This window comes from Cyclopterus lumpus, chromosome 11, assembly GCF_009769545.1.
Source record: "Cyclopterus lumpus isolate fCycLum1 chromosome 11, fCycLum1.pri, whole genome shotgun sequence".
In the NCBI taxonomy this organism is placed as follows: domain Eukaryota; kingdom Metazoa; phylum Chordata; class Actinopteri; order Perciformes; family Cyclopteridae; genus Cyclopterus; species Cyclopterus lumpus.
Genome location: NC_046976.1, coordinates 5953582 through 6024928, shown reverse-complemented (window position 1 = coordinate 6024928; position 71347 = coordinate 5953582). Strand labels below are relative to the sequence as shown.

Here is a 71347-nt window from a genome sequence, read left to right as displayed (position 1 = left end):
CGAAGAATACCTGCATAACCGATAACAGACCCTATAAATTAAACCAATTAGTTTGCACGGTGGGAAAGTCGGTTTATAGTCAGGTTTGTTGACCGAAGTCTCCTTACAGATAAAAGGGTCTAGAAAGGTGGTCATACATTGTTGTCAGCTCGGGATTTTCCAATCCAGGGTTTACCAAATGCACGGCAATCAATGTGGATGAATTCAGCACGGAGGGAAATAAAATGCAATTTTAAAAAAAACATACAATTAAAAAAAAAAAGGCCAAACATTGATACACAACCACAGCTTAAAAAAGGATTTTACTCCGAATGATCAGTTGACTTTGAAGGGGGAGTTTCCAGAGCCAGTGAAAACACTTTTATAACAACGTCCATGGCTCTGGAGAAGCTTTGCTAATTTTCTCTCAAATAAAGAGACGCCATTAAGTTGAATGTTGTGGGAAATGCAGAATCCAGAAGTATGAGAACATTGGCCTCAAGACAGCGACAGCTGAAAGTGTATCCAATTACATTAGAAAAACCTAATATGAACTTGTAAACTGTATTAGTCGTCGTAACTCTGATGAAGTAATACAGGTTTTGGACAACAAGCCCTCCATTATAATAAGTGTATTGAACATAGTTCTAGACACGCTCCAAACCAAAATACTACAATTCAGCCACATTTTCTTTCATTTTACAGACGTTCATGCTACTCATTTAGAAAAAGAAAACTAAAAGGATAATTGGAAGTGGTGATCTGTACATAAACACTTTTAAAGTTGTATTTTATAGATTGAAGACAACCAACTCAATGTTGGTATGCCAACACACCAAGCCTAAAAGACAAGCAGCCATTGTGAAACTGACTCATTACTGGGAGGGGAGATACTCAATTATAATAAAAGGTAGTTAGAAACCCGTCACTCCAGTTCCACATTGGCTCTGCATGACTGCATTCTTTGTGAAAAGTACACACCGAATTCATTATACAAAATAGTAGTGTCTGGAGAGTTCTTTTTTAAAAATTTAGTTTAGTTAGTTGAATTTCATAAAGCCCCTCTGGCGCTCACACACACAGAATAACTGTAAGCATATGACTAAAGTATTTTTTTTTTTAAAGGTTGCTGAGGGAAGAGAATAACTATTTGTTTTACTTTTCTGATGTTTTTATTGTGAAACACTGTATAGGATAAGTCTGGTTCCTAAACTGGGACGGGTTCCTGATCATAAAAGGAAATTCAAGGGGACATGAGAGGATTCCCTTGGTAGAAAATAAAAATAAAAAGTGAATTCAGATATTAAATGGAGCGTTGCAATAGTACACAACTAAACTGTCAGTTTATGACCGGTCATATCAGACCAACTAAGGTTGTAGCTTTGAAATCTGAGTGTAATGAATTTAGCAATATCAAATTAGATTGCTTATGAATTTAACTTTTTTTGTACGAAGAACAAAGAATTGTTTTTCAAAAAGGGTCATAGCCTCAATTCAAAGTAATGCCCCTGAAATGGTTATGTTCATTTTGCACTCTGTACCTTTCATCTGTGAAGTATCCAATTCACACAGGAACATATAAAAGCTGGAAGCAGTAGATGTTGAACGCGACTCAATCATTAATGAATTAAACAATTTATCATTTGAACTTTAATGATCATTATGTATTGGCTCACTGGAATGTGTTGACTGCTGTATGATTGATGTTTGCCAAGCCGACACTTCCCAATATGTCACTCAAGAAAACAAAATCACCTGCGCCGATATCTTTGGTTCTGCTTTATTTATTTTCCAGCGTGAACATAATAAAATGTTAGAGAAACGACCACAACTCATTTAAACGGGAGGGTTATGAACTAAGAAATGTTTTAGACAAACAAAATGTGTCAGAGGTGCATTAAAACTTGATCCTGTGGTTCAGGCTGATTTCCATGACGCTCTGTGGGAGATAATCCCAGTCCTGTTAAGAAAAACAAACACGGCCACTCCTTTATACACGAACAGCTCCACACCTTGTCACCTCGGTTTCGGTTACACCCAAATTAAAGTAGGGCTGAAAATCCACCTTCAATAACCCTCATTACACATCTACTCTTATTGCTCCTACTCTATTCTCACACATACAAGTAAAATATATATTATGTTTATGATAAACTGATTTCTTGTCTAAGATTTTTTTTTTAAACAATTCTTATGGTAAATCCCATAAAAAGTAAATGGTATGTGACAATGGTGTTGCCACAACACTCAACACTTCAGCACTCTGCAATGCAGACTGGCCGGACTGAGCCGTCACCACCAGAGTCTGGGGCTGTGGTGAAGTCACAAGGGAACAGTCAACTTTAAAGATGTTCAAATACAGCACAGTGTTTGTTCACTGAAGCGTCTCAAAGTGTGGTTGCATCTTCACCCCCTTGTGATTGCAACAGATAGTTGACAGCGTCTTTCCTAAAAGAGCAGGCTCTGGGTAAAAGAGCTTGTGAAATGGTCTTTGTATGCCATACATAAAGAAGAAGGGTGCAGTCAATCATGTTTGACAACTCGACGGAGGAGGAGATTTGACACGGTGCAGACAGCTTATTGTCCTTCCTGCCAGAGTTTAAGCACATTTACGTCATTTCCCTCACAATCATCGAAGACCTCGATATAGGTGCACAAGTGAATGCACACCTGAGCTAGAAGCATTCACAACCTTTGAACTGGGAATCCTAAACCAGCAGTCACAGTAACCTGCAGGGATGGGCGAAGTACTCGGGGCCTTTCAATTTAGTCAAATACTGTTGTTACAGGGAGGCGCCTGCTTTTAACATTGTATTTAAGTAAAGAAGCACTAACAGCAACAACAAAAAAGACAGAACATTATTATACAGAACTAGATCTAAAGATTGTCAAAATGGGTTCCTATACCAATTTGTTTAATACGGTTCTACAGACTGACATATTTAGCATTTGTAAACAAGAAATTTAAAATTAAATTTTAATTAATGACTAGTAGTTAAGTTACAAGAGCACAGTGTTCACTGAAGTGACTCTTGATGATAATAATAATTCTGTATTGGTGAGTTATTCTGCCTAAAAGTGAGCACGTCACTGCCTTCCCGTTTGGTAACTAGCAGCTCTGGGGTGTGGCACATGACTTATCCCCGTCAATACGCAGGGACAGCCTTACACTGCCCTCTACTGCTCAGTCACTAGAACTACAGATTAACCCTTCAGGTTCCACAACATGTTGAGGAACCCAAAACACAGGCTGGAGAGTAAAGTAACAAAGACACCAACAGTGGCAGAGTTTAAAAGACTAAACTGAAATAAAATACTAAACAAGAAAATAATAGACGTGATTGCAGAGTAATAACCACTCTGATGTGGCATCAGTGCCTTGGGAGGAGTCAGGAGAGCATTTTGTTCCACCCGAGGGCACCAGTGTTGCAAAATATCTTAAAATAATTAGTTATAGGTATTACAAGTATTTATTATAGCATCAGCATTTGGTCATTAAGTCAAGTGTTCTACACGTGTGACTAACACATAAAACAATAAAATCTCTGTTGAATGAAAAAAGCGCTGTACACTAGGGCACCCGCCCTAGTGTATTTGCCTTTTTTATCTTCTGTAGGTGTAAGGATGATTATCTGTATGCTTCAAAGGCGGACTTTACATATTTACATTTCATTACTTTTCATGAACTTGTTTGCCTATTCAACTCAAGAGATGCCGACTCATTGTAGCTTTCCGTGCACAGCGGGCTTGGTGTTATGACATGACTCTCATGGAGTTTGTGCCAAAAACTTCAGCAGTGTTGAGTAATATAACCTTCTTAATGCCGGCCTCATTGAAGGAAGGGATTAGGCTGATGGGAGGAGTATTCGGATTTTTGTGGCAGGAAGATATTTTTCAAACCCTTTTGAATTAATTTGTACAGATTAAGAAATGTTTCACGCTGTTCAATAAAGCAACAACAATTACAATTAGCATTTCTTCAAATTGCAAAAATAAAAAGCAGAAATAAAAAAGGGATACAGTCTCGAGACGACTCCTCCCATGCTGACAAATTTAGGCTACCGACATCCATCCATCCATTTTCAATACCGCTTATCCTCATTAGGGTCGCGGGGGCGCTGGAGCCTATCCCAGCTGACATAGGGCGAAGGCAGGGGACACCCTGGACAGGCCGCCAGTCCATCGAGGAGGCTACCGACATCTGGATTCAAAAGGTGGCAAAGGGTTTTTGTCTATTTTTTTTTCTGCCAGCTGGGGGCTTGGAGAAACCTCCCAGTAGCTTGTAACGGCAACCAGACTGCCATCCGATATCTCCTACTTCTCCCCAGGGTGCAGACACCCATACGCACACATGTTTATCCCTCCTACAGAAAGATGATAAAACTTCACTATGTAATTATCTGCATTTGTGAATCATTCTTCTGTCACAAACAACTATTAGAGGAGGGTTTGAAGGCTAAAAAGAATAAATGGTTTAAATGATTGCCTTAAGAGTTTAGTTTTTAGGTTTAAATGCAGCCTGAATGGAACTATAGATCCCTCTAGAAAAGGTGTGGTTTGAAACGGGAGACCAAAACAAAAGAGTTTACGGGATCCAGGACAGAAATGGACTACAATAGAGTCCAAACACAATGGTACAAGAACAAATGGCAGTGAGTGCACCCAGTCCGTAGAACTTCCATAGAGGTGGAATTTGAGACTTGGCAAGGTGATGAATTTATCATGCAATGGTGGACAAGCCGGGACATGATTCAATCTTTTAAAATCTTCTGGAGGTAAAAAAAAAGAAAACTAAATCCTTGTATCACAAACAGGTTGCCTCACCCCAACCTGTAATAACCACATTAGCGTGAAGCTTGGCATGTGCAGAGAGGGTAAAGAGAGGAAATCTCTGCAGCTACTTTGTCTCATTTGTGGGAATCTTTAGTCCTAAAAACAGGACAACATTTGATTTTACGTAACAACTTCTTCTAAAGAAATGTCAGACACTAGTAATCCACTTCCATTATAAATTACCGGGGACCAAGACGGTGTCCTCAAATTTCTTGTTTAAACTAACCAAGTATTCAGTTTAAAATCCACATTCAATAAGGGGAAATCGAAGCCTGTTTGACATTCTTGCTTGAAAAGTTACCAACATGATGAGCCTCAATGTTCAAAGCAGTTAATCGTATGTCACACGACCAATCATTTCAGCTCTGATGAATTCAACATGATTAACAGTCATTTTTAGCCAACCTTTTCGGTTAATCCGAGCTGGCCATTTCAACAACATACACTTTTAGCGCACCATTTGTTTATTCACTAGGATATACCTCAAGCTCACCATTTGTTTATTCACTAGGATATACCTCAAGCTCACTATTTGTTTATTCACTAGGATATACCTCAAGTGATATCATTATGTAAAAATAACTCAAAACACATGGGTGGCCATCTGTCTCAAAAAGGTGCCCACGTCTCGTTTAGCTCCCCCTGCCCCTGGAAGAAATTAGATTTCACGAGGGTTCGTTTTAAAAGTGACACGCAGTGAGATGAACAACAACGCACGTGTGTGTTAATTAACAAGTCATCATTTTTGGGGGGGTATTTTACTCACCGGTTGCAAAGCAGAATCCGGCTGCGAACAGCTGGAGAATAATTATGTTCATCTTGGGAAAAGGAGCGGAACGAGGCTACAAACTCGACTTTCAGGAGAGACTGCCTACCTGTGAGGACTCAAACCGTTATAATGTTTGATCACCAACACTTTGTTTACGCCATTTATGATCTTCCACCTCCCATCCAAACGTCCCCGTTATCCAATCAGAGGAGGTCCTCTGGGACGTCCACCCAGTTCCTTTTCCTCGAGCTCTCCCACCTGTGTGAATCACTGGGAGGGGGGAGGGGGGGTATTACTTTCCAGCAGGAAGTGTGGGAAAGCTGGGAAAACATTGTATGGCACATTGTTGTATTTAATATTTGATTTATAGTGTTTTGATGGTGCAAGAAAGTGACTTAAATGTTATTTCATGACATTTTAAGCCACTAAGTACATTTATTCAAGCTCTGTACTTTACACGTCTGCTTCATTTCAGAGGAAAATATTGCACTTTTCATCCACTTAGTTTAGATTACGATTTGACCTACAAAATGTATGATATGCTTAATAAATACATCAAATTGTTACAGACTAAACCAGTGATTCCCAACCTTTTTGAATTGTGACCCCTTGATCGGTAGTTTCTCACCGGTCCACACCTTTTGTTCAACAGATCCTACTGCATCGCGGCCGTTAAAATTATAATTCCCATTGATTCTAAGATCATTTTTCTGGTCTCCAGACAATTCAAACTAAATAAATAAATAAAAAAGATGACGAAACCAAAAAAGTACCAAAACAAAAGAAAATCTAAAGACAATAAAAGGAAATTACAGCAACAGCTACATGTCTTGGTGGAACTTCCCAGTGCACACATCAGCTAAAGCCACAACATCATCCCAAAGTTTAACCACTACAAAACTCAATGTTCATAGTAATATTGTTCTCAACCTGACGAACAAGTATGTGCTAGTGGCTTCGTGTCAGATGAAATGATTTCATTAAAATCATCTGGAGGTTTATCCTTGAGGCATTTAACAAAGTGTGAAGACCGGTTCCTGCAACTGAAGCCACAGCACACTTATATAACTAATAATGCAGTATTATATTGTAAATCTAATAATGCTGCATTTTTGTGAAGATTGTAACAAGTTATTTCAAATTGAGAAAATAACGTTGAGTAATAATGTCAAAGCCTGCAGTTGTGCCGTTTTACATACAGCGTTCTCTCCGAAATGTAAGGCTGTCCGGTTCATGTGACAGTTAAGTTGCATACAAATGTTTATGTATGATTTTTTGTTCTGTTTTCAGCTGCAAAAGAGGCGCCACATGTGTATCCCTATAACTGTAATTATTTCCATATCAAAAGTAAAATGTGGTTTTGGCTCTAACAAGTTATACAACGTTTTCAATGTACATAGCCTGTAGAAATTAAACGTATTTGCTCACTAATGACTCTGGATAATATGTGTTTAATTGGCTTGGCGTGTAAAAGAAACGTGTTACTGTTTGTTCCCAAAAGAGTCAACTATCCAAGTTGAAGCGGGCTTGAATCAGGACTGAACTAAAGGAAGAGCGGTCTCTGCAGACTCTTCCTCCCATTGTGAGCTCGGTAAATGAGACGCAGCGGCCTCACTTTATCCCGTTTCAAGCAGAGACTTTGGGTGAGGTGAATTATTCACATGAGCAAGTCTTTTCTTGCCCAGAGTTTGTTCCCGGGGCCCTTTAGTCTGTCTCTGTTTGTCCTCGAGTGTTTGCAAACATCCCCGGAGGAGGACAACAAAAGTGTTTAGGGAATGAATGCCGAGAGGTGAAGCCACAGTTTGTTTGTCCAAGTCAGTCACAAAAAGGCCGACGTTTGTTAGGTGGTGGGCTTGTATGTTGTAGTTTAATGATTATCTCAGCATGTGGCTTTAAAAGGGGGGCTTCTTTAAGTTTCCTGCTGGAGGAGGAGGAGGGGGGGGGGGGGGGATAGTTATGAAATGAGATCTTCAGAGTCATGGTTTGGAAATATTTGCTGAGAGGGAGGTTGTTTGGGCTCGGTAAAATGCCTCCATTGTTTTGCCCACAGATCCTCTGAGTTTTCTCAACTCTTGTCGCTTGGAAAGAAGGCGTGTGGGAGAAGCCAGCCAAACCATACATACTGATTCAAAGCAAGGACGGATACAGTCAATATTAAAATCCAAAACTAAGGGGAAAGAGACGAGGAGGAACAAAAGCAGGGACGTTTAAGCATATAAAAAGAAAGAAATGTACACTTTTTATTTAAACCCCCGTGGGGAAATTCTTGTCTGCCTTATAACCCATCCTTAGTTATTAAGCATCAGTGAAGCGCCTGGGGAGCAACTGGGGGTTGTAAGCGTGGTTCAAAATTGGAAGAATTCAGCCAACAACTTCTCTCGTTCTGGTAGATATATTCTCTGATCACAAGCAATGTACAAGTCCTGAGATTGCAATGCCAGGGGAGTCACAACAACTCTCTCTTAGAACCGGAAGTTCGGCCCTTACATACACAGATTTCGTCACAGGTTCGTATGCATCATCCTAACCTCTGATTGGCGCTGAACTATTAGGGAGGCAGATATTTCCATCTCCTCCTCTCTTCTAATCCTCTAAGCACATAGTATGGCACAATCAAAGACAGTATACAATCACCCTATCACAAAAGTCTCACGCCTTCTACGTGTGTGTGTATATATGGGATATGGTCAAACATTAGCGAGTTATGTGTACAGAAATGAGGTGTCTAACTCGGTCTCTTCTTCGGATCCAGTGATGTTGAATCTTACCATACCATCCTCGCCATCCTCCTCCAACAACTGTACCTCCTCTGCTAACAGAGACATTTGATCTGACGGGGGCAATTTGGAGTCCACTGCTGTGGTGATACACTTCAGGCATAACTGTCTAATACAGGGGATGCAGCAACATCCACATAAGGCCATCACTACTATCGCTATAATTATGGAAAGGAACACAGATATGATTATGCCTTTCCACTTTCCGAACATATTGTTTAGCCAATTGTTCAGGGGGGTGTCTCTACCTGAGTGTTTTGCCAATTCATGGGACATTGCTCTAAGACCGTGTAAGGCCTTAGTGAAAGATCCATCTGGGGCTGTGTTATTTGGAATAAAGGTCATTAAATGATAAGTCATTAGAGAGGTGGCAGACAACTGTCCATGCACTCCATCTAAGGCGTCTCGGGTAGTCAGACACTGGATGTTGAGATTGGAGAGCCAGCTTTTAGGTCAAAACTCCTTTTCTTTCTATCCTTTCATCAGTGATGTTAATCTGTTTTTTGTCTCACCCTCATTCTTCTTTTCTTTTTCCCTTCTTTCTACTGCTTTGTCTTCCTCTTTCTGAACCAAACACATTGTTAATTACTCCAATCCCCCTTTTGAAATAGGACGTAATTCATAAATCCGTCCTATTTCAAGCGTGTTGTGAGGACCAGGGCCCTATTTCTCGTACCTGGCTAACGTGATTAGCGGGATAATTTTCCGGATGAGATTACACAAATCAGGGTTTTCAGTTCCTCGAACCAAGTTTGGCAAAATCACCATAGCAACACATCCAAAAATTTGAACCTGCTCCAGCGCAGGCTCATTCAGCTGGATAATCTGACCACTCCCACGGAAGAAAATGGCCGCTCCCTTCCTCATTGATGAAGGAGCGATATTAGTTAGATTAATGTTTTATAGGGAGAGAGTTCTCCAAGATCCGTTATCACGTGATGATGACTTCCTATACGAGCGCTATCCATTCTGCCCAAAAGGAATCATTTATTACAGACCTTCTCGAGCCTACATTGAACACGAAACGCCGCAGCATTGACTGTCTCACAGACTGTTTGCAGAGCCTTGTGGTACATTGTTGTACAGTGTTGTACATTGCAGTACTTTGTTGTACAGTGTGGTACATTGTTCTACAGTGTTGGCGATGCAGAACATCGGGAAAGCCGCTGTGTGCCGTGGTTTTGGTGGAACTCATGGATGTGTTCATTACGTTCGCTGGCCATGTCCGTGTAAATGCAATAAAAGTTCTATATGGTCATCTCCACATACATTAATATACACTTATATATTATCTACTAGTTGAGATAGTTATTTTAGATCTCATTGGATGATGCATGCCATTACGCCCACTGCCAGCAGGCACATTTAAAGAATGAGGCACTTAAAATTAGCCGATACATTTTCCCAACACTTATGCTGCGTTGCGAGTAGATTTCATGATTTCAATGCATAGACGAATGGATGCGAATAAAGAGGATTTTCATTCATTTATCTAGACATAGGGTGATGTTATGTATAAATATATATATACATATGATATTAATGGTATGAACCCAAACACAAGGGCATTAGATGTTCCGACATGTGTGGGATGTCCACAACAAGTATAAAGCAGAAATAGTGGTTATTTCTTCCATTGTGGATGTCAGAAGTTATAAATGTTTCAATGGAGGTAAGCCACGCCCCCTCTCCAGAGCGAGTGAAGTGAATTAATTGATTTTGCCATGATTATGGTCTGGAATTCCTCATATACTTCATGATCATCTCCTGCTCCTCAGCAGAGAAAAGGAGTCTCTTCCTTTGAGTTTATTTTCCTTTGTGCTGTTAGTAAATCATGGTTTCTGTGATCGATGCTTCCCCCTTTTGAAGTCGGACGGGCACGCGCAACTATCCTGAGTACTGACGTCTGGATCGAATTAACGAGATGGTTTGAGCGCATATCAGCCTTTGAGAAACCGAGATAGCCTGATGTCAATCATCGTGTTAATTTTAGCTGGCTAATAGGACATTTGATCGACTTAGTTGAGCCACGTACGAGAACTAGGGCCCAGATATCAGCCCCGAATCGAGAGCTTGTAGCTGGGTTAGTTTCTCAAGGACGAATGCTGGTAAAGAGCTGCAGCATCCAGATGTGTCGAGCTGACTCAGACCTACCCGCAGACTCGAGGCTGTGACTGCTGCCAGAGCCACGCCCCCTGAATTCCGACCTGAAGGTGGTGAACACTTACACAATGTCATTTTTACATTTCTCATTTTTGTTTGGTTCACTTTGTGTCGCGCTTTTCACTTTTGACATAACATGTTCTTTCCCACATGGTCATTTGAGCTGATAGCATTTTGCCAAATGTTATAAGAACACAAACATGAAAACTTCCAAGAGGGACTATTTTCTCTAGGCGCTGTGTGGAGGCAAAGCTACCATACTGGCTGCTAGCCGTCACTTTAACGTGTCGTGTCAAGTTTGAGCCTTCATGAATCTCCACCTGAATGTAACATAGTTGTTGCAACATTCAACAGACTGGCGCGTCACATGTGGAGTGCTGTGGTTTGAGGTTATCCTGAGTCATGGAGGAACCTCCTCCTCTTCTACCTCCGGAAAAACTGACAGGGCACGGCCACGTGAAGACAAGTCCAGGAGGAGCCATTTGTAAATAGCAGCGTGTTTCTATGGCTTAAACTGGATATAGAGGCACCATGTTTCACATTATATTATGCATTTTGCAATCTCCAGGACAACTTTTATTTATACAGCAAAAGCTTATTTAAAAAAAGAAACGTCAAAAGCCCTTATTGGGATATGATCTTCTCAATGCAGTTAGATGACGTTTGTTTGTTTTTGTGCGCATGTTTTCCTAAGTCAGTCATGTGAAATGTCACTGCAACCACACCCAGAATCCAGACCATCATTCCGTCGCCACAGCAACTCATCTACAAGCTCAAAAACACACAACCAATGGGAATGCAGGTACAGCTGTTTCACGCTCCCCGTGTTACATTATCTTTTTATAATTAAGATTTCAATCCAACGGTCACTAGTAGCGCCTCAGAAATATGTAAAAGTAGAAAAATATAGCTCATGACAAGTGCTAAGCTCTCTACTGACACCATGCGGCAGGAGGCCAGAACTGCAGCATGAAAGAAAATTAAGTACGAAAAGAGTATGAAAAGAAAATAGAAGTTTATTGAGAAGTCTGAATCCTGCTCACCCTTCCACAGTAGCAGAAAGACAACACAAACAAACATTAGTTAAAATCTGGACACATAAATACCTTTTCTCTTGTATCATGAAATCCAAAACAATCTATTCCAGTCACACAAACAAAGAGGGGAGGGCGTGAGGAAAGGACAGCTGAGTATCTGTCCCACTGCTTCAGAAACAAAACAAAAAGTAAGCGGCTGGTGGTCGGTCTGTCTCTAAACCTGAACATAAATAATGAGACTGTGCTGTAGAGAGACACCAGTGGGATCAGTGCAGTGGTGGAGTGAGCTGAAGGATTCAGATTGTCTAAATTCCTTTCACCAGGTTACCTCCTCCATTTTTTTTTTTTTTTTTTTACAGGGATTGTTGAACATTTCGGGTCATATTCACTTTTGGAGACTGATGAAAAGACAGACATGCTCGTATCTGTACGCTAACCATAAAGCTACGACGAGCAGCAGGCCAGCTTAACTTGGAAACGAGGACGCAGCTACCCTGGCTCAGCCCAACGCTAGTAAACTCTGCCTACCAACACCTCTGAAGCTCAACAATGAAGTCCTTGCTAGTTTAATGCATAAATATGGTTTTAAAACAATTCCAGGCAGGGACCAGTAACTTTCTGGAGTCACACTGGCTGTGCGATCCAATCCCACTATATTGTCTAGTATGCCAGAAAAAACAGATTGTGTGGCAAAAAAATACCATGATGCACCTGGTTGCATTTTGCAGTATGAAAGCCAGCAATCCTCTGCGAAGTGAACATATACGCAAGAGGGTTGAAGTTTCACGGTGCAATGTTATGACAAAGCAGTTTGCCATAATGAATGCATTATGCAGATTACCTAACAGGATCTAACCTTTTCAATTAGTGAGCTTTAAATGTGCTGGTAGGAGGATGTATTTATCGCTGGCCAGGCTAACCATTTCCCCCTTACTGATTAAGCGAAGCTAACCGGCCGTTAGCGGGATCATTCACATTATTGTAGAGTGGTATCTTCTCTCCACCAGAAAGCATATACGTGTATTTCCCAAAATGTCCAACTATTTATTTTAGGAGGATGAAGCTAGGGGGGTTGGGGGTTGACAATACAAATGCAGCTAAGCCTGCTGCTGCAGGAGGGGACACGTCTCAGAAAAATGTAGCACAGGTTATATTTTCACTTCGGTACCAATACAGACAGTTGTTTGACACACGCACAGACAGCTGGAGAAATGATGCAGGCTGATTACAATTGTCTGAACGACTCGAAAAAAATTGTTAGTTTAAGCTATTTCTACCTTACCGCTTCTAACAGGAAAAAGGAGAACAAAAGTAACTACCGTTGCATGTGCCTTCTTAAAATACAAAAAACAATCTGGGTGCGTTTTCTGAAATCTTAAGGCAAATTTAATCAAATGCTTTGTGCAACAACACCACAAAACATTGGACGAACCGGCAACCAAATTCTTTCAAACGAGTGATGCAGAAAAACTCCCTCGGTCCAAACTGTCTTTGCGAGTGCCAGCCTGAGCATACATGCATTTAGGGGGAGGGGGGGCTAATGGGGATGGGAGGCTTCAAATGATGGGGGGGTTTACCACCACCCTTTACCAAACTGTGCCAAAGACAGAACAAACTAAATGCTTGACGTCAAACAGCCCTGAACATAAAATCTTCTCTACGGGGAAAAGTTCCCTGTAGCGTCACCCACCGATTATGACAGCAGAGTGAACAGCAGCAGTAGCATGAAGCCCCTGTATTGTTCAGCTTCCTCTTACCTCACCCTCCTGTTTTTGGCACTGATGAGTTTGGTAAGGTACGTGCATGGAATCCCACGTGTGTGGATGCATCTATGTGTTTCCTGTATGAGCGCATGTGTTTGTGTGTGTGTTTACTTGTGATTTAGATCATGGCTGTGCGTTTTCCCCTCGCTCACACTCAAATCTTGACTCTTTTTCATTTGCCCTCGTCTAAACCAAAATAATACAGTGTTCGGGGTGGGGAGGGGGCACCTGAAAAGCTGTGTAAAATGCAGGTGACCCCCTCCCCATCTGATGATAATTCTCTCCTGTCTTCACTCTCTTTCTCTACTAATCTTTCTCCGCCTCCTCCTCTGCCCAGAATGCTCTAGCGGATGGCCTTGACAGGGCTCTTGAAGCTGGAGGCGGCTTGCAGCTGCAGCTGGTAGGCCATGGGGTGGATCTTGAACCCATACAGCCTAGAGACGGAACACAGTAACAAACCAGTGAGCATTTCGTCTGGAAACATTTAAAGTTGGTTCACAAACAGGGGTTTAGAAAGTCACGAGCGGCGCAAAAGCGACAAATATTTAAAACAAACATGCACACTGAAATGTACGAGGTGGTGTAGATCTTAAACGGTGATGCATTTGCTTTTAGGTTGAGGGCAGTAATGTGTGATGTTAAGCTCGGATTGTTTTCCATCACTCCACCCAGTCCCTCATGTGCCGTTTTCTGTCAACATACGTCGCAACTGAATGGAATATGATGCAAGAAAAGCATGTGAGGAAATAGACTTGGGTGTACACTTTAAACAAGTGATCAGAAATTATATAATTGTTACTTGCAACTGTAACAACTCTGACACTAATCAGTCATCAACACATGTTCAGTGTTAGAATTACAATTCATTTTTAAACATGATCATAATAAATGAGAGCCTTACTTATTTCATCAAAAGATAATACTATAATTTAAATGGACAATATTTTTTTAATGGTGGGAGCGATTACACTTGGCGTGCTCCAAAACATAAACACATTGGTCAGAGTGCAGATAAATGACAGCAGCAGCGCAGCTTCAAGTTCGACCTGCTGGACTAACCTCGGGACAAACTGATTGGCGGGCCTCTTGGGCCTGTACTCAGGGTGAACCATGAAGAGCATGTGGGGGAAGCCAGTGCCAAAGTAGGCTCCATCTGTGTGGTGGTGCCTGGAGGACTTGGGCGTGTAGACGTCCATACATTTAGGACAGTACAGCTTCACCATGGCCTCTCCTGGGATGTCTGACAGACCTGTAGAGGGGCAGGGGGAGGAAGACACTGGTTGAGAGGAGAGTAAAACTGCTACATCTAAGAGAGAGACTGCAGTAGAACGCTGCAAGTACAGTACAAATACTTCCTAGTTCCTTGTCACAGACAGCCAGGATTGGTGGCTCTATAATATCTCCAAACCCAAAACCCACTTTTCCATTAATACACTGAGAAAAAATATAACAATGTTAAATTATCATCATCGGCCCCAAATCTCTCACCAAAACCAGTCACAACTTCTGCCTCACCATCGATAACTCCACTCTGTCTCCCTCCCCTCACATCCGTAACCTCGGAGTCATGTATGACCGCAACCTCTCATTTGAACATCACATCAAACAAATCACCAGAACCTCCTTCTTCCACCTAAAAAGCAGTGCCCGTGTGCGCCCATCACTTTCCTCATCTGCTGCTGAAACGTTAATCCACGCTTTATCACCTCCAGAATTGACTATTGCAATAGTATTCTTTATGGCACATCTTCCAAAATCCTAAACAAACTCCAATACATCCAGAACTCTGCTGCTCGCCCACTCCCGTTCCCGTGATCACATCACCCCTGTTCTCCAGAGCCTTCACTGGCTCCCCGTCCCACAACGGATCCAATACAAAATCCTTCTCCTCACTCACAAAGCCCTCCATAATCAGGCCCCCTCCTACCTCACCGACCTGCTCCACCACCACACTCCATCCCAGCGACTCCGCTCCTCTGATGATCTCCTGTCCATCCCACATAGGACCAAGCACCGGACGTGGGGTGACAGAGCCTTCTCTATATCTGCCCCCTCCCTCTGGAACTCTCTCCCCAAACTCATCCGAGACTGCACTGATCTTTCCATATTCAAATCGCAAATCAAAACCCACCTGTTCAGAACTGCTTTTAATGTGTGACTGTTTGTTTTCTTCTCAGGGTCCGAGCGACTCAGAAAATCCCTATTTGTTTTACCTGTATTTTAGCTATTCTTATTTATTTATTTTTAGCTTTTAGGATGTTATAATTATGTGAAGTGTCTTTGAGTATCACGAAAAGCACTATATAAATTAAATGCATTATTATTATTAAATTGACACACAAAAATTATTACGGCCCATGTTTAAACAGGGCATCATGAATAAATTGCAAAGAAAAGGCCCACACATTGTGAGTTAAAGGAGATTCTAAGTCATTCCAAAACAAATAGTTTAAAAGCAGGTAACAATTGCAGAGCTATGCAGCTATGTTTTTCAAATGCAAAGCTATGAAGAGACTTTGGCTACATTCCTGCATACTGTAACACTATTTGATCCTTTGTGAGACAAACTTTATATTTTCATAATTACCAGCCATCGTGTGCTACTATACCATATCTTGAAAAACATGGATGTTTGTGTTTAAGTATTAATTGGTTTACTTACCGATAGGAAGCATAGGCTGATTCTCACAATAGACTCGGGGGCAATAGCCAAAATCTCCCTGTTGATATTTCTCCAACTGCAAATTATAAAACAGCATATTAATATACATTACCAATATTTGTTGTTCTTTTACAAGCATATTTAGTTATTACCGTAAAGATCACAATATGTATATACAATATTAGAAACAAATGTCCTCCAACTACAGCAGTTGTCAGGCTCGCTTCTTATCTTATTAATCACCATTCATATCTTTACAGCTAATGTGTTTATGATTCAATTGTTTACTAGAGCACAGTGGTGGGGGAAGAAGTACAGAGTCAGATTTTTTACTTAAGTGAAAGCGACACCACATTGTACAAACACTCCGTCACAAGTAAAAGTCCTGCATCCATCTAGTGTTTTGATGACGCTATCGGGGTGAAATCTGACACAACTATAAATCCAAACCGACAGAGTAGATCTCTATGGCAGGACTGTTGTGAATCCCCTGCATCAATTATAAAACCAGTTTAAGAAACCATGACATGACAGTATACAAAATTACTGTATTTAAGTCCAACCCAGGTATATTCCTTTTTTTATGCATCCCACAAAAACACCCCTTTAACTGATAATGCAAGTCATCAAGAGTGTTTAAACTGACAACTTTAATGTCACGGAAAAACAGCTTTCGAAATGCAGAGACGGGGCAGCATATTTAGCTGTTGCAGCTGGCGCCTACCATCTGTGCGATGCCTCGATTAGTGAGGATGTAACGTGCGTGGATGAGGCCGTACAGCATCTCTGCTGCCTGCTCGATCAGGTCACTCTGGTTGGGATTATCCTCCAGCTCCTCATCTGATGACACAAGGCAACATTGTTGGTGTCCACATTTCTTTTGACATTGTTACAGAGATGCAAAACTGTGATGAAAAACCTGTAAAAAAAGGACAGGGAATACCCCCCAAAAAATGTGTTACGGATGTGTATTCAGGAGAGAAGCAGCTGGTGAAGCAGCTCAACAGGATAAACAGCCTGAAAACAAAAGACTGCTGAGATCAAATGTTCCTTCTCCTTTTATTTGATAGATGACATGTGCAACAGTGGTCAACATGACGGATTAAAAGAGCAGTTAGACTCAGAATCACTAATGAAAAGAAACACCTCTTGATCACTGTTCCCTTTGGTGTCAGCATTCAGTTTTTAAAGCTGTTAAAGAGTATTCTGCTGTTGTTTGGGATGATACTGTCTAGACAATTATCCACCGTTTCAAACAACGCAATGGATGGTAACCAATGCTCAACTTAAGTTAAGAACGTGGAGCCATAAACATAAGAGACGTACCTGGTTCGAGGTCCAGGATCATGTCAAGGGCCTGGCGGTAGTGGGGAACCTGCTCATTGAGCCCTGTCAGATTAAACTTGTCCTGGATGTAGTCTTCATCCACCTTTAATTTAGGAAATCAGATGAGAAAACTGATTAATCTGAAAATATTTAGCATGTCATTTAACAGGATATGTTCATGTTTTATAAAACCAATGACAAAAAAGGTAAATTGAAGGCGTAATTAGTTGATAACAAACCCTAACGCCAAGTAGTTACATTGATTAGAGCAACCAATACCTCTTACTTGTAGGTATGGGAGTATTGTTTTAAGATAATCTCAAAAAACGGTTAACCTATTTGAATACGGAACAATGGCACTGATCCAGGACAACGTTGCTGAAAGTGTGAACATTCAAACTCACTGAATGGGTAAGAAATGTGCCCAACAACTCAAACGCTAGGAAGTAGTATGTCAAGGAAGTCACACACACCGTAGGATTTATTCAGAAAACAGAAAGGTTCAATAGTCAATACGGAGCATGTAAACTCTAGGTTGCACAACTCACTTCACAGAAAAACTCATTCCCCCTCAGTCCACAGAACCAGGAGATCCATGACACTTCTTCTGAACTGCTCATCTCTGAAGACCTATAACAAAAAGGTGAAAATAGTCACGATGGATATGATCCACAAATAAAACTAGACATCAACTCTGCACTCCCACTGTCTGTAAAAAGGACGACATTGCTTATAACATCATTCAGCGTCCCACTGGCCAGACTCTCTCGATATGTTCACAGTTGTATTATCCCAAATTATGTCTCGTGACAAGAGTAACTTAACATTAGCTGGCTGAAGCAACTGAAGCAATAGCTGCTAGCCAAAACTGATGACGGCTAGGCTAACTACCTAGCTGGTATTATTTTATCAACTGTTAAATGTATAACGTAGTCGTTGCAGCGTGTTTTTTGCCTCGTTATTAAATATGCATGTTGATAAAGATACATCTTATCTTGAATGTAGCGTTGTGGTGTGGTCGCACGCGACGACAGCGGGTTAATTTGACCACCGTTAGCTCGCTAAGCTAATTCCCGCTAGCGGCTAGAACCCGAACTGAGATCCAATATGGCGCATCGCTAAAACACAGGCCCCACGACAAAAAACATGCTCTTTTTGGAGCTCGCTCTGCTTCTTCGTTAGCACGTCTCGTTGCGGTTACGTGAGGGATTACGCAAACCTACCCGGCTTTCAACTTTTATAGTCCTTCAAAAATCCAACAGATCTAAAAATTTAGCAATCACACCGGTGTAAATAAGATGGAGACCACCTCCCGGTTCACCCTCTCTAGGTTACGTTCTTCCTCTTCCTCCTGAGAAGCGGAGGCAGCGTTAGGCGTCGACGATGCGCTGCTGCCGCCCACTGCTTACTTTGAGTATTACACAAGCTGCGCCCACATGTCTCTCAAATGGCTAGCACTTGTACATCCATCCTTTACCCCCTCACAAGAGACTGCATCAAGTTTGGAGTTATTTCTATAAAAGAAAAATAGCCCAAAAACCTGTACACTCTTATTGTTATAGGGCCTCTAATAATATAACTTTTTAAGTAATTGATATTCTACTTTATCTATTGTCTTACTGTGCTCCCACATTATTATATAGATATATTTTTACTATTGACTGACAAAAAGACAAATGTTTGTTTGGTAAATGTTTGCTGTGATTTGGTTGGTGGGAGACAACTTTTTCTTATTCAATGTACTGCCAACCATTTTACCAGTGAAAAGTGTTGTCAAATGTTGTCATTGCTGCATGGTAATTTAGTAGGAAAAGTACAGCTTTTAAAGTTATGTTTGTTCAAGTGCCTGTAGGAATATTAAACATCAGGGAAGTAAGAGTCAGTTTTCAAAAGGGGAACATAAGCTCCTAAATTCACATAATAATAACAACGTCCAGATTTGCTTATTGGTTGTCTGAAAGGTCAGAGTTTCTGTCAACATATTGGTGGTTGAGCAAGATAGATTGAATAAACAGAGGGGTCGACGTTAGTGAGAACAAAGCTATGAACCAGAAGAATCAAAGGTTATTGTCTGATTGTTGAACTGCAGTTGCATTCTAAAGCACAAAAACACATCCACACTTCCTTACAAACGTGCGGGAAGGTGCTGGATTTGGAATGAACGCAGCCCACTATGAAAATGAATCCCATAAAAAAATTTTATTGACCCCACTGGCTCCCTAGAAAATATTTACCAGTTCACAGATGTATTCTACACTCTGGAAAAGTTGCTGACAGTAAAAAACAAAAATAGAATTATGCCTCCGCCAACCAGTCATGTTACAGTTGTCTTCATGCCTGTCCAAGGTGTCCGCACTTCATTATCATTTTATCCTTTCAGAACTTAGTGTGAAACTTTCATGATTATCACACAAGTTATCGAGTTATGGACACAAATGTGTTGCTTGGGGTCGCAGTGACCTTTGACCATCAAACACATTTTTGTAAAATCTGAATAAATTCCCTCCAGGCTTTCCTGAGATATCATGTTCACAAGAATGGCCACCGTTGTTGCTGTGGCGGAGGCATGATAAGCGAACAGAAAAATGGCAGCAGGGTCCACCAAGTCCCATTTTGACGAGATTAACCATTGATTTGATTACATGATGGCATTTGAATTGTCGTTGTTAAATTGCAAACCACATTGCCTCCTTTGTTTCTCTTATACAATTCAAGCACTTCATAAAGAAGATACCACGGTACTAAAATGGTGACACGCCTATAAGGGATTATATTTGTTGCCACATACACACATTATGCCACTTCTTCTCAAACGGCAAGCTAGAAGATTGCAACATATTCTTGCTTTTTACAAAATAGGTTATATTTCTGATTTGCTTTGTGGTAACTTTACAAAATGTCTACCGAATTGTATTTACTCAAACAAACAAAACAGTCAGTTATATAGACTACTAGAATCCATTCATGGAAAACATTTTGTGAAAACAGATTAAACTCTTGACATTCATTACTATTAATATCTCCGACCAGGAGGATCATGCTGTCGCTCTTGCATCCGGTAGTGAGCGTGCACCTTTGTGTCTGTCCACATTCTGCTGCAGCAAACTGTATAATATGTGGCCAATTATGGCTGCATGGTCAGTGACTCACTCTTTCCAGCAACACCTTTTACAGGCTGTTTCATACTTGCCGGCTGACTCCTCACTACTCTTAAGGGGGTAAGTGATAACAGAGGTTATTCTGAGTTTTTTTTGTATTAAAAGGCAACGTTGAGCTGATTGCTTGCCTACATTGGAGCTTGTTTTGAGTTTGAATAAAGTGAGTTGTTAGTCCCTTCAACATCACCGGTCTGGTTGGACAACTTGTATTGTTTTGTAGTGCTTGTTGTTTAACCGCTAACAGCTGCATTCCTATGACACTGGCTCAGTTCACTGACACACCTAGCATTATTAGTTACACCTATTTTTCTGCAATGACATGCCAAAACATGTGCAGTAAAAAAGGTATTTCATCTTGCTCAAGTTCCACCCCACAACATTACAAGAATGAGACATGCCATTACATTTTCCATTAAATCAAAAGTAGTTTATTTAACTTTGCCTTCTCTGTATAACTTTATTATAATAAGACACTTCTCTGCTTGTACATTGCTCCCTTGAACTAAAAATGGCAACATTTGTTTGTGGGAATGTAAGTTGGGGTAGACAAAACTTAGATACATACCAATATACATACATGTGTGTATATTACGGTTCCATTAATAAAACCATAAATGGTACAAAAAAACAAAAAAATGTTTGAATCACTCCAGGTACCTCGGTAATGCTGAAAACACAGTACAATCTTTGAGTATTTTTCTCTCTCCTGGAATTCACTACTTTTGCGTTTCTTTTAACATGGGTACATAAAATAATGCGCACATCAACATTAAGCGTTAAGGAGGGATGAAGGACTCTTTGAGCCAGTGTTAAGTGTTCTGTTATCAATGTATAAACCAGTAACAGGCATGGCAAGCTGCACCCATGGGTGTGTGTTCATGCTTAGAAGTGAGAAAAATAAAAATATGTCCAACTTCACTTGCCTGCAGAAGAATGTATGATTAAATTACACACAAAGGAAAAAAAACTGAAGAGGTTGTCCACTGAGAGTAATTCATTTGTATGATGAACATATACACACAGCTGAATGTATGAATGTAGATGTATTTAGGAAACAGTAGAATTGTCTTAATGATATCGGTTAAAGTGTGGGCAAGAAAGGCAGAAAGTGCTCGCCATTCATGTTAACCCCTCTGGTCCCCCACCCCCTTTCCCGAGTTATTCACAAACACCAGAAAACACACACATCGCACGCACACACACACACACATACAAATCAAATGCCCTACTCACAACATCCCAGAGACGATCTTCAAACTGTATTCAGTATACAAACACAAACCCCAACTTACAGCAGTGAAAGAATTGATGCAGGTGTATAAATCACTTTTTAGTTCACCGTGGGTGTCTCCGTGTGCCATTTTATCTCTTTTATGTATGATACAAACTATGTAAGTGTAATCCTAACCTCAATTCGATATTTTCTCAACACTCCAGGTCGGCATTATTTGTTGCAAGTAAAATCTTGGAAACCATGTCAACTGCAAGGAGACTCGCTGGACACCATGTCAGCATTGTCCTGAATTAAATTAGTTTGGGCTTCGGGTTGCCACCATGGACTGAAACCGCCAATCCGAGAAGACGCTTTTTTATATAAAATACTGCCTCAGACAAGGAGCTCTTGGTAGTAGTTCTTTCTTGGAGGGAGGAGTCTCCACAAGAGCACAGCGGGGTGGGGTATAATAGTACAATACTCGGGCTGGCTCTGTACTCTGGGCCCAGACAGAGTACCTGTCCTGTTGCATTACATGTAACTTGCACAACAAAAAAAATATATATAACCAAAAAGGAAGAAAGAAACAGCAAACGTGGGTTTTTGTTATACTACAAGGAGTGCTTATTAGAACATATTGAAATACCTATTGAAGCATAAACAATTTTTATGAAAGTCAAACTTTTCTTTATTCTATCATGACCTACATGTTCATTTAACATTTTTTCCCCTTCTTACAAGATTGATAGGTATTTCATCCACTGAGAGAAAAAAAAAGAAAACAAGTGTTCCCATTAAAATGGGAGTCACTGAGGAAATAATGGATGTTAAAATAAAGCCATTAAGCTAGCAATTACAGTCTTCATAGGGTAAACAAAGCTCACGAATGACAGAATAAAACTTGGGGACACTGAGTTATGCAGAACTCCTGCAGGGTAAGGACGATGCTACAATGAGGCAGAAAAAGCCTTTATTTTCTAAAAAGGACCAACCAATAGTTAATGAAATGTCAGAGCAGGTCAACAATGTGGAGCACTGAGCAGTAGTACTTCAATTGGTCCTATCACTCACAGAAATCAGAGAAATAGTTTGTAGGAGACCAAAAAGTCAGTAAAAGGAGGAATTGGGGAATTTAGATTTTAAAAAAAAGAAAAAAAAAGGTATTTGAATGACCTGCTTTTTAGAAGAAAAAAACCCACGCACCCCTAACATTTCATAGAGGCTGAAACTCAACTTGACACAAGGCCAAAAAAGAAAAAAAAAAAAGACACAAAAGAGAAAACAAAACATGTTATGGTACATTGTTCTTGTTAAAAGATGGCGCTGCACTCTTTCCCTTTGTGAGGGAAGTAATGCAGAACTGCACTACCTAATACCACCCAAGGCCAAAGTGTGGTAGAAATATACAGAGGTACATAAATATAAAAATTTGCCCAATCCAAACATTTTGCCAATTTAAATGTTTTCATTTTGCACCCACATGTCTGCATGTGTTTCGTCATATTTGTGCTTGTGTGTGTATGTATGTATGTATATATATATATATATATATATATATATATATATATATATATATATATGTGTGTGTGTGTGTGTGTGTGTGTGTGTGTGTGTGTGTGTAGCTTTGTGTGAATGTCTTCTGACAAAACAACGTGCACCTCTCATTTACAGAACCACATGCTTGTCAAATCCAACTGGGGGGAGATTATTGAAAGCGGGAGGAAGGGAGTGAGGGGCACAATTGAATGGAGAGCAAGATGGAACAAACGGAAAAATGTACAATAACGGATAGATAGTAAATTGATGCAAAGGGAAAGACATGGCCGGGGTGGGGGGGTGGGCTAAAGTGAATTTGAATACCATCTCCATATACTGTACAATGCACTAATATGCATAGGGATGCCAACAGATAAGCCATGAAGTAATTATCAAAAAGGGATTGGATGTAAGAGGGTGATTTTAATGTGGGTGGGGTTCATCTGAAATGTTTTGACATTTTTCATCACTTCCTATTTTTCGGGGAGGGCCAGTTGCCACGCCGATCCCCGCGGTTGCCACCTCCATTACCAGGCCCGCCAGAGCCACCACCAGGCGGCCCTCGTGGGCCTCTTCCTCCCCCTCCCCCTCCAGGGTTGACCCTCCGGTTCTGTCGTTCCATGCCAGGACGCTGGCTTGAGAAGCTTCTTTTATTAGCCGAGGGCTCCTTTCCTGTCATGTCACGGTCGACCACACCGCCACCACCACCTCCACCACCTCCTCCTCCTCCTCCTCCTCCTCCTACCCCGCCTCCTCCTCCTCCCCCACCACCCCTTCCCAAGTGGTGGGGATGGTGAGAAGAATAGGACTTTCCTCCCCCCCCATCCCTGTCTCTGAACTCTGTGAAGTCGCTGCTCTCGGAGGCGGTCTCCCACTCCTCGTTGGCCTGGTCAGAGTTCTGGTTGTTGAAGTCAGGGGACTTTGCTCCATGGCTGTGGTGGTGCTGGGTGTGGGTCTGCCCAGCATTTCCCTGGTTGTAGTGGTGATGGTGGTGACTATTTGCATTGTTAAGATGCCCACCCCCACTGTTATTGTTGGCTGGTGTGGTGTTGAGGTTTTGGGCGTTGCCCGTCACAGGAGCAGAGATTGGGGCTCCGTTACTTTCCTGAACCGAATTCAGGGCTGGAGAGGAGGGCCTTCCTCCCCCGATGACCCCAACTCCTCCGTTAATTCGTGCGGCATTCTCTTGCTCCTTCAGTTTTCGGAAGCGGGGGGGCTTATCCTGCTGATGCTGGGATCGCCCGTGACGGCGACGTCTAGGTCGCTCAAACCCACTGGGAGGGAACCCACGGTTAGTGGGAATAGGGAGTGCATTTGGCCCTCCAGAGTTTGGCGTTGGGTTGGTTGAAGCTTGTTGGGTCACAACTCCTCCATTTTCAGTGGAAGATAAAGAGACAGGAGCTGCAGCGGGCAAAGATGGCTGAGGGGGATTGGAGCCCTGACTTTGAGTTTGACTTGCATCAGCTATCTTGTCCTTCTTCTCTCCTCCATTTCCTCCCCTGCCAAAGTCTTTGGGCCCAGAGGTTTGTGGCGGGCCTTGTTGCTTTCGAGCTGAGGCTGATGACTTGGAGTTGCCACCGTGAGATGCTGAGCTGGGTCCAACCCGGTGTCCCCCGGGTTGTCCTCCAACATTGCCACCACTTCTGTAGACATTTCCTCCTCCATTACCTCCACCCCTGCCCCTTCTAGAGGGTACACCCCTGGGAGTGAAGACACGGCCCTGGGAACCACGAGAAGGTGCAGCTGACATGTTGCTGCTGCCAGTGGCATTGGCATTATCAGAGCCATTCTTGGTGTTGGGTTTCTGGTGGTCTTCCTTGTCTGAGTGACCAATGTCACTTGCACCACTCTCACTGCCAGTCTCTGAACCCCTCTCCCTCCTTCTCTTAGGAATTTCCTCATACTCTGAACCCTCACTGCGGGTTTCACTACGGTTCCTTGCCCTGGCTGGGTTATGCTGGGACCGATCCTGACCATGTCTGCCACTACCCCCCTCGGCCTTGGACTCATGTTGGTGTCCACCGCCAACAGATGGGCGGTAGTCTCTGCCGCTCCTGCCACCCATTCTGCCCCGACTGCCACCAGTGGGGCCAGCAGCAGCCGTGTAGGTACCGCGATAACCACGCCCACGCCCATAGAACTCTCCCCCTCGTCCACGACTGGCTCTGCTGCCTTTGACAGGGACTCCATGGTGGTGGGAGGGCCCCCCTCCTCTCTCAAAGGAGCGGTCCCGGTCCCGGTCCCTTCTGGAGGAGGACCCTGAAAATCCTGAAGTAGTGTCTACATCTTTGGGACCTCTCCCGCCACCTCCTGTGGATCGTTCTTTTCCAGCATTCCTGGGTTTGGCTGACTGGGCTGGTTCATCTTTAGATGGAGCTGATGTGTTCTGGGAGGTGGAGGAGTTTTCCTGCTTCATAGAGATGGATTGGCCCCCATCTTTCTCTTTCCCAAAGCTTGTTTTTTCTCCTCCATCAGCTTCCCCTCCATCTCTCTTAATTTCCTTAAGCACTGGTTTCTTAATTGGGCCAGCCCTCCTGTTGGCATTGCTGCCTCCCGTCTGGTGGGAGGGTTTGTGGTCCGATGGAGTGTTTGAGGAGTCCTCCCCTCCACGAGAGTTGTTCCCACCTCCTGCATTGGCCCTCCTACCATGAGAGGGCCCCCCACCTGTATTGCTGCTGCTAGGCCGTGGGCCCCACTGGGTCTCGGTCTTGTGCTCCCGCCCCCCTCTTTGGTTTGATTTAGGATGAGGATGAGGATGAGGGTGGTGGTGCTGCTGCTGCTGCTGCTGCTGCTGCTGCTGCTGAGGCTGACTGCCATGTTGAGAGGGAGGTGGGCTAGAGGTGGAATGGGGAGCATATGTCGGCCCAGTTTTCTCCTGTTTTGCATGGCTGCTACTGCTAGCACTGCCACCTCTTTCACCATGACTGTGCCCGACACCAGCTTCACTCTCTCTTTGGGATGGGTGATGATGCAGGGCAACTTTGACATTGCCATCTTCCCTGGCAGAAGAGGAGGAGGAGGAAGAGCAGGAGGATGAGAGTGAAGGTTGGTGAATCGGGGGAGAAGAGTCTGTCTTCTTAGCAGGGGCCTCAACAACTCTGTCTCGGCTGTTCTCTTGCTTGTGGGGGTGGAGAGAAAAGTGAGGCTGCTGAGGGTGGTGGCCGTGATGGTGGTGGAGATGAGAGTTGCTCTCAACCGGCGGGTGTTCGCCACGACCATTGCGATCGTAGTGAGGGTGTGGGGTTGCCCATATTTGTCCCTGCTGAGACCCTCGTGAAGGCCCTTCTTCCTGGTGAGTGTAGCCATGCGGCTGATTTCCCCTCTCCCCCCTCTGCTGCTGCTGCTGCTGCTGCTGCTGGTGGTGGGGATGCATCCTTGCACCCTGGTCAGGGAAGTTGCTGAAGTTGCCACGTCCACTCATGTAGTGATGAGGGTGGCCGCCTCCCTGGGCCCCAACTTGAGTTCCAACTGGAGGTGGTGTCTGATTGGATGTCCCAGAGGTGGAGGTGGGCTGCTGGATGGGTCCCAATCCACCCTCCCGCATGCGGTGTGGAGGAGTGTCACTCCTAGGATACAGAACATATAAAGAATACTGAATTAATCTGTCAAACTAAAGGGTCAGTTCACATATATTACTAAATAACCTATTTTCCCTGATAATTTGAGTATTTGGAGCATATGCAGTATGTAGAGGTTGGACACAGTATTATTTACACCTGTACAATCTAAAGCAATCCATTAATCAGCCCTGAAATTAAATTTTTAAAAATGTGTTGTTCCAGTACATATTGTGTTAAACTTAAATCTCCTTGTATATCCTTACCTGGGCCCTTTGGCCACATCATCATCCTCCAAAGCCTGTTTCTGCCTGAGGGGTGATGTTAGCCCACGGCCTTCCCCTCCGCCAGGGAATACCTCCTGCCCCCAGCCCAGCTTAGGATCCATAGGGGGGGTCCCACGGTGAGGGTGCCCTGGGTGCTGTTGCTGTCTGTCAAAGGGGTCTGAACCAGATCCTCCCGAATCAGACCGCTCACGCCCAATAAGCCCTGTAGTAGTAAATAAATACTTAGAGAAAATATCTACATAGATACCGACAACAAAACAAGACATTTTGTTGACTTAATAGGTCAGTGGTTCTCAAACTGTGGGGTGTGCCCCTCTAATGGGGCGCAGGAGGAAATGCAGGATAGGATCAAGACCTTTGAGAATTTCATAAGTCATTATTAAATACATGGCGAAATGACTGTACCTTCGGGTACATGTTTACGTTACGCCGTTAACAGGTTACGCGACGGCCAAGAGTATTGGCAACTCACTGATGCTTGGCGCTTTGCCAAACGCCAATCTCATTGAGATCGGCTTTTCTGCTGTTGCCCTTCAAAACAAAAGCTCAACATTGAGCATGAATTGAGATTGGCTGCATCAAGCCTGCAACCCTGTTTAAAAAAAGATTTGTAGTGGAGAGCAGGCTCATTGCCACTAATACTAATAAAACTTTACACGCATATCTGCACCAATTTTGTTTTTCACAGGTTGCATGTTATTGTTTGGAAAATGTATGCAGTGTACAAATATTTTAACTTGTTTTGTTTAGTTTTTCACAGGTTGCACTTATTATTATCTTGAAAAGCTATTTATTTGCCAGTGTACTTTATTTGCATTATTCTAACAAAGTGATTTCACATTTGGTTTACTTGAAGCAAGTTTCTTTATTCTATTATATGAAAAAGCACAGATGGTCACAAAAAGTTATTTCAATAAAAAGTCAGCATATACCATTTTGTTGTGGCATGAACATTTTTCTTCCTCCAAAGTGGGGCGTGACAGAAAAAGTTTGAGAACCACTGGTTTAAGTCAACTGTGTAATCAGTAATCACTTCAGCCTGCATGGTACTGCACTAACGCCTGAACTATGTTCTGTAGTATGGCAGTATTACATAATCACATTATTTGAACAGTGAAGTTTTGATTGATTGCAATATCTTCAAAGCATTTCATTAGATCAAAGAGATAATGTCACATCCACTCACCTGATGGGTGCATGCCTGCTGAATAGTAGTCCATAGGTGGAGGACGGCCCTGCATCATGCGGGGGTCCATATAGGGCATCATCATCCAGCGAGGGTCGAAATTCATTGGCAGTGGTGGGGGTCGGACCATATTGCTGGGTTGATACATGGGTCCACCCTGCTTTGGTCCAGGCCCCGGCTGGGGTGTTGAACCTGGTGAAGGACCCTGTGGAGGCTGGGGGGACAGCTGGCTTTGTGAAGCCTGGCTGTGCTGCTGCTGCTGTTGTTGTTGTTGTTGTTGTTGTTGCTGCTGCTGCTGCTGTTGTTGTTGTTGTTGTTGCTGTTGCTGCTGTTGTTGCTGCTGCTGCTGCTGCCACTGCTGCTGCTGCTTCAGGAGCTGCTCCTGAAGAGAAATAAAAAGGTGAAACAGAAAACATAGCACCCAGGATGTTTAAGAACAGAAATATCAGACATATTTATAAAGGCATGCCAGCATTGGTAGCAAAAGCTGTAGTGGTTAATTTTTTATACAAAAACGAGAGGTTCATCGATACTTTTCAAACTCATCTAGAATGCAAATAACATTCAAGCAATACTTGTACAAACAAGTACAGATCCTAACCTGTTGCTGCCTCTGAAATCGAGGTGGAAGAGACTTCTGGTACTTTGAGTAACCCTGGCCAGGAGGACCACTGGCTTGACGTCCTGCTCCCCCTCCAATGTTGTCAATCTTCACTGAGTCGACTCCTCTTTCACTTCCACTTCCTGCACGAATGTGCGGAGTGCCCATCGACTCCTCCTTATTTTCTCCTGGTAAAGGTATGTCCACCGTAGGCTGCTGTGGCTGTGACACAGTCGGCTGGGGACACTGTTGGGCTTCTGAACCAAGACAAGGTTGTAGGGGTTGAATCAAAGCTCTTTATCAAGACATGGACGCTTCATTTGAAATGCCATATTTAAAACACATCAGGTGTCAAGAAAGCCAAATAACATGTTAGTGATCCAAGCAATTTGCACCTGATAGACTCACCTGCACTGGAGTCATAACTATTGTTGCTGCTGGCTCGCTGTGGGTCACCGACTCCAGGACTGGACCCCGGCTGGACAACCAGCACTGGAGACTCTTCAGGGTCCACAGAGGGAGATGGAGGCTGGCTGATGTTGGGGGAGGAGGCAGAGGCTGAAATAGATGGACTAGGGCTGCCTGCTGGGGCAGCTGTAGAGTTTCCATCCAGGCTGGGGCTTTTACAGCTGCTTCCACCACCTCCTATGTTGCTGCCCTGCTGCTGCTTCTCATCCAGCCTCTTTAGTTTCTCTGCGCAGGCTGCGCGCCTCTCATCCTCCATCCTGCGTTCTTCCTCATCACGGCGGCGACGAGCTCGCTCCACAGCAGCAGAAATCTCAGTCGAGGACTGCTTCCTGCGCTGACGCCAAGTCTCATCCTCATCATTCTCCTGGGGCCCAGGGACCAGCAGGCCCGATTGTGCAGGAGGAGAAGGGCCTCCTGGTGCTGGCTGAAGCTGGCTGGGGATAAGTTTTGCCGGGCCTTGAGAGGCACTCTGATTTTGGGGCCGGTCCTGAACAGTTAGAAAATATGATTGCTTCATCATGCGGCTTTCAACTCTCTAGATGACATCACTGCAATCTTCATGAGAAAAATGTTCAACGAATGATTACATCAACTGAAAACAAAACTCAAGGAGGTAAAAAGCGAACTTAAAACTAAAGATGACTTATTCATAAGACCTGGGGCGGTGGATGAGATAATGATAGAAATGATTTGTCTATGGAGGCGCTATCCAGATGGCTACCTGTCGGTAAAAGGAGTAAGGCCCTTGTCCAAGGAGCGGCCCTGGTGGGGGGGAGGACTGCTCCCGGGGACCACCCAATCCAGGCCTGCGCCCCTGTATACAGGCAGACAGTTAGCCATGCGCCACCATAGTAATCTACACTGACAAAAACACACGCATGCACATACACTAACACATCTCTGCCTACAAGTAAGTCTTTGCTCAACAGAGCGTCCAAATAGTTTTTAGATATTACATCTTTTCACAGCTTGAGCATGGCTTGTCTTAGGCAACACCCTGTTGCTACTGGTTAGCACACTACCTGGTAGTTGGTTGGCGCTCCCTGGCCCCCCCAGCCGCTGCCTCCCTCCTCGGCCCGTCCTGGCTTGCTGGATGGTTGAGGGCCATTGTCAGCATTAGAGGGAGGAGTGCGGCGGCTGTCTCCGCTGCTGTCCGAGGCTCGAGAGCGAGAGGTTGCATCCTGGGACCTCTGCGGCTCACTGAGGACAAGAACAACTTTTGTCAAACTAATTATAGCAGCGTGTATAATATAATCACATTGATGCAAAAAACAACAACTGTATTGTCATAATCTGAAGTGATAGAATGCTGAATGTACTTTGTCACATACCGCAAGTCATTCTTGCTCTCGGTTCTCTCCTCTTCTCCCTCTTCATCTCCTTCATCATCACTGAACTTCAACTTGGCGGAGTAATCAATCTCCTCATGAGCCCCTGTTAAGCAAGACAAATCCCATCAGAACCATGTTTATACCAAACATCCATTCAGCACATTATTCATCATCCTTCACTTTGATAGACCCGATCCTCCAACCTCTCCTCCTCCTTAGTCGATCGTAGTGACTGAGTCGGCTTGAATTAGCAGGAAATATGATATGCAGAATCATCTGCAATGTTAGAAAGCATTAACCTGACTCGCTACCACTATGCCATCACCTATAAAATTCAGCTGAAAATGCTCCACTCATAAATAAAAAGTGTTCTGTCTTCCATCTGATAAATAAACAAAAAAATGTTGAGCTAAGATTTAAATGATAATTTTTCTTAACATTTGATGTTGTGTAAATGCGTTAGTTGCTTAACGGTGAACCAGCTTTTTGATTTACCTGCCCAGCCCTCATCGTTATCATGGTCCAGCTCGTCCAACTCCTTCAGGTCATCCTGCTTTAGGATAGGTGGTCGCTTCACTACCTCTCCCCCTATATCACGAGGGCCTCCCTGAGCCCTGCTGTCATGACCACCCTGCCCACGTGAGAACCTGAAAGAGGGGAGGAGGTGAGAGATATATTGAAGGTACGAAAGCAATGTCCGCCAAATGACAGGAAAAAAAAAAATCACCTGGTGAATAAACTGAAATAAATTTCCTAAAATAAAGTAGCACAACATAAGCCGTACAATTAGTATTGGCAAGGAACATACCTTGGAGGAGGCCCTTCCCCGGGTGCTGGGTACCTGAAGGGCCCCTGAGGGCCATAGGGGGCCGGGAAGGGCAGGTAGGGAGGATACATCTATAAATTAAAATGGATACAATTATCTATTCATATAATACGGAGAGCTATTTTAAAGACAGCGCTTCTTCTTTCTTTTCAATGCTTACATCTGTCATGTTTGTTTTACTTTTGTTCATTACAGTGGATATCGAATTAGCAACTCAGTTTAACTTGGTTGACTGCTTCATTAGTTACTGCAGTAGTCTATTGCCTTTGACGTATGCAGGAATCATATTAAAATAACAAATGTCATAAAAAGAAGGTGCAGCCCGAGCCAATTCGGAACACCACCTGCAGACAAAAGTCAAATATATATGAGCCCTGCAAATACACTGCAGAAAAACAACATACAGTATGTTAAATTTAAAAGAAATACTCGAACATTGCCTGAAACCAAAACTTACGAAGGGAGGTATGATCCCTCGGTATTGGGGAAACCCAGGCCCAGGGGGCTGGGGCAGGGGCAAGGCGGGGCTGCCTGCGGGAGGGTTCCTAGGTGGCCCATGGGACTGAGAATTTGGAGTGGGGACCCCAGCTGCCCCATCCATCACCAGAGCCCCAGCAGTACCACCCTCGACTGCCCCCTCCCCAGACAGGGTGGGCGCCAGGGCGCGGCTCCCACCATCCCGCCAATTTGTAACGTCTGAGGACAGTGAACACAGGAGAGGGAAGAGCGGTCAGTATGCTTTAAAGCAGGGGTATTCAACTCAAATTCAACGAGGTCCAGTTAGAGAGAATGTCCTCATGCAAAAGGTATGGAACATCACAATAATTTAAAATTTGCGCTTTATGATTTTGTGCCATATGTATTGAAGTAGCCAACAGTTGTATTAACGTCTGTATATCGTCAACAACTGACTGTCAAATTAAAAGAAAGTTCAATCGAATAACATCTAAACAATATTTATCATTACAGATTTCCAATTTAACTGGAATTAATTATAAACAATACATAGTCTAATAATGAATACATTATCTTCTTTTATTTAAAGTAAAATAAAAGGCTGGAACTAAAACAGAAAACTTTTGAAAAATGTGACTTAAAATAAAAAGTCTTTAATTTTAGAAAAATGGATTTAACTGAATTGTCCTGGAGCTTTAAATTCAGTTTATTAATCAAAAAAGAGCCAAGATATTACATTCATGTCATCTAAAAAGAGAAATGTGTGTGCAGGGACTTTATCTGTGGCTATTAAACCACGTTCAGCTAATTTCCCCTCTGTTAACATCATTGATGGGCAGTTAATTCATGTGTCAGGATTCTGATCATATTGGGCTCTTCGGTTTATTTTTCTGTGCCTTCATTTCAGATGCGAGTAGGTACATTTGCTCAAAAGATCTGTGCTTCGTCTCGTAGTGGCGGGCGCTTCACATTGCTGCTTTTAATATCGCTGAACGTGAGATGTACTGCTTTGGAACTGGTTGTGGGAATAATAAACATATACGAGTCTGTACATTCTTGGTTAAAGGCTCTGGTTAAGCTGTCCACATTTCTCTTTTTGGAGCGCCAAGTGAAATAACTTCTCTGACTCATGTACTTTTTCCATCTATCGGGTCTCTCCCGTGTGTGAATATGGCATTCGAGTCTAGGGCGGCACCTAACGGAATACACATATGTGATTGGCCGAGTAGGATCAGGTGAGAGGATTTTCAACGCGTGTAATTGGCCGGTGTATTTCCTGGCCCGCTGAACGAGAGCCGCAAAGGCTAGAAAAGCGGCGCCGGTGAAATAGAAGCGATCCATGAAAAGTAAATAATTCTCAATTATCTAGCGGTTTTCAGTCAAGGGTCCAGAGAAAACGGCATCTGGGGCCGGACTGCGGTCCGCCTGTTAGTGACCCTCTTTAAAGGCTTTGTTTCAAATGGAATATGGTCAGATATGCAAAACCATTACTTTAGAAAGACAACACATCCATTCAAATAAGCTGCCATATCTAGAGTACTAAAAAATAGGAATGGATTTAAGTTTTACATTATTTTCAGTTAATTCATTGTTTATTTTTAAGTGCATACCAACCACAGCATAACAAATACATAAATATTTATACACTTGTGTTGTGCATTTGCAACAATACAAGACAAATTAATAATAGGCACTCACTCTGGGGGCGGAGGTTTGGTCCGGGCCCATACCACTGATCTGCAGTGCCCTGTTCTCTGCCAGCTTTGTCCTGGTCGCCAGCCGCCTGCAGAGTGGGAAATTCCTCGCGAGAGAATGGCGACGGTAGGTTTAATGCCTTTCCACCTGTAGAAGACATTGTGGGTTTTTTTTTTTTTAAAAGAGAAGGCCATGTGTAAGGAAAACCTTATTCCAGTGTACTTATTATGAGACATATACAAAAATTAGGACTCACCATCCCCTTGTGTTCCATGTGTAACACTGGCCTGTGCCCAGGACCTTGCCCCTACGGCCTGGGTTGAAGCTGCGGCCAGAACCTAACCGGGTGGGGGGGACACACACACACACACACACACGGACACACACGGACACACACGGACACACACGGACACACACACTAAATTATCTCCATTATCAATTGTCACAGGTGTGATTTTGCATTTATTTCACCGGGATGGTCTGTACCTCGGAAGCTGGTGGGGTTCTCGGGCGGGTCGGTGCAGGTGTCGGTGAAGCCACAGGCTGCTGCAATTCCGGCTGCGGTGCTGACAATGCATCGGTACTTAGAGAAGAAAAGTCACAAACAGGAGGGATTAAACAAACAAAACGTTAAAGGGGATTTTCCCCTCTACCAATCGTATTAACTTTAACAAGTAATAGTTGAAGATTTGTGCAATTGCTTTGATGCTAATGGGGGGTTATTTACCTCTTTGGGTCTGCTTGTTCCTGTTTGCTTGCCCATCCTGTGCCGTCTTTGGGAACGAGCGAGACGCTAGGATCGTTGCCTTTGTTCTCTGCCTTCAGACTGGGCAGGTTGGCAGGGGGTGGCATACGCCGTGCGGAGGCAACTTTACCAAGAGACTGCAGGCCATGGCGGGGGGGAACTTATATGGGGATGAGAGAGGAGGTCATTAGCACAGATGGACTACTGAAACCTGAGACCAATTAAATCTTCTGGGTGTAAGGAAATTGCTGATGACAGGGATGGCGCTTGCTCGGTACACAATTAGGATGCTGAACAACCAACAAGGCTAGGGGCTTGATAGTTAGTCTGGCGAGTCTGATGAATATGGATTATAAAAATCCTCTAGATGTTATTAAAAACCTTCAGCAAACCCACTTCAATTAGAGTTTATGGAGAAGTATGAGGAAATTGATGCTCACGGAAGCATGGAAAAGCCTTCAGATTGAGAATGGTGAAGCTGTACTGAATATCAATCCCTCATTTGTTTCATTGAGGCTCTGAAAAACCACAGCAGTGCATGGCTTGACTATGTAGGAGGAGGAAGTCTATGGTTTGGAAACGGGGACAGCTGCTTAGATCAAGTGGGGAGCTTCTGAATAAAACATTGACTAGAGACTCAGCAAAGAAGTCAAACAGTGTCCACAAGTAAGCCTCTGTCTCAGGTCAGACTCAGTGGCTCAGAGGTTCTACTGACACTGACCTTCTAGACCATGCATAAATACTTTGTATATGTCTACAGATGATAAACATTCCAATAGTGAGTGTTATTTGTTTCTCTCAGAAAGACAGGTGTAAAGGCTACAACTAAAAGGTAATACATATCCGTGATCCTTGAATAATATTAACAGCATCAGCAAAACCAGGTTGGCAGGCAGTTGAGAGATGCAGCACATCATCCATTTCCTGTATTGGAAATCAGCGCTACAGCTGTTAGAGACCGCGGGCTAATGCATCAAAGTTGCGGTACTTGGTGTCAGGAGACAACACAGCACAGCCAGGCACTTTAATCAAACAGCCTATGGGTAAATACAACTGTGCGTAGCAGATCTGTTTCTTCAGCCCTGATCTGATAAATTACATAACAGATCGAACTTATAGTGACAAAACAAAAGTGGCAGATTACAGCCTGAGTGGCAAGAGATATTGAAAACTAATACCACGGGTAGAAAGACAAAAAGGCCAATCCAGTACAGTGGATTTATGGTGTATGACAATGACAGCTTGGACAAGAGAGAACCAAGATACTCACCAACAGGCTTTTGTGTTTCAAGGCTCTTTCCTTTGTATGTATCAAACAGGTTGAGAGACGCATACTTGGTTTTGCCTTCCTTCCCCTTTGCAGTTTGCCCAGAGCGCTCTGACATTGCGCTGTCCGCTCATTGAGTATGGTGAGCCCTGAGACTGAGGACGGGAGAGAGGGAGGCAAAGACAGAGCGAGAGATTTGACACCAGCTAAACACAGAAAGTGAGAGTAAAAGTTCTGATTGTACAGGCAGGCATTCAAAACAACGAGCAAAACAGAGACTATTTTACAAATCAACATATCCTGAACAAATGTAATTTGACCCTTCAGATTCAAATACGAGATTGGACAGATGGATTTGTGTGGTACAAGTCATATGATTACTTACAGTAGAACTGACAAAATGACATTTTAGTCCTCACAGAAGAGATATTCCTCCATTTCAACAAATTAGCAATTCATAAATCAGATACGTGACTTTACACATGTATATTGCACGGAGGCCTTTTCTCTATAAAACTACACACATGTTCTGTTGATCATTGTGCAAAAACAATTATGTAAATGTACACGTTAAATAGAGAAAACAATAATAGAGAAAACACCTCTTAATGTGTCCATACTTCCCAGTCAAAGATTACATAAAAAGGCAATTTTCGTATTTGGCTGTTAAACAATTAGCACCATTTACTTTGCTCCATCCATGCTACTTGCACAGCCTGATTCTTACTGATACACTATGAAAAGTGTGTTTGGTTATTGTGGCAGTTGACATTTGTGCAGGAAGAATTCCACAACGAGCGGACCAATAAACGGCTCTATTGAAAGTCGTTATGCTTATGTGACACATCCAGCAGAAACAATGAAACATCAGCATTCATCATGAGTCATATTTATGTCACATTTAGGTCAGATCCTCTCTATCTTCTTTCTATTTTGTTTGTTTGTTTTTATTCCTCCAACTCTATTAACTGCTTGAAATTTGACTTTCTTCAAAACCAATGCGAACAGACCTAGTGCAGTGCATGACTACACACCTCATCACAGGAAAACTGTACCAAAAAAAGAAGAAAAACTGATCCATGGTCTCTATGGCAACACATGATAAATTATATTCTTCTATGCGTTTCCCTGGCTCCATGGCAACTACCAGGCCTAACTTGAACTAATTGTACTGCACATCAATAAAACAGAGATGACATCTGTCCAATTCAGAGGGATTTGGCTGTATCCAGCGGGTTAAACAGCTGCCCCCACACCAGCAACTTCCATTAGGAACAATTACTGAGAACAGATGATTCTCCTCAGAATAATATGCAACAAATAACATTAGTAATTACATCCACTTTCTTTGAATGATGTGGTGAAAGGATGCAAGCCAATCCATATGGTGCATGACCATATTTTAGAGCTGAATAACAAGTCAAATTTAATAGATAGATTTAGCAAGGCTCATATCAGCAATGTGATGAGCAGTGGTGGGACTATGTTTAGCCAAAACAGCAGACTTCAAGCATCCCGATGTTAATGAACACTAAACGACTCGAATTTAGTAAAGTCAACTGCATTTCACTGCGCACCAATACTCCTGATATTGACACACCGCAAGATGTCTGCAATACGCATGTCATAAGTGTATGTACAACTCAGTAGCAGCACTGCATTGTGCCTTAATAGCCAGATGAGATTAGAAAAAGTATGTCGTGGGATGGCTGGTCAACTACATGTTGTATGGGGATTAACGGGGGCCAGCAGCTACACTACCAAGCAACAACTGCAGCAACAAAAGCTAAAACCAACGATAAACACGAGCCTATTATTTGGGGGGAAACAGCTGGTAGCTTCGACAGTAGCAATTACAATGACCATACATATGTATAAACATAAACGCCCGAAGCTACAGACGTACAAAGATATCCGTTTTCCAGTGCTAACGTCGGACGCTAATACAAGGCCCCAGTGTTCACATTGGGAGGGGGACTGCGTTGATGTTTCATAATGCATTCTCGAGACCTTGCGGTACCAGTAGCTTCTTGCTCTTCAACTCTGTGCAGGTACTACGTTTTGAATCACACCTACATCAAGACTGAACGCGTGTGTGGCTGTTGCTACGTTGTTGCTACTCAGTGGTTCGTAGGAGACACAGGGCAACGCAGAAAAAATGGTTTTATTGGGAGAACAAAACAAAATGGCGGCGGTGACAGGCCCGGTGCATTTTTACGTTAATATAACCGGTTGTGAAGCACAACTAAGCTCAAACTACGTCTACGTGAAATAATAAAACTAATGTTACAATACACTGACAGTGTGGGCAAATACAGGCTTATTGTTCTGAAAAACATCTTGAAACAGACACCAGTTAACTACCGTCAGTGTTAATTGACAGTGTGAGCTCGAGCTACACCAGCTCGGTGTCTTCAAGGCTAACGCGTTTATCCGCTAACATTAGCGTTACACCGTTCAGTGGGTCGCTGTGGCAGATAAACGATATTATGTAGCTACCGTTACTTCATCAACGAGCTGACCGAGTGGCTCGAACATTAAAACCCGTCCGGTTATTCACACACTATATTACACTCGCTCATTTGATATAATAAACGCGGTAGCTCACCACTCAGCTCGGCTAACGGTCTCGACACATTAGCAACAACACCCGAGGCACTTTCCACAAAGATAAGACCGTCCTTCCACAAAACACCCTTTCGGGTAACGTCAAACTATCTCAGTGTCAAAGGGCACTGGTAATTTATGCTCCAGTACAATGTTACTACTCGGTGTTTGCGTGAACCATGCTACATTTCCCGGCCACTGACCTGGTCTTGTCCCGACTTGTCTCGAGGTTGTATCGCAGAATGAGGTTAGCTAAGCTATCGCGTAGCTTTCAAGCAAGTGACCCAGCTAGCTAAGCGCCGTGATCCTCCTGCATCGTCAAACACACACACACACACGTACACACGCACAAGGTGCGCGCACACACACACACACACACGCACACGCGCACACACACACACACACACACACACACACACACACACACACACAAGGTCTTTGCAGCAGATCGCGCCTAATAATTACGAGCAGCACTATATAGATAAATAGAGAATGGGATCGGCTTACTTGTACTACTTTTCTTTTTTCCCCAAAAAAATAAATGAAATGGGAGAAAGTGTATTAGTGGAATCGATCCGTCATCTAAAGAGCCGTCAACGGCTGCTGGGTAACGTCGTGAGATGGAAGCCGTTTGGGACCTCGAGAATGAGCGTTAATTATGTGACTTGGTTTAAAAAGCGCGTTGAAATAAACGTAAATGGGAGAATTGTCATATCCTCGAGGCTTGAGTTTGGGATTTATGAGAGGGGAGGGGTGGCACTCAAAATGTTAATTTATCCACTATCTTTCGACTGTCATAATAAACTGTGAGGAATTCAGATGGAAGATGCTTCGCGAACATCAACTTTATATTTTGTCAAGCAAAGAAAAACGTACTCAAAGGCTGCAGGGAAATGTATACAACCGAGAGGGAGAGAGCATTGTTGTCAAAACAAAGAGGGTATCTCAGGTCACACATACTTGTACAATGTCTGGAAGTGATGATTTTCTTTTCTCAGTATCTTAAACCCACTGTTGAAAACAAGGAAGTTAATGTCACAATCTTCAATCGATAATCCAATATTTACTTTAATGAATATAAATATATCCAAATAAGTTTTGGAATAATCAGCACTCATTTTAATTATTTATTTTGAAAAGTACTTTCAATAAAAGTCAGAAAGACATACAGGGAAAAGGCACTGGTAAAGTGAAATGAGTATCATGTCAGTGCAGACTTGTCAACTGCAAATTTCAGATTTTCTTTTCTTTCTTCTACACCGGTTAAAAGCAGTTTCCCCTATAAAACCCATTTCTTTTGCTCAGTTCTAATTACTTTTTTAAAATGTCTTTAAGAAAAGAAGTGGGAATGTGAGTAGTTTTTGCCATTGCTAAATTATGAATGACTGCATATCAGCTTGGCTGTGCCCAAAACATGCTAAGAGTTCATTTAATCATTCTACAGATAGTACAATGTAGTGTACCCCAAGTACTATGCTGGTATTACATGGTGCTTCTGGAATCAAATGGGCCATCCCAATCTGATGAGCGTGGAGTTCAAACACAATGTTAGAATACATTCTGCACAAGTGCAAGTGAGGATACTTTGGCTCCATTATGTACTTACCTCTTCATTCTCACTTTCAATCACACACATCTAACTCGTCATTTTACTCAAACCACACTATTTTTACACAATTTCTGGTTCTAAAAAGGCAGAACCGATTTTGGTCATCATTAATTCATGGAACACTCCCTGCATAATAAAAGCAATACTTTACAAGCACAGACCCATGGAACATTTGAACGTACGCTACGTGACTCAGTTTTTGAGGTGAATTAGAGATAGTTGCTAGATGTGCTTGAATCTATATTGCATTCAAACTACTGCATGTAATTATTACTCTTCGTCGTGAAAGACTATAATTTGTTACTCTAGTGAGGTATTATCGTATGGTATGATGTGTTGACGTCCCCTGCTTGCTCATATCGTCTCACACATCTGGTAACATATCCAAAAACAGGAACATGGACATGTGGCTTGGTGCCTTCATCAAGTGTGGTAATTGAGGCAAAAAGAAAAAGGGGGAGAAAATAGTATTTTGAGACACAGCCCCAACACAACTGTTCATTCGTTGTTCTGAGCATCCAATTTTCCACTCTCAATATCACAAAGTGAGTTTAAAATGTCTTTTTTGTTCTTCTTCCTGAGAAATTAAACGACAGCTTCCGGCTTTTCCCTTTCGCTCCAACATATCTGGAATCTGGGAGACAAAAACAAGGTAAAACAATTAAAACAGTAAACAACAGTATACAAATGAGTTGCCCTGCATCGTACCTGTTGATGTGAACAAACTGATGCTCATCTGCTTACCTTCCTCCCACATGCTCTACTGGCCACCAAACAGGTGGATCTTGGCGAACGAGATGGTCTCATCATAGTTCGTGTGGCCCTTCTCGTAGATGACAAAGATGTACTTCTCGTCGTCCGTAGAGCCGCTGTCCAGTGATGTGATGCAGGAGTAGCCGCTGGGACCCGCCCAGATCTGCATAGCTTTTTCCCCCCAGGAGTTACCATCAGTCAGCGACCAGCGTAAAGTCAGGTTTACTCCTGAAGGGCACGAGGCGAGACGTTAGCGTGATGTATCAATGATACAGAGGTAAACTGATTGTTTTGGCGTGCAGGAAAGTAACTTAGAACATTTACTCAAGTACGGTACTTCAGGTTAAGTATTCCCATTCTAAGCTACTCTGTACTTCCACTCCATCATAAAAACAACCTGATTAAGTGACAATATATCATGTATTGTTATATATTACAGAACCAAACGGCATATAACAACTAGAATGAGTGCTTTAGGATTGAATGCCTCTGCCAACATTTCAAGTTGCAGTTTACATCCATGTCTGTCATCACCTCATCATTTTATCCGATAAGACACTGGGTGTGAAATTTTCATAATTACTATATGAATTATTGGGTTATGGCCCAAAACGTCTTTTATGAGGTCATAGTGACTTTTGACCACCAAAGTCAAGTCAAATTTGATGAAATTCCAGAGATATTGTGTTCGTGAGAATGGTACAGGCGGCGGGACGGACAACCCGAAAACATAATACCTCCAGCCATTTCTATACAGTCGTCTGTAACAGAGCATTTTAACAGAATGGCATCACTACTTTGACTTTTCCCACTGACCCCCAGTGACACAGGCTAGGTAGGAAGAAGAAGAGAGTATGGCTCTTACTGTGCTGCTCATTGGAGGGGTTGGTGAAGTAGAGCACGTTGTCCTTCAGCAGAGCTCCGGCTGCTACTGCAGGATCCACAAGCTCGTAGTCAAAGTACAGACTGTCTATGGGCAGGGTCAACCCACCGTCATAGCTGCGGACCACCATGCGACACCGACAGTGGAAGCTGTTCTGGTTCCGCACGTTGATGACGATGCTGCCGTCCGTCAGCTCCAGCGGCTGCAGGGCAGCAGAGAGGGTTAGGCTTGACGGTGATGAAATGCTCAGTTATTTAAACATTTATTGACTGGTATTTGATTCATTATGACAGCTGTGTATCACTGCAGTGAAGACATCACACTATGGTTAAGATAACGGCCAGGTGTTTTTAAAACATGCATTTTCACGGCTGTGTTTCTTTTGGCCACTAGAGGGCGGAAGAATTCCACAACGAGCGGACTGATAAACGGCTCTATTGAAAGTCGTTATGGCTTACGTGACACATCCAGCAGAAACAATGCAACATCACTATTCATCATGAGTCATATTTATGTCACATTTAGGTCAGATCCTCTCTATCTTCTTTCTATTTTGTTTGTTTGTTTTTATTCCTCCAACTCCTCTTTTAACTGCTTGAAATTTGACTTTCTTCAAAACCAAATGCTAAAATTGTCTGCTGTTTGGTGCTGGAAAGGCAGCGTTCAGTCGGTTAATCATATGATTCTATAATTGTTTTTTTTAAACTGCTGGAAACTGGGTTGATAAAAGTGTATTTGCATGGCATAAAAGCAAAACAAAGAACCAAAAGGGGCTAAAAAGGTTGGCAGAGCTGCAAAGTTGGTTGATAATTTTCCGGGGGGGGGGGGGGGGGGGGGGGGGGGGGTGTTCATATTACACAAATACATTTGACCCATTGTTAATACAAAAACATATATATGGCTGGAGCTTTTATGAAATAGCATTTCTAGAGCAGATTATGACGTATTTACAGTTACAGTGTAGATCTCAAAGGGGAGGTCGTTCACAAATGCCACGGGCTATTGGGGCAGCAGCAAGGGACCGACAGTTACTTCTGTTTGACACTCACTGGGATATTTTTGAAGGCTGCTGCTGATGAGCATGTGACTGGATGGCTGAGACTCTCAGTGTGGAGACCTTGCTAATTCTAAGATATTTGGATGCTTTGTTTCTGTTGTAGGAAGTAGAATAGAATAACGTTTCAACCTCATGAAGGAGATTTCCTAGAGGATAACTTTAAGTGTCCCCTTCAGCAAACCTCTCGGTTCCTACAGTGAGCTGTCAAAGTAGACCCGCATGGCGCGATGTGCAGGCAGCAGTAAACGTACCTGGCACTCGTCGGGGCTGAAGTCCTGTGCCTTCTTATTCTGGTTGTAAGGGATGCTTTTCAGCGCGCCGCCGTTGTACCAGTGTTGTCCGTGGTCATCACTCAGGATGCAGAAAACTCCGTTTGCCTTCAATGTCCCATGACCACACACCACCAACCTCCCCTTAGCCGGGTTGTAGCGCTTCTGTATAGTGCAAAGACACAAATAAATTTGGACTTGCAAATAATTTAAAAAAACTACATCTGAAAATGATTTAAGATAACTCTCAGAGGGGAAATTCAGGGAAAGTACAAGGTAAGAGTCAGCTAGAACAATACACAACATGATTAAATAATCCATCCATCCATCCATTATCACCCGCTTATCCGGGGTCGGGTCGCGGTGGCAGCAGGTTCAGCAGGCCGACCCAGGCCTCCCTCTCACCCGCAACACTTTCCAGCTCATTCTGGGGGATCCCGAGGCGTTCCAAGGCCAGCCGGGAGATATAATCCCTCCAGCGTGTCCTCGGTCTTCCCTGGGGCCTCCTACCAGTTGGACGTGCCCGGAAAACCTCTAATGGGAGGCGTCCAGGAGGCATCCTGACTAGATGCCCGAACCACCTCAGCTGACTCCTTTCGACACGAAGGAGCAGCGACTCGACTCCAAGCCCCCCCCTGATGTCCGAGCTCCTTACCCTATCTCTAAGGCTGAGCCCGGCCACCCTACGGAGGAAGCTCATTTCGGCCGCTTGTATCCGAGATCTCGTTCTTTCGGTCACGACCTAGAGTTCGTGACCATAGGTGAGGGTTGGAACGTAGACCGACCAGTAAATGGAGAGCTTTGCCTTCCGGCTCAGCTCCCTCTTCACCAAGACGGACCGGTACAGCGCCTGTTTTACTGCTGCAGCCGCACCGATCCGCCTATCGATCTCCCGCTCCACCTTACCCTCACTCGTGAACAAGACCCCGAGATACTTGAACTCCTTCGCTTGGGGTAGGCAGTTTGCCCCCACCTGGAGGGAGCAATCCGCCGGTTTCCGGCAGAGCACCATGGCCTCAGATTTGGAGGTGTTAACTCTCATCCCTGCCGCTTCGCACTCGGCTTTAAAACGCCCCAGTGAATGCTGGAGGTCACGGTCCGAGGAGGCAAATAGGACCACATCATCTGCGAACAGCAGAGAGGCGATCCCGAGACTCCCGAACCGGATCCTCTCCGCCCCCTGGCTGCGCCTAGATATCCTGTCCATGAAGGTCACGAACAGGACCGGTGATAAAGGGCAGCCCTGGCGGAGGCCAACACCCACCGGGAACGTGTCTGATTTACTACCGAGGAGACGAACACAGCTCCTACTGCAGGCGTACAGAGACCGGATGGCCCGTGCCAACGGGTCCGGCACCCCATACTCCCGCAGCACCCCCCACAAAAACCCCCGAGGGACCCGGTCGAAAGCCTTCTCCAGGTCTACAAAGCACATGTAAACTGGTTGGGCAAACTCCCAATAATAATGACACTTGAAAATGTAGTATGGTACATGATGAAAACAACAGCCAAAAATAAAAAACCTCCCCCTCCAATTTATTCTATTTACATGATACAATTCAACAAGGCACATATTAGGAGTTGTTGCAGGTTTAACACAAACACAATGTTGAGCTTATTATAATCCAAAGAAACAGATGTATAATGTGACTGTTAATGATCTTACATACTTTTTTTTGGCATTATGCAGTTTAAAAAAAAGATATCACCAATACCAACACGTGTGTGATGAGTCAATTTTAGAGTCAATAACACAGACTCATATTAGTCTGCCAAATGGACAAAACGCTGTACAAAAATCTGTGGCCTCCAAGAAGTGCCCAATCTGGTTTCTTTTACATCTGATGAATGATAACATTAAAAGCAGAATGACATACCTTAGTACGTAGCAGATCTTCTCATTGTGACTAAGATATTATATTATTATTATTACCACTGATATTTCTGCCTTTGAAATCTCTCGCCCTGTACATGAATGACTAAACCTGTTAATAGTGTATAATCACAATATGTGACATGAATGCAGCATGAAGGTATTTTAGCTTAAATTGGATCTCACGTTACAACTAGGAAGCCGCTGAGCAGCAGCCTCTCCCGTCGTCCTGTACCGTTCTGTCTCACCTGGATGCCGAAGCCCGGCCCGGGACAAAAGGACTTCACTCCGAGCTGGACCGTCAGGTTCCTGGGCTTGCTCCAGCTGAGGCCGTCGTCCCGGCTCTCCACCATCATGGTGCTGGACGGGCTGCAGTGATCGTGGTTGAAGCAGAGGACGTAGATCACAATCACCAAGCCAACTTCCTCGTCCACCACCACGGAGCCCAGGTTCAGGCCATCTACAATCGCTCCATCATCGATTATGAAGGAGGTTGGGGACCAGGTGGCTCCTGGAGGGACGGAGGAGGAACAGGGGAGGATTCAGACATAAAATAAACTTTTATATGTTTGCGACATAATGCATTACTTGAAGTATTTTGGTAATTCAACTTTTCCCTCAAACATCCCAACATCAGTTTCTTTCACATTTTCATCCTTAAAATCGGTCTCTTTCTATTCCTCCTCTCCCGCACACTTTGCTGTAAGGTAGTGCTTCAAGCCATTTATTTTACAGTAACATGTGTGTATTCAGAGAGACAAAGTTTGAATCGTCAAGCGGTTGTTGTCACGATCTTAGCCTCTTATGTTCACTTCCTGTATGATCCCCCCTGCCTGTCGTGGGCGCCCTTGCCTTTGTCTGTGGACCGCCGCATTGCGATGAACTTTTGTCCTTTGTCGTGTTCCGAAAACTTCCTGGCCTCTGAGAAAGCCAGCAGGCTTCCTTTTGGGGTGAAGCTGAGCAGGGGGATCCTGTAGGTGTTCACCTCCCCCTGGAATCCGCTCACCCACAGCAGCTGCTCTTCATACAGCAGAGGGTCAATCTGGACAGCAAGGAAAGACCAGACGAGAGCGTTCAAAGAGAGGGCGACTAAGATGAAAGAGTTCAACGTCTGTGAGCAACACCAGTCAGGTGACACGAGCAGGTGATGATCACACTTTCACAACAGGAAGCATTTATTGTATTTATCTATTTCAGACTGCAAGAGCTCCTCCCTCCCATTACTGTGCGCAGTAGGCTTCCAATTTGTTGAACAATACTTGAGTATTTTCTTTTTAAACTTTTTATACTTCAGCTTCACTATACTTTAATATTGTACTTGGCATTCCACTACATTTATTTAACTGCTACAGTTGTTGGTTAAGTTTCAGATCAATGTTTTACAGACCAAAAACATGATCAGTATATAAAATGCAATGCTTTCATCTCCGTGCCTTTTACATTAATCCATTTCCTAATGCGACATGCACAACTGTATAATACATGGAAATGGGAGATGAATGCATAAGTGATGTGACACATAACTGTTCAAATAATATTTGACATGCGTGTGTGTGCGCGTGTGCGTGCGTGTGTGTGTGTGGCATTTCAATTGGCTATAACAAAGTAGTTTACATGTTATGCATCAATAATAACAGACTTTCCTTTTCAGTATTTCATGGTGGGTCTATCGACACTTTTACATTTTAATCCGTATTCCTCCACTCACTAATAAAAAATAATTAATGCATAAAGGCTGGATACACAGCGGTATGTTGTTGCCTCAAACAAGTCATTTTGATCCCGGAAATCAAGCTGAATCCACATTTTTGTCAGCTTCTACAACTCGTGTAACTACATTGCGATGTTTCTATGGTCCGTGGCTGACTGCGCCTACCTGTTCAGGACTGAAGGCACAATCATCGGGAGACAACAGGGAGAACAGGAACGACAGTGCAGCGAGTCGGCTTCCTGTCGCCATGATAGATTCACGTCCTGGAGACTTATGCTTTATTCCGATAGAGAAATAACATCAGTTATTACATAGGTACAGAGGAGTTTATAGATTTATCCACAAAAAAGGACAGAGTCAAAGGCGGAAAAGCTCGCCTCAGCTAAAGACACCGCAGCAGACAGAGGGAGTAAGTCATGTGACCAAGGGGGGCGGTCACATGACTACCGTCCTTATTTTCCGCCATGCACCAAAATAAAAGAGGAAATGATTAATGATACTCAAAATGTAATGTATTGTATATGTGTATATTAAACCTGGTGAGATGAGCTCTGGGACGTGGATTCTCACCTCGCTAGCGAGCCAGAGCTGGTGCGGGAGGTGACTGCCATCAATAAATAAATAATATTCACATTAAGTATAAAACATGTGACCTGCTTCGTGAAAATACAACTAAATTGTGTGTAAAGTGTCTTTATTCTTTGATTTAAGGGTTAATGGAAAGATAATACATGTAATAATGACTGACTGATATGTATGTGTAGAATATTTCTGACCACATCCAAACATCTTAACTGTACCAATTCAGATATTTTACAAAGTAAAAACGGAATTGATTTTGTACCTTTCAAATAGATCATTTCTGGTATAAAGATAATTGTCTCAATGACATATTGAGACAATTATCTTTATACCAGAAATGATCTATATACACACACATATATATACACACATATGTATACATATATATACACACACATATACACACATAATAATAATAATAATAATAATAATAATAATAATACATGTATTTATATAGCACCTTTAAAAACAGGGTTTACAAAGTGCTCTACATAGAAGCAAGGTAAAAACATAACATCAATACAAGTAAGCATTTCAGAAAATACATGAGACAAAGGAGACAATGCCATATAGGCAATGAACACAATAGAGGAATAGAAAATTACAAATACAAAATAAAGCAGAACAAAATATATATACATATACACATACATATACATACACATATACACATATATATATACATATACATATACACATGCATACATATACAGATACATATACACACATATATATACACAAATATATATACACATATATACACATACATATACACACACATACATGTACACATACATACATATACATATAAATATGTGTGTGTATATATATATATGTTTGTATATATATGTGTGTGTATATATATATATATATGTGTATATATGTTTGTATATATATGTGTGTGTGTATATATATATATATATATATATATATATATGTATATTTGCTAAAATCAAAAAAGTTCATTTTATTTCTCATTAATGTACACTCAGCACCCCGTCTTGACAGAAAAAAACAGAAATGTAGAATTTATTAAAAAAGAAAAACTGAAATATTACATGGTCATAAGTATTCAGACCCTTTGCTCAGTATTGAGTAGAGGCATCCTTTTGAGCGAGTACAGCCATGAGTCTTCTTGGGAATGATGCAACAAGTTTTTTCACACCTGGATTTGGGGATCCTCTCCAGTTCCGTCAGGTTGGATGGTGAACGTTGGTGGACAGCTATTTTCAGGTCTCTCCAGAGATGCTCAATTGGGTTTAGGTCAGGGCTCTGGCTGGGCCAGTCAAGAATGGTCACAAAGTTGTTCCGAAGCCACTCCTTTGTTATGTGTGTATATGTACATATATTTTACTAATTTCAGTTGATGTGTTTAATTTTCTGGTAATTTGTTCTTTGATTACAATATGAGTACTAAGCTATGTACACATACTACTTTTAACCAGATGGGGGTAGAATTTTCCGAAAACCATACATGCCACATTGACTATCCAGTGTTACAGTATAAAGTCTTGTATATATTTTGGTGTGTTAGGGGAAACACATGTATATGAATTTGTATCCTTTGTATGACCTCATTGATCCACGTCCATCCACAGATTTAATGTGTGACTCCAATAAAGCAGCAACACGATGCGAATGAAAACAAACTGGAAACTCTCTAAAAATGGCATCTAAATATAGATTATAGTCTGTCACAAAATCACACATCCCACCTCCAAAATAGTGTGGATAAGCTTTCTTCATTAGCATCAAACATTTCTAGTGTTGAATTTGTTGAACTGTGAACTAGAAACCACATTCCTGTAGTCATGAGGCCCTGCTGATCTCAGTCACATGCACAGAGAGAGAGAGAGAGAGAGAGAGAGAGAGAGAGAGAGAGAGAGAGAGAAAGAGAGAGAGAGAAAGAGAAAGAAAAAGAAACTCTGCTGAGGAACATTTGGCGGTGAAAGTAACAAGCACTACAGTCTGTTGGCGCAACCAGGAATACAGTTGTTGCTTTCAAGGGATCTATGTGGATCACAGCTGAGTTGACATGATGGACTTTCGTCTAAAATGCAGGTAAGATGTGTTTGATCATGTGAGATATGGACTTTTGGTTTAATTTACAGAGGTGAACTAATCAACTGGAGCTGAAAAATGCAGGGTTTTTAATAATAATATTATTACTAATATTACAAATATTTAAATACCTAAGAAATGTGACATGGCTTCTCGATCTTCTTTACCTGTATGTCCAATGAGAGCTTTATACAACAATTCAACATTTTGGAGATTAACTATTGTAAACTTGGCATCTCTGCTCAAAATGCAAATATTTGTTAAACTCAAAGACAAAAAATATATTTTTCTGCCCCCTAAATATACATAAATACAAAATGATTAAGTTCAACATTACACACAACACACATGGGCGTGAAAACAGACACGGCGCAATTTTAAGATAAGAGATTTGGGGTTGAGTTTTCACTGATGAGCTCAAGACATCTGCGCTGTTAGTAGTTAAATACTGCTTCCTGTGTTTAAACGCAGCCTTCTGCTTGCATGCCTCAACAATATTATTTGGTGATATTTTTTTCTCCTCTGCCGCAGGCAATGATACACTCTTCACAGTCAGTGTGACTTTATTTACATGGAAGAAAGTGAAAATTAGTTATAAAGGCCTAAAAGAGACCGGTGTAAGGAGAGGGCTGACATAGAGGTCTGAGGGGACAACGTAATATCGCAACTGCAGCATTGAGTTTTCACACTTCAGTGCTGAAATGTGGCTCAGTCACAGGCATGCAGGCGAGAGCACAAAAAGGAAACAGACCCAGAGAGACCTGGGTTTGACTATGAGTAGCATATCTTTAGTTTTATCACAAGGAGTCTGCTATGGAAGTGCAGACTCACAAATAAAGATACCTTTCATTGTCTATTAACTGACTGTGCTACACTGACATGATAACAGATGACATTCTGCACATTCAGTGCAGATATGGGCAACATTAAAAGGCTCATAAAAATGCAAATTCACTTAAATCGTCTCCTCAAAACTGAATCCCTCCAATAAGGGTAATAGCCTCTTAATGTTGCGCCTCTGCCGATGACACCATCACAATGTCACTGCAGTTGATTCCGGAAGCTATGAAAGCAGAAGTGATCTGGTTTCCTGCAGGTTGTCAGACTTTAAATAAACGGTGTGCATTTTGAAAAGAGATAAAGGCTGTAGTTGACTTGAAAAAAGCATTTTAGAAAGAGACGACACTCCCTGGCACGACTGCCCTGCTTCTTCAGACGTGACATGTTCGACTCATTCTTTAACAGCGATTCCCAGCCTTTCATCAAGTCAAATGTTATTCAACAGGATGAAATATGCTGCCTCACTAAACACGTTCTTCCACAACAACATGGCTCCTGAATAACCTAGTTGTCAGCTTCCTGTATCAGTCACATTTGCATGGTTCCATGTTCTTTTAGGTTGCTGCAGACAGGCTTTTACACCATAACCTCTGTTGCAGCTCTTTTTTGTGACCTGGATGTAATTGCTAAGTGATGCATGTCACCGGAAATCGATGAAGAAATTGTAAATTCCCGCACACTTTCAAATGTTGTGTTTTCGATGACCGTTTCCTCTTATCAGTGTTGGTGAAGTTATTCTCACATCATCATTTTCTTTAGGATGTGGTTACCTCTGAGATGATGGAGGACAAGAGCGGAGTATCTCACGTGATGGAGGAGAGTCCGGTGGATGTGCAGATCAGTCAAATCAAAGCTGAGCCACAGCAGGCCAACATCAACAGACCTAACTGGTCCAATGGTAAACAGCTGCTTCTTTCTTCCTTTTATATGGTGAATTGTGCCACAAAAAATTCTCCATTTATTCTGTGTCATGTTTCTGAGATGATCAGGTCATCTCACCTGGGCTAGTTTAAAACTAGTATTTAAAAGTACTTCCAGGAAATATCTATATGGGGTTACATTTGTGCCAAAACAATGTTGTTGTCTATAATACTCTTGTTTTAATGCTATAACTGCACTGTGTTATATCCTGCTGTTTAACATTTTACATAATCGGATATCTGTTGTTTATTTTCCTTGTGCCGATGCAAAACATGTGCCAGTCTACTATTTTTGGTAGATGCTTTGCACAAATCAAAAATCATAACATTTATACCTAATTTGCATATGGTCTTGGCAGTAGACGGCATCAACGAGCTTGTACCTAATATTAAACAAACAAACTAACTAACTTATCAATCCAGCCTTTTTGTCCAAATAGTCACATCAGATCAGATTAATTACCCACTGCATCGTTCTGACCATGAAAACATCTTGAAATTGTTTTGGGGAAAAAAGTTAGGTATTAAAAATGTGCGCCAGTTAAAACTCTTGTTACACTAAAGCTTGTTACAGCTGTGTTGCCTCATAAACCTTTGCACTGCAGTGCTTATCACCTTGGTGTCACCATTACATCACGCTCACACAGATACCAGGAAACAGACTTGCAAAATGATAGATCTTTTAATTACTTAACATGGAGCCTATTATACTTGTTCTATATAGAAAGTATGGGATTTAAAGTCAAGTTTTGTAGGTCTGAACAACAATTGGTTGCACAGCATGTGTTTGCACTCACTGACCCACCTTAGGTCAGTGAGATATGAGTGGTTATTTATATTTGACTGTCCTCATTTTGTGGTTTGTGTGACTGCCACTTTTCACTGCTGCTATATTGCTTTTACCTCCATTTTTTCTCTCTCTCTCTCTCTCTCTCTCTCTCTCAGGTCAGTGTGTTGTGGCGATGCCAAGCTGTTCGTTGCTTAACCCGAGCTTTGATCTGTCACTGTGCCGTGCCAAACTGGAGAATGATGGCTTTCAGGTCCGCACGCACCACAGGATGACCTACTGTGGCACTGCAACACATTCAGAAATCTTTAGTTAAATCTATGTTTAATTGAGGCTGTTAATTTGTTTAATTTTTTAGATTCCAGTCCGGGACATGGAGGCTCCGCTGGAGACAGCTCTGAGCGTTCCCTCAGTCAGGAGATACCTGGTTTTTAACTCCGCTCTCTTCCATTTTATACTGGCACCGGTATGTCTAGAAACCATATGTTGTTTTGCTCCACAGCTGGGCATGATGAGGCAGTTAGCTTAGCTTAGCATTAAAGCTGGAAGAAAAGGGAGAAAGAAAGAGCTTGCATGGCTCTGTCCAAAGACTAAAACAAGCTGCCTATCAGCACCTCTGAAGCCTCTTAATTCACACATTAAATATTCTTTGATTCATCCTTACACATTTTCACAAGTGTCACACAGAATGACATGCTTCAACTATTTCTAGACGACCAGAGACAATACAAATTCCTGTCACTGAACCACACTGCTAATTCATTAGCTAATGCAATTTCCTGTTTGTCTTGTCTCTAATATTTGGTTTACGTAGTTTTTTCTGATAGAATATTTGATGCTTTTAGTATATCCACGTTAATATTTCTCCCTCCACCAGGTGCTGTATGTGGTGGTGTGGTGCGCCGTGTTCTCCACACTCCACCTCTATATCACGGTCAGGGACTACTGGGTCCTCTGGCTCTCTGTCAGCCTGGTCTCCATCTTACTCACCACTGCCATCATCTTCGTCCTCCACTACAGTAACAAGGAGGTAAGGAGCGAGTCTGTTACTATAAAATTAGTTTATAGTAATTTCATTTTATTTTAATTTCATTTTAACGATCATACATCCTTTTTTAGAACCTTGAATTTCTTCAAATACATTTTTAAAAACGTAAAATATGAAATAAATGATTCTCGAACACATTTTTCCGTTTCTGTGTCAGATCAACATGAACGTGGACGTTCGGTTAATCCAGGTGAATGAGAGGTTGGTGAAACACAAGCTGCTGGTGGCTGTGGCCGACTGGGTGCAGACCTGCGCTGGAAACATGCAGGTTAATCTTATGAGACCAACTGCAGCTGTGATAATATCAGGTTCCATATGGCAACACAACAATAACAAAGCAAATACACAGTATTAGTCTAAAAGACAGTAGAAAGTAAACCATTCTTTAACATTCTTTATTTTATTTTAACCGTAAAGAAAGGAATCTCTCTCTGTCTGTCTGTCTGTCTGTCTGTCTGTCTGTCTGTCTGTCTTCCATTACTGGGCTTGGACACTGGAAATGTGTGTGCTTGCTCACAGGACAAACAGGACAAAATGTATCCACGACATCTATCCATAAAGAATTTTGGGAATTGGTCTATTTGACTTGCCATTCTACATAAAAAGTAGTATAATTTTATACCCAGAGTAAAAGCAGACTTTTGGAGGTCAGTAATAAAGACATAAAGAGAGTAATTCGAACACTGCATAGAAAAGTTGAAACAGAAGTGCATCTCTACTAATCGTGTGGGTGTAAAGAGCTTCATGTAATCAGTAAATGTTTGAGATGTGGGTGGTTATTTAGTACATCAATAATAAACAACCAAACTGAATAATTGTGCACGGCAGCCACTGATGCTGATGTGTTCGTCTCTCTGTCTCTCTGCAGCTGTACTTTGTGTTTTGGGACATGTCTCACTGTCTGAGGGCGCTGACTGAAACTTTAGAGGAGCAAAGCTTTGTGGAGGATGACACCCAGGTGAGTGAGTCGAGTCGGCCTACATCTGTCCCCCTGTTTGTTGTCCTGCTGCTCGATCGATTTTTTTTCTTGTGCTCCCGTGTTAGTCCTCCCTCAAAATCAATAGAAACACAATTCTAGCTGCTTTTGAAAGGATATGTATTTCTATATCATCTGGCAAACAGAAGCTGAGCCTTTTGAAGGACAGTATCTCATTTTGTGGCTTCCACTTTTGGAGGAAGTTTAAAATGAACAATGTCTCACTTTCACCAGAACAAAATGAAGAGGAAAATGTCGCACCTCGTTCTTGTGACGGAGGACCCGGCTGTTGACCCCGAGCTTGGCGGGTCCGATGTGGAGCAGGACTCCAGTGAACAGAGGCCTCTGCTGAGACATGAGGACACTGGCTGCAGTACCTCCTCCAGCCAGTGTGGGGGCGCCAAAGTCACAACCAACTATAGCCTCTTCCCTGATGCGTCGTTACCTGCCCAGGTAAGGAGAGATGCTGCTGCAAGTCGACTCTATTCACACACTGAGGGAATGTATATTTGAGCAGTGCTATTGTTTCATTATAGATATATCAGAATTAGCATTATATTACTTGATACACAAAGACAAATTACAGTGCTTGTGAAGTTAATCAATTAAGGTTTGGGTTTTTTGTTTGTACAGGAGCAATGTGGAGTATGTGAAGTTTTTTTTATCAGGTACATGGCTTGTAACTAAGCAACTAAGAATTAGACTGGTTTTGACCTTAGTAGGTCTTCATTCATACGTTCACTTAAGATGTGTCCTGATTGGTTAATTGAAACACAAAGAGGGAAATAAGGAAGTGTCAATCCAAAAATACTTTTTAAAGTCCTGCTCCTCTACGCGTGAGTGAATGAAATGTGCTCCTTTTGCACGTTTATTTCTAGTTAAGTGGTTTCAGTACCACCACCAATCGTGCCTTTACTCTATTCTGACTCAGGGTGAAAGCAGGTTCCTCTCACTTCTAAGTGTTAACGTACTTCTTTGCAGGCTAAAGCCTACCAGCTTCTGATGACCTACAGTGCCACTTATGTGAGGCTGCTGGTGTCCGACAGGCTGCCAGGACCCTCAAACTACCGCCTGGGCCCTCGGAGGAATCACTGCTCCAACGCCCATCTCTGCCTTTGCCAGTACATCAAAAAGAAAATCCTTCAATAACAGAACCAGAGTCAAACCAGGAACTTTGAACTAGTGGACTATAGTCTTTAAGACTTTTGCCTTCCACGCATGCCCTTGAGCAGACAAACTGACATGTAAGAGCATTTCCTCTGGAGCATCATGATGTTTTTATCCAATCAAGGAGCTGTTTGGAGCTTCACACTCTTGGTTTCTGTGGGCCGGCTCCTGTGCTGCTGTCTTCACGCCAGCTCTGTGTTTGCATCATGTTGTTTTGGTCCCAACAATTTCTGCACCGTGCCAAACACTGTCTGATCCACCTGCTGTCAAACAATATTTGCATTCTTGTACACATGGCAATCACAGCCTTAGTTACTGTAAAATTAAAAAAATTATCATCACTGTATAAAATACAACACATAAATGGTAAACTAGTGCTTTTATATCTTTTTGGCTTGTGACCTTTTACTAAAAGTCAGTGTCTAGTCGTGCCTAATTGTCACATGTAAGATAGACCAGTACTTTTACTTCTGATTCTTTAAGTACATTTGGCTCACAAAACTTATTTCCTTTTACTTAGTAGGAGTTTGACAGTGCTGGAAGAGGTATTCAGATGTTCTAAAATTAAAATGTAATGTCAGAATGTAAGAAATACTTAAAGTACGAAAAAAATACTTAAAGTATGAAAAGAAAAAACACTGCAGCCGAATGAGAAGAGTCACAGTGGTACATTACTATATTTCATATTCTTGGATTTATATTTGTTGATTGAGCGATTTCATGTTTAAGTTGCTGGAGTTAAAGTGATTATCGCCAAATCTTTATGAAGGTAAATTATTCTGTAACGATGCATTTTATTTCAAGGACGGATCACGTTTTGTGTGTAGCATCTAAGCATCATCATCTGTAGCATCACCTGCAAAGTAAATAGTACAACATTTCCCTCTGATATGTAGTGAAGTAGGAGTATGACGTAACATAAATTAGAAATGCTCAAGTAAAGTAACTAAAAATTGCACTAAAGAACAGCATTTGAGTAAATCGCAATATTCTACCACTGAACTTTAAATGCAGGATTTGTGACATATTATTGTGTCTGTACTTTTACTTATATATACTTTTACGTAATATGTCTGTTACCACTGATTGACAAAACGTGTGTAGACAAAAACAATAGAAGCATGAAGCGAAAGAAAGAGACTTCCCTTGATGCAGCTGTGTGATGATGCTGAAAGCAGGTTACCATGAATCCTTGGCTGGATATATTACCATAAATGTCAGCCACAGAAGTAGAGCCAGAGTGTGTTTGTTATTGTGTGCAGGTAGATTAGATATCTTTATGCATTTGTGTGTGCAGTTTGCTGGGTTTCTCACATATTACCAGCGATTACCCATCAGCCCTGGTGCTGTGGCTGAGATGACAGCTCAGCGAGAGAGCTGCAGGATAACACAAACACACACAGCGAGACAGCAAGCGTGGCTGACCCGGGCCTGGGGGGATGTGGGGATTGTGTGATGGAGGAGAGAGGCTTGCAGCGTGAGGCCAAGTTAAACGATCTCGGAGACGCTGGCTGTCCTCGGGAGGCTAAATGGCCATCTGCGATCCTGCACACACGGGCTGGCTTAGCTCCCACCTTTAGTTCCTCCCTCAAACCTCTTTTCCATTGGCCATATTGTTTGGGTCCATACTTCAAGTTGTCACCGATGTGATTTAAAGCGACAATACTACATAACAACATGAAAACAATGTGAAAGATGTTTAATGGTTATACTAAAAAGTTAAATGGTTATAATAGTTATGCTTTCATACTTTTCTACGATCTCTCAACATCCTCCTCATGAAAGCATCAAAGTATTGGAGCTGACAAAGTCACATTATTCAATAGCCTCTTTGATGAAGCACACCAGACTGCCTGCGGCCCATCAGGCCTTTGGGTTGAACCAGGAACCTGGTTTCCAGGTGTTTTCCTTCTCTGCTGATCACAAACACCTCACACCATTACAGCTGGGATCCCACATCCGGAATCTCAGGGAAAGTTTTCCCAGTCTCGGAGGTGGCAGAGGTTGGAGGAACCGATCGGACACGTTTTCCTGGTTCGAGGTGGAACACCTTCTCATCTCCTTGTATTTTGCCACACTCCATCTTCTCTCCACACAGGCACTGGTGTCTCTCCCAGGTTGCATGTATCTCACTTTCGGACAGAAAAGAGGTTTCGACATGTGGCACAATTTCATACGACCTTTGCATATGAGGAAGAACTCACGATTCTGCTCCCTAGGTGGCATCCTGTGGCATGTTGGTACGGACCTCGGCACCAGTCCTGCAGAAGCTGGTCCAGTATCCTCAACCTGTTGATACTGTCCTGGTGTGATGGGTGTTTGCAGCTTGATTTCTCTGGGGCCTGTTCCATGGGTTGAGGTTCAGGTTCGGGGGCTGATCTGTTTCACACACTGGTTCAGGTTCGGGGGGCTGATCTGTTTCACACACTGGTTCAGGTTCGGGGGGCTGAACTGTTTCACACACTGGTTCAGGTTCGGGGGGCTGAACTGTTTCACACACTGGTGCGGGTTCGGGGGCGTTAACTGCTTCCTCAGAATAAGAGGTTTTCTGCATATATAAATTAGCCTCTCTTGCGGCTTGGTCTAAGTTATCCACTAATTGAACAAGTTCCGCTTCATTCAGGAATTCAAAGACAGATGTAGCTACTAAACTGAGGTCATCTCTTATTTCATCCCAATCTGCAGGGAATTCTCCTGGGTTTTTATGGGGCTCTGATCTCATTTTATTACTTTCCTTCTTGGTTTTATTGCGGGCCTTCTTTGACGTAGTGCTGATAAGGTTCACGTCGCCTACCATAACAGGTTAAATCAGATCTCGTGCCCTTCTTTTTTGGCTGTTTGAGCTCCTCCAGAGGACGTGCTGGGTCTATCCTTTTAGGAAAGATAATCATTTACACAATTTTATTTATTTTTCATCACCTTGAAACAAACTCCACCTTCATCTGTCCTTAAGGACAACATGTGGTTTACCAGGTCCTATTTATAATGTGACAGTTTATGGGGTTTCTTTTTTCTAGTTTATCAAGCATTACAAAAACACTATGCACATATTACTATGTATATATCATGGCAGGGGAAGACAATTAGATATTTCTAGATAATTGTTTTCTCAGTACACCCAACATACATCAACTCATTTGAGACACTAAATCTTCCCAGGTATAGTTTAAAAATGTTTAAACAGACATATTATGTTATCTTACAACTGTTTAAAGGCATGTTTCCTTATTTCATTATAAAAGGTCATATTCATTCTAGACATAAATTATTTGTCCTACCCTTGTCACAATGTCCTGAAGACCAGTCAACTCCTTCTGGAAAAGGTGCAAATTGGTTTCTACTTGAATTCCTTCCATCTTGTCAGCTTGTCACAGAGTATCTGTTTATTTTGTCTCAATGTCTAATGGATTACATTAAAAAGTTCCTCCCCCTTCAGTCTAAGTGGGTGGAGTTCCGGTTTTATGATCAGAAGTTCTCTTTTATTGGGGAGTATCTTCTCTGTATCTCCCCAGTTGTATCGTTCAAAAATATTTCTTTATTATGTATATTAATAGTTTTGTGAGAAAGAAAATTCCTATAATACATCCTAAGCAGATGGCGGCCTTTTTTGCAATGGTTCAATCAAATTGATTCCTACATTCAGTGCTCCGTTTACTGCATCTTGGGCTGTTCCTACAATGGAGGTGCCGATCATTTTTAGGCCTTTTTCTGCTGCATAGAATATACCTTTGATCGTTTCCCAAATGTTTATTTCATATGTGTTCCTACCTACTCGATTAGGGATACAAGTTCCAAAACCTGTTTTAAATTCCCATCTTTTATTGAGCGCTATGGTATCTTCTCGAAAGATAACTTCTTTATGTGGTATTTTTGCTTTTGGATCTATCCAGTTCATATTCTGCCCATACTTCTGCCCATAATTGATAACCCCTCTTCCATTCTAAATCCCACGGCACGAGGCTGGGCCAATTAGTTGAGTCCCTCACTATATCTTTAGCACTTCTAATTTTACATTTTAGATTTACAAGGCGTGTAATTGGTCGGTGTGTTTCCTGGACCGCTGAACGAGAGCCGTAAAGGGTAGAAAAGCTGCGCTGGTTAAATAGAAGTGATCCATGAAAATGTAATAATTCTCAATGATCTATCGGTTTTCGGTCAAGGATCCAGAGACAACGGCATCTGGGGCCGGACCTGGACCCCGGTCCACCTCTTCGTGACCCCTGCTTTAATGACGACTAAAGAAAGGCTTTTTTTTATTGCCAAGGCACCTGAACAATATATTAACTGTTTGAAAGTATACTATAAATATAAATAATACAAAACACTTGGCTTCACACTACAGCTTCACACTTTTTAAATTCAAACTATGAACAATAACAACATTTACAGTATACTTAAAGAAATATAAAGAAATACAAAACACACACACACACTGTATACAGCTTCAAACTTCAGCAATTCTTTTGCAGAAATATGAGCAAATTTGGCTTCTCTAGCAAAATACGACACCTCTCCTGACTAATTGCATGACCTGCACAGGAGAAAACCCTCTCAGATGTGTCGATGAGACCTGTTCACAGGTATGTGTCTGAAAGTGCAGACAATATGGGGAGGCTGTCCCGCTTCATCCACCATCAGGCTGCAGGGTCTTGTCCTGACTTTTGTAGATTTCAATCCCTTTCTGGACCTGTACAGCGATGGAGAGGCTCTGCCTTTAGTGGTCGTTGCCTGAAGAAGCTCTTGGTCCTCATCCTCGAACAGCTTCTCTAGGGCTGACTTCTTGGCACGAAAAATACACAAAAGGTAGTGTTTAGACAAACATGCCTCAAAAGAAATGCATTAATTTGAATAAATAAATTTCATTTGAGGATATTTATTAATTGTATTAATAGACGAATTGTATTAATGGAACAGATCTTATACAAATATTGTTTTCACATCATGTTTTCTTTACCTGAATCGATACATGGAGATTCCACAGTGGAACAAGAATGCAGTCCCATGACCACACATTTGGTCACAGACCAGGTGGAGGGTCTTTTGTTAAATGAGCCTTCTTTGCCAATGTGAATGGGGTCACTGTTGAAGCTGGAGAGCCAAAAATATAAACATAAATAATGTTAAATATTTTGACACGCAACAGAAGCATCACTGCACATGCCATCGCTAGTTTCATTAACATTACACTGACTTGCTATGATGTCGGCAGGGTGCTAGCTAGCTAGGTCAACACCAAACAGCAGACAGACACATGCAGGTAGCAACTAGCTGGTGAACATAGTGGAGCATTTAGCAACTAAAGAGCCAGATAAGGAGTTAAAAACAGAGCTAAAAGAAAGTTAAGGTTGGACTTCAGGTGGACACAAACACAAATCCAAATGAATAATAATGCTGCTCCATAACTGCTGGATATGAAGATAAGCAGCTGATTGCTAACATGTTCACCATATCAACTTAGTAGCTGATGGTATGTCGATATTGTGTTCACAACAGGAGCAAAACGCAGGAAAAGAGAGATAAATAAGGAAATACGACATACCAGCTGTTATTATGGTCCAATGTTTAGGGTTTTGTACAGTAGCCTTTTAAAACTTTAAAACTTTTAAAATTAAAAAAATTAAAACTTTGACCTGATGATGGTGCTAGAGGAAATGTCAAACGATCACCAAAGATATTAAAAATGTTAACACATTTCCTGGCAATCCATCCCATAGTTGTTTAGATATTTCTTTCTAAACCACTAGAATAGAAAGTCAGGTAGTCACTATTAATTATGGTTTATCTTCTGGGGACCATGAATGTAATGTATTTGCAATCCATCCAATAGTTGATGAGATAGTCAACCTGACTATACATGGCTGCCTGGATGGGAAGGCAAAATAATACTTACGTGGTACAGATTATGCAACAAGCAGCTGTAAAAAACAACAACAATGTGATTGAACAGAAGACAGTGAGAGATACTGCAGTTCATGTTCTGACAGAGGGAAGAAAAAGAGACGAGACGGAGAGGGAGAAAACCGGGGCAACTGGCCTATAAATAGCACCTTAGTGATGAGGGAAGAGAGGAAAGGCCATAGAGACACTGAGAGCAGAAAAACAGACCGGAAGAATGAGACACCACGTTCACAACCCCAAAAATTGATTTTCTTTATTCATTACTCAAACAACTGAAGTCAGAAACAACCAACGTGTGTGCAACACAGCCATGAACATCATTATAATAATAAACCCCAAGAGAACCACACGTACACAGGTAATTTCTCGCTATTTGCAACAAGCAACCCATCGCATTTACAAGCTCAAAAACCAAACAAAGAAAATAAGAAAAATGTAGAACCCATCTCCCCGCTGCGTGAGAACACAGCCATACTGCTGAGCACAGAAGAGTCCCGTCAGACAGCACACAGGGAGATGAAGCCTAACGCTGTATAAACTAACCTTAGATATGCTAGGAGTGACTCTATTCATTAGACACACACTCACCGCCAGAGCCCTCTGTACAATAATAATACTATACAATACTGTGCTTCATTTACTCTTTTAACACTGAAATATCACTGAGTCAATCCTATAAGGACATGGCCTGCATTTGTCAAACGGCTAAAAGTGAAATGTGGGGTTTAAATGTAAAAAGCCTACATTTTTACTCCAATTCAATATATTGAATAAACAGTTTATCATTTTGGGAATGATGCTTCTTTCTTCTTTCTTGACACCAATACAATGTGAAGCAACAGCCAGATGCTAGTTAGCTTAACGTAGCAACAGGGGGAAACAGACTAGCTAGACTGGCTTTATCCAAAGGTAATACCATCTACTTACTAGCCCCTTTAAAGCTCACTGATTAACATGTTATATCTTTTGTTCTTTCAATACGCACAAATGACTAAAGTGTCAAAACAAGTTGACAGAACCAAACAAAGCTGTATTCTTCTGTTTACAGTCCTGATGCTAAGCTAAGTTAGGCTAACCGTCTCCTGACTGTAGCTTCATAATTAGCGCACAGACCAGTGGTATCGATCTTCTCGTCAAACTCGCCGCAAGAAAGCGAATATTCATATTTCCCATGTAGTGGAATTACCGCATTGATCAATGCAATTTTATCACAGCGCTTCAATTTTTAAATGTTCTTAAATGTCTAATGATCACACACCTTCTGAGAAACACATTTTGATTGATTGTTCAAACTATTATTGGTTGTAGTAGTGATAATTCTGTATTTAAAAACTAACATATTTACGCAGGAATATTTATTGAAGGATTGCTTTTAAACGTGTCTTTAAAAAAAATATTATTACTAAATTGGCTTTAAAGAGCATTATTTAGTGAAGTTTTTAGAAGTTTGATAAATACGTGCCCAGATGTACTTATTATACATGAGTGATAATCGAATGCAATGCAGTTGCCTATAATAATAACAACAACAATAATAATATATAAACAGAATAAACTGTAGTTATACTGTCTCTCTTTGTGTTCATTATTAACAAACATAATTATTTAATATCTCTGTATAATTCTTTTAAAAATAGCATCATCAACCAACAGAGAAGGGGGGGGGGATAGAAGTGAATTATGAATAGGTCCAATAACTCATGTGAAAAGGAGGAAGACAAACAGACAAAGGAACGAGACCAGAGGAAAGATTTCATAGAGCGGAAAGTGCTACAATACAGTATAGGCATTAATATTTTCTCTCTCTCCTATTGAAAACATTCATTTTCAGTTCCTCCCATTAACCTCATATAGTTCATACAGTACTGTTGACTTACAGCTCTGTTGGCTCTTATAAACAACAGCACACCTGTTGCTAGATTAAGGGGACCATACTCATGAAACAGTGAAACAACGTCATAGGCGCCCACAGTCGCACATTTACCTCGATATTTAAGACAAATGGAAACAAACTGAGGATGACATGCAGGGCTTTGCTGCCTCATAAGCCTAATGTTGCACTTAAGTTTCACCACAGTGTCTGGGAGATTAAATAGCTAAGAGATGTGCAACACAAAACAGGCCATTACACTCCTAAAATACTTGCGAAAACAATATTTGCAAACCTAAGATTCAAATACTATATATTAATCATCTAAATTGTCTCCTTTTCTTTTATTGACAGTAACTTGTTTGTCTGCACCACACACTTCTTAGGAAATATTTGCACCAACAGCTTGGAGACAAGCTATAATTGCACTAGATGCACCATTAGCTTAAATTTATATTTATCATGCACTATAAGAACTATGAATGTAAGCAGCTGCGTCGTCTTGTCTGGTTACTACAAAGTGCATCAGCATCAGATATAAAATTTAAGCGAATTTCAAAAGTGTCAGATAGCTGCAACAAACGATATACTGTAAACTATAGCAGACAAAGTTGATGCATGGGTAGATATTGAATGAATTCATAAATAACAGTTTTTAAATAAATCAACAAACACATCATTCATAAATTATGTATCATCTCATCCAGCTCAAATATCCATGTAGCGTACGAACAACCAATCTCAAATAAATACACTGTGTTTGGTTACATTAGACACTCTGTCCGTCTCCATTTGGTGTGTTAAATGTATATTGATCACCCCCTCTAACACCTTTAATCCGTTTGACAGTCTCTCTCAGCAATAATACTATTCTGTAAATCAACTTTATTTTTTTGTTCTTTTTTTTTTTTTTTTAAGAAGAAAACAGGTATACTGTACTTTTATTTGATTTGCAAGACTAAGATGTGCATTTCAATATCCTTAAAACAACAGCGTGGGCCCATTTAGTAGATTTAGTTGTTGGAATTTTTACACACGGTGACCTATAAGCAGCGTCAAATGAATGGTTAATACAAGGAGCTTTGCTTCCCTCACGCAGCTCGTATCTGAGTGTAAATATTAAGCGGTCGCTGTGCTAACAGCAATACTGGGCGTCATTGACAGCTGATTGTATTTGGCATTTGATCATCAGCTGTGATTTTGGTCGTCGTTTCGTGTGTTTGATGGCAGCGGGTTACGTCAGAGCTGTGTGTGTGTGTGTGTGTGTGTGTGTGCGTGTGTGTGTGTGTGTGTGGCTATACACAGTAGGGCCAGCATTGCGGTAGCAGTTTGTGTGCATTCTCAGTGCTCCTACTTCCTCCAAACCATCGAGAGTAGTTAGCTAGCTAATATATGCCATAATTTCCCATCTGTCTGACGCTGTGTGGAGTTACGGCTCCCAGTCGTCGTCGTGGTGCTGCGAGGCGATGATGACTACCACGGTGAGGATGGTGCACAGCACAATGGAGGCGATGCCAACAGCCAGGCTGATGAAGGAGAAGTTGCGTGCCTCTCGGGAGGCTATCTCCGCCGTCACCATGTCCCCTCTGGCTATCGCCGTGCGCACCTACGTGATGCAGGAAGGGAGGGGATGGGTGAGTGGGAGAGTGGAGAAATTAGAAAATATGTTATGTAACAAGAAGATGCACGAGTGGGAGCAGGAGAGAGTCTGAAACACCATGCATGAATCGATTTCACTGCAGCACAGCCTGAATGTGCAGGAAGAGGCCACTCCACGCTACATTAACACACCATAACAACATATACAGCTCAGACCAGTGGGTCCATGCCTTGTCAGCTCAACTTAACTCAAAGCCAGCTGAGCAGGCCCAGAGGAAAAAATCCATTCTATCCCATTGCACCGACAATGGTGCAGTTACGTAATGTGATCTGCTGTGTGCACGTTGGCCAGCGCCGTCTGCCATCACAGAGACAAAACAACAGGCATCACGGAGGTACGAGAGCCACCACACTGAGCCTTCACGCTTCTCACTTCACTCTCAACTTTAGGTGTAATGGTGGTCCACCGACCCAAGAGATATTGTCATGAAATGTGTAATGTTAACTCTTGAGGTTGGCAGTTTCCTCCTGCCGTTTCCCGATTCTGCATTATTGAAAAGTATCGAAAACACAGGGTGTCAGCATCCGTAATAGATGCCTATTTCCTCACCGTTAGGGAGGGGCCGGAGAATTTGGCTGAACTCAAATCCAAGCAGACGCAAGTTTTGACACACAATATGAATTTTGTTCGAAAAATCACACGATTAACGTCATTATGTGTACAATGAGAACAAAAGACATGCTCGTAATGTCTAACAGCCGTAATATCTCAGTTTAGCATGTTAGCATGCCTCCCATTTGCTAGTTACCCACGAAACACAAAGTGTACAACTAAGGCTGATGGAATGTCCTGTACAGAGTTGGACACTATATGAAAACTTAAAGACTTCCATTTTATAGAAATTCATCCTGAGGGAAATGTGATTGCATGACCCAAATTCTATGGAGATTCATCCTGAAACTGGTCGAGGCATTTTACTAAAAATACAAAGGTCAACCTCATGGTGGTGCTAGAGTAAACGTTGAGGGATCACCAAAGGTCAGTAGGATTCATAGTTTGGCCAGTTTCATGGCAATGCCACGTCACTAGCATGGATAAAAAACAAGTCAACCAAGTTACCCCCCCAAAAAATAAATCTTAAAGTGACAAAAATACGTGTGATTTAATAGACTTTTCTACATACTCTACTTTTTTTTTTTGCAAAAAAGGAAAGTAAAATTCTGAAAATAAAATGAAGGGTAAAATGACTTGAGGATGCATTAGCCTCGCAGGTAAAGGCGACATTATGATAAATAATAAAGCTCAAAGATCAAAAGACATGAAGAAGTGGCATTAACCTGCACTGCTTTGATGATCGCAATGATGCCTGTTGGCCAGAGCAGCAGACGGTGGTGAGCAACGGCGATGGGCAGGTAGTCGTGTGGCGGCCGACGGTCCATTAGGGTGATGCTGGGAGGCATTTGCATGGGATGCAATCTGGCCCGTGTGGGATCCCTGGGTGGCCTCCTGAGGCCGGCAAGTAGGGTTGTCCCTGAACAATGAGAGGGGACAGGAGAAGACAGGGAGTAAGTACTAGGGCTTTTTTTCTTTTTAAACAGTAAGAGCTGCTTACAAAGCCCTTTCCACTCAAAAGACACAGGAACAAGGTGACACAGTCAACAAGGAGGACAGCTGAATGAGCACAGCCCCTGTTGCATACATTAAAGAGTCGTGCATGTGGGAGTTTTATCAGCAGCGTGCCCGAAAACGTCTAAAACCCTATTATTAATTTGTAGGAACTAGCCTGCAAGATCGTACAGTGCGGATTTTGCTCTTGATAACATTTTTCCTCAAACCCTCCTACACAAGAACGTATGCAATATAAATTATACTGCTGGGGATTTTAAATATTAATTTAATTTGAAGCGACTGGCGAGGTGGAGAATACTAAACCACTAATCTTGGTGGTGAAACTTGTGGTAGCAGAGAAGCACTTTCGGTGGTTTGATGACTCACAATCACATTCTGGGGCCTAAGTTTGCCCACTATCAGTTTCCCTTAGGGAGCAGTGTGAATGGATTCACCTACCGTGTAATGGGCAGCTATATTAAACATATATATTGTCCAAAAGTGAAGCAATAAAAAGGCACAGAAGGCATCTATTAATGATCTTGAGAACTGGTTCACAAGCTGCTTTTAAACCAAAGCAGACTCACATCAGCTCGTCTCAGGTTCCATGTTTATGAACTGAGAGCGGTTTAGCCGAAGACTGACATTCAATTTTCACCATTGTCAATCTTTCATTGTTATTTTGGGAATTTGACGCCTTTAATAGAAAGCCACCAGCAGAGAGTGACAGGAAATGAGGGGAGAGAGATAGATGACATGCAACAAAGGATGTGAATTTGGGATTTTCCGGCTTGTGGTCGACACCTTAATCCTGATCCCGGGAAATGTAATTTATGAATTACAGGGGGCATCGGGACGGTGTGACCCCCCCTAACTGGAACCCCAGACAACCGGTTGATTGGTTAAAACATGTATCCTTCCTAACTGTAATCAAATATTGCAATATGTTTTTCATATTCATGCCTGGAAGAATGTTGTAATAAGATTCCAGAAAGCGGACCATACCATTGCTGAACCTTGACCTTAGTTGAACATCTTGTCTGCCTGCCTCTTTCCCATCATTGCAGTGGCTCGCAGCCTACAGAAAGTCTATGCCGGCGTGCGCTGCACAAGCCAATGCCTTGTATATCGCTCGTAGGATAATAAATAAATAGCAGTGTTGCTGTATTATAGCCTATACTTTGTGGGAGAAGCGGTTGTGTGGTACCTGCGCCATGAGCTGGGGTAATGGATTTGATTTATCTTTATCTACAGACTGCAGACTGTACTGGGTTTCCTTAACACCCTGCAGAAAAAGTTGCTCCCTCCACTATTGGATATTGTATATTTTCACACTCTGCATCCCTGAGCCACAGACAGACCATCATACTGTCATATCCTGTTGTTTTCAGTCTTCGTGTCCTATACGTGTACCACTTTGAATTACCCAGTGTCATACAGTTAGCCTTAACTTCATACACAGGGAAGCAATGCAGCATCCCCGTCAAAAAGCCTGGTGCTCACGCAATAGATGTGTACGTTATATAAAAGCCCATCTATTCAATTCAATTCAGTTTATTTTGTACAGCCCAAGAGGGCTTTACAATCTGTACACATACGACATCCCTGTTCCAGGACCTCACATCGGAGCAGGAAAAACTTTAGACATCTAAAGACAAGTAACACAAATCAGCTTAGCCTATGTGCTTTGCATTGATACTGTGTGTGGAATTAGTGTATTCTGTGAATATTCTACTGTATGTGTATGCATTTGTCTATTCCTAATAACAATCCTCCCAAAATAAGTAGATAAAGCCACATCAACCAGGTCAGCTGTGACGGTCACTGCTGCAAACATTTTCTTTGATCTCATTAAAGGAAAAATTCACCTAAAGTTGTCAAATATCATATCAAGCGTGTAATGTAGCAACATGTTAACTCAAGCAAATGCATAGATTGCTCAAAACGGAGTTTGACATGATACAAATAGTTTCCGGTCATTTTGTACTAAAGAAAGGGAAAACAGAGAGAAAGCACTGTTCAATCTAACCGGTAACAACAACACTTTTCTTTCAAAGAAATTCCCCTAGCAATCAGTAGTGGTAAGGATGGAAAACCTGACTGGTGAAAAAAGACTGGTGTAATTCTGCGGCAGGCGGATGTCAGACCTGTGAAATCTTGAAAAGCACTTTAACCGTCTCTGACTCACCGATGCCATGGGGTAGACCGGTACATAAGCTGTGCAGGGCTGCAGCTGAAGCGGGTAGCCCGGGTGGAGGTATCCTACAGGGGCGTGAGACATGGTGCCTCCGGGGCCCTGGGTCTGGACCGTGTAGCCCTGCGGGGCACCCTGAGGACCCAGCGGGCCGCAGTGGAACTGGGTTTCTTGGAGATATCCGTCTGAACCCGGAGGAGGGGGTGGAGGAGGGTAGTTGGGCTGGCTGCCCGGCGCCGGCTGCATGTTGGGGTGTTGGGGTACGTTCGGGTCTTGCGGGCCGGAGAGGTACGGAGGAGGCTGCATGGTCTGACGGCCAGAGGCATCGAGACCTGGGAGATGATGAAGAAGAAGAAGGAGGGAGGATAAGAAAAAAGCAGGTAGGAGAGAAATCACAAATAGAAAAAGCAGAGGAAGGACAATAAGAGAAACAGGTGTTGTGAGAGCATGTTATCTAACTCAAGAGCCGTTACACGTTTGTCCGCATGTTGAATGTAATATGTCTTATCTCACTGTTGAAGGGGGAAGGGGACCATTACACAGACCACAGCTCCTCAACAAGACTTCAAACAGCATACAGTGATTGACATTTTCACCTCCAGAGAAGAAAGCCCCCCCCCCCTTCAAAAGCGATGTTTATTATCAGTCAGAGATGTGGCATTTCTGAGATGGAAAAGTTCCTCTGATGGTGTGTCTGTCTGTCTGAAGCATCCTTCTGCCTTTGAACACCCCGTGCTCACGCGCCTGCTCCCTTTGTGTTTGTTTAACATTGAAAGTGACTGATGGGGCGTCGTGTTCTCGCAGCAGGGACGTGGCCGCGGGTATGGTAATCCACTTTGACGGGGACATGAAGAGGGAGGAGGGAGAGAAGATGGAGGCCGACGGAGGTGAGGACGGAGGAGCAAGGATTCGATGGGACGAAGGGAGGAGAGCAGGAGGCAGTCGGAGAACCGAGCAGCTGAGTGATGAGGGATGACGACTTGTGCTCGAGGACCGGCTTTACATAACAGTCCCCGACTCTGTCACAAGCAGGAAGTGGACCAGAAACAGACAAGTGGGGGAAAGGACCGAGCACGAGGGAAGGGACACCTTTAAAAGGGCAGCTTGGCGAACATGAGAAACAAAGTGCATGTTGGTGTTTCTCCATTTAAAGGTTACTCAATCCGGAGTCTGTCAAGATAGGACTAAACACAAGGAAGAAGCGAGGGCGTGGTGGATTTTCACTTATAAAAGATGTGACATGAGAGAGTAAAATGTCAGAAACATCGGCTTTAAGCAACACCTGTGATACTTGTTCAGTAGGTGATGCAGCAGGTATTTCCACTAAAAAAAGGTACCTCATTCACAAAAAAGCCAAGCTGTAGGTGTGGGCTACCACTATAGCTTTCAGAATTGAAATGGATGGATGAAGGCCATTAGTATTCACAAACAGATATCAAGCGTCATTATTCAAAGTAGTATGACTCATTTATATGTTTTTAGAGGTAATCTAACATTTGCTCCTCACTTTTTGAAACTAAAACAGCAAGTTTATGATTGATAATTGCATCGCTAATTACAATTGTACTGGTAGTAAACTGTTTCCCCCCCACTGTGTCTAACTTGCGGCCCCTACCGGCTGGGGGTGAGGTTTGAGTAGTGAGTGAGGCGTCAGCAGTCAATCAATGGCCTGGTATCAAACCGGTGTTATGAGAAAGTGTCAGTCACGGAAAACCCACAAGAGGTCCTCGAGCATGCAGCCATGAGCACCCAAAATATAATGCAGTTTGGCGCAGCAGTGGGCAAGATGAGCTGTGGACAGACACAGAGATACACAGAGATACTTTTCTCACAGGAGACATTATGACTTGCAGGAACAGCACACAGTGTTTCTAATAACATAGTTGTTGAGCCAGCATGCGCAATACTGAGCATATTGGGACCGAAAAGTAATGAATCCCCTTCAATGTTAAACGTATAGGCCTACACACCAGTTCGAGATTACTTTATTTATACAGACCAAATGTGTGAAAAGTCTATGTATTAGACATCTTGTTGATGGTAAGTGATTGGTAGAAAGGTTGTGTGCGTGTATATAGATACACATAGTATATATATATATATATATATAGGTTTTTTTTAAGACATCCGTGGGGACAAAATGATAACTTGTACCTGTATTCTGCTCTTCTGGACAGTAAGAATTAACACTGAAGGTTTTCATCTGTTTCTCCCATGGTGATGGAAGCAGCAGGGGGAACCATGACAACTGAAAGCCTATCATTTTAAATATACAATACTGAGCTTCACTAAACCAAAAGCATCCCTCCTCAGACACCTGCAAGGTATCATATCCCTAGAGTATTTAAATAGGGACAACAGTGTTGTGCATCCTCATGAATAACATTACACTGTAGACCAGGTGTTGTTCTTTTAATAGCATCGATAATGGATTACACATGTTCGATGGCGCTAGGTGTTCAGCCCAAACTGCAGTCTTCTGTACAGTCTGCGCTTTACAGCAACAATGGCAACTTTATGCGTCTTTATGACCTTTATTTCTTTTATTCTTTCCCGGAAAGCCGCTGAGCTCCTTCATCAGCGGGCGCTTTAACGTCCTAAAACAATGGACGAGAGAAAATAAATAAAAATAGAATGACGAGACGAAATAGCCTTTTTTCTTTTGTGCACCACTAGGATTATTATTAATCAAGGCTGTTAAACATGCGCAAGCGGTGCACGCGCAGAGGACACCCACACGGATGTCCATAGTGAGAACGGACGTAGCCCTTTCTCTAATGATGATAATAAAACACAGAGGAATGGAAAAATAACAAGGACGACGAGAATTAATTTCTACGGCCGCCTGCTATGTACATATCATTAAAAGTCGTATTTTTTAAAAGCACAAAATAAACAAAATAACCCCGAAAATACAATCACTTTGAACTCTATTTAGCAGCATGGATTAAAATAAAGAGGCCCCGGGGTGCTTTTTCCTCCCCAGGCTGAACCCACACAGCGGTGCAGCATCCTACAGAAACAGCGCTGTGCAGCTAAATAACGGATAGATATATTGACAACAGGGGGAGCTGGAAAACAAATCTCGTCAGCCCGATACATCCACGGATGAAACAAAGCGAAGTCCATTCAAAAAAAAGAAAAGAACAAAAAAAGACCGAATTCTGAGATCTCAATGGTGTTAAGAAGTGGCTCAATTAGGCGGCCAATTAGGCTTCAACATACGCCATATTTAAACACAATTCAAACAGCTCACCGTGTTTTTCCGACGACATGCCTTCCGAGCGTCTGTCCTCCCTCCTGTGATGTATTTTTACTCCAAGCTGATGCTGAGAACACACAAATCCCTCCTTTCGTGCGCGATGAGGAACTCAGTCCAAACAACCCATCCTCAAGATG

At 42.4% G+C, this 71347-nt stretch overlaps 6 protein-coding genes across 7 annotated transcripts in view; 1 reads left to right on the top strand and 5 right to left on the bottom strand.

The window, feature by feature from the left end:
- The window catches only part of spaca4l (sperm acrosome associated 4 like), a 7921-nt gene extending 2195 nt beyond the window's left edge, over nt 1–5726 (bottom strand). Inside the window, exon 1 of the mRNA XM_034545924.1 lies at nt 5579–5726. Coding sequence (XP_034401815.1) covers nt 5579–5630 — 52 coding nt within the window. The 5' untranslated portion in view covers nt 5631–5726. The remainder of the gene's footprint in view (nt 1–5578) is intronic.
- Nucleotides 5727–11517: 5791 nt separating this feature from the next.
- On the bottom strand, nt 11518–18664 carry csnk2b (casein kinase 2, beta polypeptide). Its single transcript, XM_034545170.1, has 7 exons — nt 18533–18664; nt 17858–17939; nt 17310–17412; nt 16708–16823; nt 15984–16059; nt 14381–14570; nt 11518–13755 (listed from the first exon to the last, which is right to left on the bottom strand). The coding sequence occupies exons 2-7, from the start codon at nt 17927–17929 to the stop codon at nt 13665–13667; spliced, it is 648 nt and encodes a 215-aa protein (XP_034401061.1). The 5' UTR covers nt 17930–17939; nt 18533–18664; the 3' UTR covers nt 11518–13664.
- Nucleotides 18665–20872: 2208 nt separating this feature from the next.
- On the bottom strand, nt 20873–38608 carry prrc2a (proline-rich coiled-coil 2A). Of its 2 annotated transcripts, XM_034545792.1 has the most exons (17): nt 38446–38608; nt 35639–35790; nt 34351–34528; nt 34110–34206; nt 33880–33961; nt 33627–33770; nt 31930–32168; nt 31455–31543; nt 31142–31293; nt 30647–30749; nt 30338–30515; nt 30037–30129; nt 29256–29802; nt 28848–29104; nt 28247–28628; nt 27040–27262; nt 20873–26782 (listed from the first exon to the last, which is right to left on the bottom strand). In XM_034545792.1, exons 2-17 carry the CDS (start codon nt 35751–35753, stop codon nt 23683–23685), a joined length of 5979 nt encoding a protein of 1992 aa, XP_034401683.1. In that variant the 5' UTR covers nt 35754–35790; nt 38446–38608; the 3' UTR covers nt 20873–23682. The 2 variants fall into 2 exon arrangements, with proteins under 2 accessions (XP_034401683.1, XP_034401684.1); XM_034545793.1 differs by lacking the exon at nt 30037–30129 and having other exon boundaries at nt 38446–38607.
- Nucleotides 38609–39285: 677 nt separating this feature from the next.
- On the bottom strand, nt 39286–46821 carry neu1 (neuraminidase 1). The gene is made up of 7 exons (XM_034545794.1): nt 46563–46821; nt 45539–45728; nt 44935–45197; nt 42796–42978; nt 41470–41689; nt 40596–40832; nt 39286–40485 (listed from the first exon to the last, which is right to left on the bottom strand). Exons 1-6 carry the CDS (start codon nt 46644–46646, stop codon nt 40612–40614), a joined length of 1161 nt encoding a protein of 386 aa, XP_034401685.1. The 5' UTR covers nt 46647–46821; the 3' UTR covers nt 39286–40485; nt 40596–40611.
- Nucleotides 46822–48872: 2051 nt separating this feature from the next.
- On the top strand, nt 48873–56010 carry LOC117739451 (transmembrane protein 268). The gene is made up of 9 exons (XM_034545862.1): nt 48873–49040; nt 50640–50778; nt 51746–51840; nt 51946–52053; nt 52465–52617; nt 52793–52903; nt 53504–53593; nt 53846–54064; nt 54593–56010. Exons 1-9 carry the CDS (start codon nt 49035–49037, stop codon nt 54758–54760), a joined length of 1089 nt encoding a protein of 362 aa, XP_034401753.1. The 5' UTR covers nt 48873–49034; the 3' UTR covers nt 54761–56010.
- Nucleotides 56011–63975: 7965 nt separating this feature from the next.
- Nucleotides 63976–71347, bottom strand: part of prrt1 (proline-rich transmembrane protein 1) — a 7605-nt gene continuing 233 nt past the window's right edge. Inside the window, 5 exon segments of the mRNA XM_034545335.1 lie at nt 63976–64152; nt 65484–65618; nt 65621–65677; nt 67943–68280; nt 71205–71347. The exon segment at nt 71205–71347 is cut by the window's right edge and continues 233 nt beyond it. Of these exon segments, the coding sequence (XP_034401226.1) occupies nt 63976–64152; nt 65484–65618; nt 65621–65677; nt 67943–68280; nt 71205–71223 (726 nt within the window). The 5' untranslated portion in view covers nt 71224–71347.

Coding starts and splice junctions, on each gene's coding strand:
- csnk2b (XM_034545170.1), bottom strand. CDS start 17,929: ATGAGCAGTTCAGAAGAAGTGTCATGGATCTCCTGGTTCTGTGGACTG. Junction 17,413..17,857: donor GGAATGAGTTTTTCTGTGAA/GTGAGTTGTGCA, acceptor CCTAAATTAAAG/GTGGATGAAGACTACATCCA. Junction 16,060..16,707: donor ATCGAGGCATCGCACAGATG/GTAGGCGCCAGC, acceptor TATAATTTGCAG/TTGGAGAAATATCAACAGGG.
- prrc2a (XM_034545792.1), bottom strand. CDS start 35,753: ATGTCAGAGCGCTCTGGGCAAACTGCAAAGGGGAAGGAAGGCAAAACC. Junction 31,294..31,454: donor GGGGAAGGGCCTCCTCCAAG/GTATGTTCCTTG, acceptor CCCCTCTTTCAG/GTTCTCACGTGGGCAGGGTG. Junction 28,629..28,847: donor GATTTCAGAGGCAGCAACAG/GTTAGGATCTGT, acceptor ATTTCTCTTCAG/GAGCAGCTCCTGAAGCAGCA.
- neu1 (XM_034545794.1), bottom strand. CDS start 46,646: ATGGCGACAGGAAGCCGACTCGCTGCACTGTCGTTCCTGTTCTCCCTG. Junction 45,198..45,538: donor GCGGCGGTCCACAGACAAAG/GCAAGGGCGCCC, acceptor CCGTCCCTCCAG/GAGCCACCTGGTCCCCAACC. Junction 40,833..41,469: donor CCCCTCCAATGAGCAGCACA/GTAAGAGCCATA, acceptor CGTGCCCTTCAG/GAGTAAACCTGACTTTACGC.
- LOC117739451 (XM_034545862.1), top strand. Junction 51,841..51,945: donor TGGAGAATGATGGCTTTCAG/GTCCGCACGCAC, acceptor TTAATTTTTTAG/ATTCCAGTCCGGGACATGGA. Junction 52,618..52,792: donor TCCACTACAGTAACAAGGAG/GTAAGGAGCGAG, acceptor TTTCTGTGTCAG/ATCAACATGAACGTGGACGT.